We start from the raw sequence: 64,722 nt of genomic DNA, 5'->3' as shown, positions 1-64,722 counted from the left end.
TACTAAATTGTTTATATATTAACAAATTAAATATTTTTAAATTATCTTATATATCATTCATCCAATTACCATTTTAAACATAAAATATAATAAAAATAAAAAAAATATAAGATAATTAAGAAAATATTATATATAAATCAATTACATGTCTGAATCAATTAGAAACAGGCAAGAACCAGAACCAACCCAATTTTTAATCTGGACAAAATCATGGAACCAAAATCATTATAATCAGTTCAGTTTGTTTGGATCCACCCGGTATACCTCACCCATTGATAGCCCTATGCACATCTCACCATGAGATTAGGACCCAACATGAAAGGAGTTGGGAACAGGTCCCAACATTGGGGTCCCAACAACCGGTCACAAACAGCCTTTTGCAATCATGCATTAGAAAACATATACCTTGTCTTCCATGGCAAGATGTTCTCAATGCACAATTGCAATATCTGTTGGTAGGGGTGAACATTATTCAGTTAAAACTGAAAAACCGAACCGAAAGCTTTGGTTTTGGTTTTTTCATTTAGGGTTAATTCAGTTTTGGTTTTCAAAATTCTAAAGTTGGTTAACCGAATTAACTGACTTTCATTATTAACATATCATATATACTATATTATAATGAAATTTTATGTATATATACATACACACAGACATATATATTATATACATTATAATATACAATTTTTATGTATATTAATGAAATTCAGTTTTAATTGAAATAATTGTAAACCAAACTAGAAAATTTGGTTTTGGCTCAGTTTTCATTTTTTATTTTGATTTTCAAAAATTCATTTTATTCGGTTGGTACAAGACCCAATTTCCCAAGAAAGTAGGACCCATCATGTATGTGATGTGCGATGTAAGATCATATTGGAACGAATTTTATTGGCAGGAGATCTGAACTTGGTCTCTAGAGGTTTCAAAAAGTGAGGCAATGAGAGTAAAGTTTAGGGCTCTATTTGGGAAGAGTGCAAATGCATTTCAATGCATACACACACTATGGTTCAGTTTTGTTGGTATTTGGTAAGAATGCATTTATGATGCAAACAGATCGAATCAAATTCGAATTGGGGTAATATCTCAATCTAATTCAATAATACAAATTGTAGATCCGATTGGATCTCACAAGCATCAATTAAAATCTGAATCAGATTTGATCCAATTTAATATATGAGAAATTGAATCAGATTTGGTCCAATTTAAAGGCACTTACTCTTTTTTTTTCATTTTTTTTTTTTTTTTTCTAATTTTAAGATTGAACAAAAATAACTCAAAATGGCCAATAAACTTTAAGACTTTTATCTATTCTCATTAACTAACCATTTACCATCTCTCTTCTTTCTTAGTAACTCCTTTAATTATCTCTTGTCATTAATTTTGCCATTAACTCTCTCAAATTCATGCCATTAATTCTCTCTCCTCCCCATTACTCCATTAAATTGCCTAAAATTCCTTAATTTTACATTTATCTATATCCCTTTCAATTTAACTATAATTTTATGCACATTATATATTTATATTAAATTATAATTATTAATAAAAATAATTATATTGAAATGTCCAGATAATCAATGATGTATTATTAGGCTAAATAATCTACATCTATTTAAAATATAATTATATTTTTTTAAGCTAATAAACTAAGTAATTTTCATTTTAGAATAAATATTACTTCACTCAACAAATAAAACTAGTGTTTTATAAATCGAAGTAGAGGTTGAATTGTTTTTTACTTTAAGTCGATCATGGGTCAACGATTCAATTGTTCAGGTTGAATAAGTCAAACCATGACACACCATCCATTTGTATATGTATAATATGATATAATATAATTACATTGTGTGTGTATTATTTTATATCTAATTGTACTTTTTTATTTAGTTTTAAATAGTGGTATGGAATCAGAGATTCCAATTGTTTGATCAGACGAAATTGGAATTAGGAATGACAATGGGGCGGGGCGGGGACAGGGAGCCTCTCCCCATCCCCATCCCCGCTAACGGGGACAAGGTTATCCCCATCCCATCCCCACAGGGATCCCCATTCCCATGATTTTTTATAATGTTAACCATTTTGTCTTTTATTTTATTTAAAAAAATAAAAATAAAATAATTAAAATTTAATCCTATTAAAAAATATTCAAACATATTCAACCATATTTCTAGAAATATTAATACATAGATGTATGTGTACATATATACATATATAACATATGCATACATATATATTAGTGGAGATCCCATGGGGCGGGGATCGGGGTCCCCGCGAGGCGGGGAGTGTTCTCCCCGTCCCCACTAACAGGGATGAAAATTTCCCCATCCCCATCACCGTGGGGGAAAATCATCCCCACCAAACAACTAAGCATAAGGTTAAGTCCTCTAGAAGTTTTCAATACATTGTATATTGTAACCTGTGATCCAATGACTAGGTCCAAAGGGTCAATGGTTCAACCACTTAGGTCAAACGAGTTTTAACCAATTTAATGATTTTTACAAAACAATAGGTTTTATTTAGAAATCCACAATTAGAAATAGGACTCAATGATGGTTTGAAGGGTTCAACTATTCGAGTTAGCGATGAGTTGAAAACGTTGAATATGTTCCATTTGAAAATGATAAAAATTAATTGACCATATCAAAAGTAATTTATTAAATTACTTAAATAAAATAAAATAATAATTAATTAATACTATTGGTATTTCTAATTAATATAATAAAAACAATAAATTAATAAAAAGTAATAAGATACATTAAAAACTAGTATCCATTTAAAATTAATATAAAACTAATGCAGCATTATCTAAGAATTGTTAGTTTTATAGTTAATTCTTTACCAACTAACTTACTTAGATAGAGATTCAATTTAGCATTAAGATACAAAAAATAATACAATTTTTTGTAAAGCATAAGAAATTTGCCACTCTCACTAAAACACAACTTGAATTGTAATTGAATAGCCAATTGATTTGAGAGGTGGCGGCTTAGTTGGCATGTTAGCTGGTTCACTCTAGCATAGATAGAGATTCAATTCCCACAATCACAGACTTTGTAAAGGGAGGTTATTAGTGGTGCTTATCACCAAATAACCAAAAAACAAGAAATTGAGATGGAAAAAAGTAGACATAATAGAAAAAAATAATAATAATGCTTGAATTGGACTTAAATGAGCAACGTTTAATTGGAAATATAGTTTCCTCAAATTTTCTTAATAAAACCCATACATCACACGTATCCTAACTATTAAATTATTTAAAGTAAGAATGCATGATAGTTTATATAAAGAAAAACCATAAAAAAATACAAATATCTTTTTCAACTATTTTTATTATATATATGTGTGTGTTTTTATAAAAATAAATAATTTTAAAATTTATAACTATTTTCATATGATCTATTCTTTTGAATCAAATAGAGGGTGATTTGAATTCAATCCAAAATTTAATAGGATCCTTTTAACCATTATGATCTGAAAATTCGACATGGGATATCAAAATTCGACAAAATAGAATTGGATTTCGGATCGTGATCCGATCCATTTGCATCCCTAAATGTATTAATGTACGGATGTAATTTGCAATCGGATAAAATACAAAAAAAAAATATTGGGTAAAATACAAAAACCTCCCCTGAAGTTTCTAATAATCATAAAACTTCTCTTATAGTTTTATTCTAACAAAAACCTCCCCTAAACTTTTAAAAAATTGACAAAACCCTCCCTTTCGTCATTGACCCAACGGAAAAATGTTTAGCTTATGCATAAAACTTTTTCAAATACCCGTTTTACCCTTTTTGTAAAATGGGTACTGAAATAACTACTGGTGAAGAACGGATTACACCGATCAATAGGTCAACTCGCCTATTCAGTCCAAGGAGGCCCTTGAGTTGGAGATCTCTTGCTCGGCAGCCCAGAACCAGACATTGATGGCTGAGAAGAAACTTTGAAGATGAGATGATAGCCGTTGAGATCAAGTAGTGCCTTAATCTGGGTTTCGTCTCTTCTCAACTCCACCAACAAGCGGAGCGGCTTAAGAACCAAAAAATTTGGAGAGAGAATGAACGAATGAGCGCTGAGGGTGCTGCCTTCAAAGCTAAGATGGAAGAGAATGTCAGAGGTGAGGAGAGACGGAGAGAAGTTGTGGAGATGAAGTTGACACGACAGCAGATAGAAGATCATAATGGTTCCTACCAGGCTACCACTGTACTACCTTCCTTGGTTTTCCCTTTGATGTCTTGCTGAACTCAGCTCCATACTCTGCTATAGGAATAAAACTAGTGCCCCATCCTCCCACCCTATGCTCATGCTCTGGTATGTAAACAATGTTTGGCTGCTGGCACAACTTTGATAACACCAATAATTGAGACTCTCCTCCCCAGAAATCAGATTTTTCAATGCATTGGCAGTATCGTTTCAGAGATTCATCTATAGTAGTTGCAATCAATGCCTCTTCATACTGACTCCATTCTTTATCATCATAACATATGACCTCTTTCACAGCCACCCGCAATTAATCTACATCATCTCTCTTTTCCCGAGGAGTAAGAGTAATGCCCTTGTTGATAGCCATTCCTTTCACCAGTGCTGGAAAGAAACAACAACTATCCCCAATAACTTTCTGAATAGAGAAATGTTCCACCTTCTTCAATGCTGGTGAAATTCCACCTAGAGACGATCCTATTCTAACGAAGAACCGGTGACCACCACCACCGAGAAGCGACGACAGATATCTAGGACATATCATACTAGAAATTGGAGTAACTGGCGAAGAGGCGAGCTCGAATTTAGCAACTCTCTGTTTCATTTGCTGTAGAGAACCTCATTCGAAGGCTTGCCTGCCATAATGGTTAAAACACTGAAGGAACTGAAGAAAGTGATTGTTGATGTTGTTAGGGAGAGGGAGCAGATTGAACGTGCCAGGATTGATGGAGACCGTGAGATTGTTTCATTGAAGAATTCTGTAGAGGTCCTCCTCGCTATAGAATTTGGAACTCACATAAATCCATCATTAATCCAACCATAGAAGGCAAAAAGACTGGTATCAATATCTTCCGTATTCAACCAAATTAAATAAGTAGAATTGTATGATAAGGATTGGTTCCCCAATTAGATTAGAGCAAGCTTGGTCCCATCAAAGCAAAGAGTTGACGGGAAGGGAACATTTTTGTAAAGTTAAAAGCAACGAGACCATGAACTGAAAGAGACAAGGATTAATGACGGGGAGGGGGATTCGATTACCTGCAGTTTGGGGGTGAAAGCATCGGGAACGCCGAACAAGATGAACTTTTTACCAGCAGCGAGGGAGTGAATGGAGGAGATCTTTTGGAGGTCGCCGTTCTTGTCGAAATAACCAAGAGTGCCATTTGGAATCACGTCACCGACTGAGATGGGAGCCATTGCCGATTGCTCTACTTTTTATTCCTAACCTTCCTGATGCGGCACGATCTGGGCATTCCTATCTGACTGTGGACTGGCTCCTTGCTGGCAACGGACGGCACCTAAGAAGATGGAAAACAAGGATTCCCGTAGGTTTACCCGGTGGGAATACTCCGATGCTTAAGTTAGAACGCAGGGGAAAGAGAAAAGAAGAGTGCGAAAGCTAAGAGTGTAGGTCGCACTTTATCACTGTGCTCGAGAGATTAGCTCGTGAGCAAAGATGTATTCAGTTAGAGTATGAGAGTGCGAAAGTATTCAAAAGTCTGAAGATCCTTTTCCCTTCTGCCTCAAGGGCTTTTATAGGGGCATTCTTGTCAGATCGGGCATAACCGCCACTGGGCCCCTGCCACAGCCGTTACCTGCCAGGGCTGCTCAGGTGGCCGTTGCGATGTACCCCTTGCTCGGATGGGTGACACGTATCCAAAGGGCAGGCACGCCTCCGTCTGCTAAGAGACGTGGGCGCAGACTGTTGAAAGGACAGGGACTGCGCCGTCAGTCAAGGGACGTGGCGCAGTTTAATCGGTATGGTTTGTCAGATAGAAGCTTCCCGAGAAACGCTCGCGCTGCTCACTTGCGAGCTATTTTGTAGCGAGCTTAGGAATACTTGAGGGTTGCCCTTCTAATGATTTATCTGCTTAGGGGCTTGAGCGAGCTGATTTCCCTAGCTTGCGAGCTAAGGTAGCCTCGGAATATCCCCTTCGGGGTAGCTCGGGGAACCCGGAGCTCGTGTTGTAGCGAGCTCCTTCTTCAGCGAGCTATGATACAACGAGCTGCTTTATAGGCTCGTTACTTAGCCATTATCAGGCTATGATGCTGAGATGTTGCTCGTGCTGAGTTAGGTCCACGTATCATCATTTTGTAGGTTGAGCCAAATCATCCTCCATCAATTGCCCCCACTCCTTGGGCTGAGAGCGTTGCCTTAGCGCAAGGAGTTCACGAAGTATGATGGACTGATTTGACCAAAATTCAAACTTGATAGATTACTCACATTAAATGCGTTTGCGGGAATCAAGAGATTTTCTAACTTTTCGAATTCCAAAAACGTGTTGTAGTGGATCTTAACTTCGGATGTCGTGCAGCTGTCATTACCTCAATCATGGGAGACGTACAGCCAATCACTTTTCGGTTTTAAGAAGGCGTGCGGTTAGTACACCTGCGAACCGTCGGATCTGCCTTAATCTGTGCCGTTGAATCAGTGGCGTGGAGGTTATAAATAGAAGGGCCCTCTAGGTCTCATTTTCCCTCACGCCATCTTGCTGTCTTCGGATTCTGAGGTCGCGCATCTGTCAAGTCTACTCGAGTTCTTCAGTTCACTTCGTCCCGTCCATTTCGGTGAGTCTCGATTATTATCATTCATGTTTGGGTACCCGTACTACACTCGTCATCGGGGCGGTGACTGGGATAATGATGCTCCCTCGAGCTCAGGGGGAGCTTGGGAACAGGCCCCGGGGGCCCGGGAGACCTACGGTGACGGAGCCTCCACTTCCTGGGGAAGGGAGCCGGAGACTTTCGGCCCTTCCTCCATGATAAAGGGGAGACTTAGGTCTCTAATTAGCTATTTCCACCTTCCCTGGGATCTCATCTACTGTCTTCCCACTAGTAACTTTCCATGGGAGCATGGTCCCAATGAGATTGTCACCTACTAGGAGTAGCTCAAGGCTGGCCTGCGTCTCCCCCTACACCCCTTGATAGTGGAGGTGCTAAACCACTTTAACGTCATCATCGATCAATTTCATCCCAACGCAATTCGGAACATGGTTGGGACTATATCCTTGTGTTGTGAATACTGTCTTCCCTTGAACCTCGACATTTTTTCTGCTATCCTTTGTATAAAGAATGCCACTCCCGGGGCTCCATCGGAGAGGCGTCTCTACTACCTCTTCCCGCCGTGGCTATAAGCTCTTATACGAGCTTCCGAATAAAATTCCCGCCTGGAAGCGGGATTATTTTTTGGTTCGTAACCCTGAGGGGTGGCCCTTCCCTACTTCTTGGAGGGGCGCCGTTCATGACTCTGGGGTCGAGCTGGACCCGGACACTCAAAAAACGATGTTGTCCTGGGCATCAGTTGCTTCCTTTGTTCGGATTACTTGACCGAGGAGAAGCTCGTTCAGGCCGGCCTGAGCCCGGGTAGGTTGCCTCTTTAGGTCGCGTAGTACCTTGTCACAATGTTGTGTATATACATGTACTTCGTTCTCACCAAACTGACACTTTACGGTTTCTTCTTGGTAGCCATCATGTCAGGTGTTGATTCGCGCTGCCTTCTGTCAAGCAACCGGAGGCGCAAAGTAAAGAGGTCGCGCCCCGACCAGACTCCCCCTCCGGGGGTACTGAGTTTGGGTCTGCCAAGCCGGATTTCACCTCTCCGCCGCCCGAAGTCCTGCCGCCTCCATCCGAAGGGGGTGCCGGCGGGGCCAGCCTCGAGGAGGGCGAGCTCCCACAGCAAGAGGTAGCCCCTCTGGGTTCTTCTCAATCGTTTCCCTATCTACAGCTCCCAGTGGGGAACTGGGAGGGTGTAAACGACTTTGGTGTGGCTCGCAGGAGGAGCCGGAGAGCGATATGCAACGAGGAGGTCGCTAAGTGGGGGGTGATGGAGCCTGGGGATCTTGTCGTGCTCGCTGCTTCTCACTGTATGGTGGTAAGTGGTCTTTCTATCTTCCTTTGCCCTCCTTTCCTTTTTTTAATGTCTTTTGACTCCTGTCTCTTGTTGGCAGGTAAACACTGCCATACACGCCATGGCCCTCCAAACGCACGTCCACTCCTGCGACGCTCATAACCAGAAGGTCAACCTTTAGAAGCTTCAAGGCGAGCTCGACCGGACTCGGGGCGAGCTCCTTCACACTCGCAAGGGGAGCGAGTCCCAAGAGCTGCTCGTCTGAGACCAGGAGGCGCAAATTGCCAGGCTTTCTGAAGAGAATGCACGTTACAGGGAGGAGTCGTCAAGGATGGCAGCGGAGAGGGAGCTCCTTCGCCAATAGGTTCGGGATTTGGAGTCCACTCTGTTGGATCAAACTTAGAACTTTGACAACATGGTGGAGGCCGAGCGAGAGAAGGCAATCTGGGACTTCAAAGATTCCCAGGAATATCATGACCTCCAGGTAGAATATGGCTCGAGTTCGTACTGCTCTAGGTTTAAGCTCTGCCGGTGGTTGGTCCGAAAGAAATTCTCCGGGCTCAACCTCAACGGCATCACCATGAAAGGTCTGCCTCCCGAGACGGCGGACCAGGCGGAGGAGGAGGAGTCTGACTCTCCGGAGGACGAGGATGAGGAGGCGGATCCCTGAGGCTTCGATGGCATTTGTCTGGACTTCCGGTGGCTCCTGGGTGCCATAAACCCGGTCTTGAAAAGATCTTTTGTTGAGCGGTTGTGCCCTTTCACTCTATCAGACTTTCCCGAGCTGTTTAGCTCAGTTATTGCTTTGTCATTTGCTATTTTTCTTTCTTTTCTTTTTTTTCTTTTTTTTTTAAATGCTAATGAAATTTCTTCTTTTTTCTTCCAAGTATGATGTGCTCTTTATTTTTGCCAAGGCGATCTCAACACCTGAGCTATTAGAACTATATACCCGAAATAGGACCTCTTGATAGTCGTTATCCCGAACTGTCCCTTAATCATTTAAGGCATCTCTATGGTGCACGGCGAAGTGATTACCATGTGTCTTGAACCATACACTTGTCGGTTATTCCTTAGTTCGACCAACACATTGAGACAAGCTATGTTTCATGGGGTTTAAACCCGAGCTGTTTACGCCTCTGATATTTCATACTTTGCCTTCATCACTGAAGTGGCTAAGTCTTTTTTGATGCTGAGGTCTCAGTTAGCTCGGTGTTTTAGCCCGTAAGCTGGGGGAGTGACATAGTCTGCCCTTGAAGTTTGCCCATGCTATGGAGGCAACTGGGTCTTATTGCGCCAAGGTCACGTTAGCTCGGCATTTTGGCCCTTAGGCTCTGGGAGTGACTCGTGGTCTACTCAGTTGTTACATGTAATATTGTCTTAAGTTGACAATATTCCATGCCCGAGGTACTTGTTTCCCTTCGAGGGTCTCGAGCTCGTATGTTCCCAATTAGACCCGAGCTTGCCAACACCGGGCTTAGGTACCATAACTTTACGGAGGACCAGGTCACCGACGCGGAGGTTTCGCTTCTTAACCCTGGCATTAGAGTACCGAGCTACTCTTTGCTGGTAAGCTGCGGTCCTGATATACGCGAGGTCCCTTACTTCGTCGAGTAGATCGAGGTTGGTACGTAGCTCATCTTCATTTCTCTTGTCATTGTATGCTTCTAGTCGCAGCGTAGGTACTTCAATCTCTATCGGGATAACTGCTTCGGTACCGTAGGTGAGGTTGAAGGGAGTTTCTCCTGTGGCAGTTTTCTCCGTGGTTCGGCAAACCCATAGAACACTGGGTAGCTCGTCTGCCCACAATCCTTTAGCTCGGTCCAAACGCGCCTTCAGTCCGCAGAGGATGGCTTTGTTCGTGACCTCTGCTTGACCGTTTGCTTGAGGGTGTGCAACCAAAGTGAAATTCTGCCGTATCCCCATATCTTGGCACCAGCTCTAGAATTTGATGTCCTCGAACTGCTTGCCATTGTCATAAATTAGTACCCGTGGTAACCCGAAGCGGCACACAATGTTCTTCCAAAAGAAGTTTTGGACGTTCCGGGCTGTGATTGTTACAAGAGGTTCAGCTTCTACCCACTTGGTGAAGTAATCCACTGCTACTACTAAGAATTTCCTCTGGCCTGCCGCTGGCGGGAACGGTCCAAGTATGTTGATACTCCATTATGCAAAAGGCCACGGGCTGGTGAGATACTTGAGGTCGGCAACGGGCTGATGGTGGATATTGGCATGCTTCTGGCATTTGTCACATTTTTTGACGAGCTCGATGGCGTCTGCTTCCATTGTTGGCCAATAGTCCCCTGTTGTAGTGCTTTTTGGGCGAGGGCCCTGCCTCCCAAGTGTCCACTGCACAGACCCTCATGAGTGTCGCGGAGTACGAGCTCGGTTTCGGTAGGTCTAAAGCAGCGCAGGTAGGGTAGCGTATAGGATCTTCGGTACAGTCGTCTGTCTATTATGACGTATTTGGCCGCCTGACGCTCTACCCTTCTGGCGACATTGCGGTCCACGGGGAGGGTCCCGTGTAGCAAGAAGTTTGCAAGCGGGTCAATCCAGCTTGGTTCTGCTTGAACGATGGGAGCGACCTCCTCTACCCCCCTGAGAATGCTAGAACAAGGCAGGTCCTCTATGTGCACGGTCCTCATGGTGATGTCGCTAGTGCTGGATAACCGGGACAGAGCGTCGGCCTCAGCGTTCTCCAAGCTCGGGATTTGCCTGATGAAGTGTGACTGGAAGTTGAGCAGATCCTCTCTTACTTTGGCTAAGTAGGCAATCATGGTCGGTTTGCGAGCTTCGTAATCTCCTGTGACTTCGTTGACTATGAGCTGGGAATTGCTACAGATGACGATATGCTTGGCTTTTACTTCTCTGGCTAACGCCAGCCCAACTATCAACACTTCGTACTCCGCTTCCTTGTTGGATGCTACAAACTCGAAGCATAGTGCGTACTCCAGTTTTGTGCCACTTGGGCCGTGCAGAACTATTCCGACTCCGTTGCCCTACTGGTTCGAGGAGCCGTCTACGTGAAGGATCCAGGGCTCCTCATCCCAGTTCACACTTGGCCTAAGTAGGAGAGATGCCACACTGGCTACTACCTCACGGGGCTTGGGCTCAACTAGCCTGGGAGATCCGGGCTTGCTCGAACTGGGGGCCGCGGGCTCAACCGGCCTGGGGACTTCGGAGCTGAAAGTGCACTCCGCAATGAAATCTGTTAAGGCTTGGGCCTTAATAGCAGTTCGCGGCTTGTATTGGAGGTCGTACTCGCTGAGCTCAACGGCCCACTTCGTCAGTCGACCAGAGACCTCGGGCTTAAGTAAGACTTGCCTCAAAGGTTTGTCGGTGAGGACGATAACAGTATGAGTTTGGAAGTATGGGCGAAGCTTTCGAGCTACGATGACCAGTGCGTAGGCTAGCTTCTCTATCTCTGGGTATATCGTCTCTGCTCCCTGCAATACTTTACTAACGTAGTAGATGGGTCGTTGGACCCGGTCTACTTCCTTTATCAATACCGAGCTGACCATTTCGTCACTTGCCGAGAGGTACTACTCTAAAACATCGCCCTCTTCGGGCCAGGTTAAGATTGGCACACTAGCGAGGTATTTTTTGAGCTCGTCAAACGCGAGCTGCCAGTCTTGGGTCCACTCAAACCCTTTGCTTTTAATTGCCTTAAAGAAAGGCAGGCAGCGGTCTGCCGATTTGGACATAAAGCGGCTCAGGGCGGCTATGCGGCCATTCAACCTCTGAACCTCCTTCAATTTCCAGGGTGGTCTCACATCTAGGATGGCCTTAACTTTATCCGAGTTGGCTTCAATGTCGCGTTGGTTGACGATGTACCCTAGAAATTTACCCGAGGTAAAACCGAAGACACACTTGTTTGGATTTAACTTCATGTTGAATTGTCGCAGAATTTGAAAGACAGAACGTAAGTCTTGTATTAATTCATGTGAGAAATTGGGTTTTGACGACCATGTCGTCTACATAACACTCTATTTTTCTGCCAATTAATGGCTCAAATAGTTTATTTACAAGCCTTTGAAAGGTTGCCCCAGCATTTTTCAATCCGAAGGGCATAACCTTGTAACAATACAGACCAAACTCTGTTATGAAGGCAGTTTTTTCTTCGTCCGCCGGGTTCATCCTGATCTGGTTAGAGCCCGAATAGGCATCTAAGAAACTCAGCAACTCGTGCCCCAAGGTCGCGTCCACTAGGCGGTCAATTCTGGGGAGGGAGAAGCAGTCTTTTGGGCAGGCTTGGTTCAGGTCAGTGTAGTCGACGCACATGCGCCACCTACCGTTAGCCTTCTTTACCAGAACGGGGTTGGCTACCCAGCTCGGGTAATGAACTTCCCTTATGAAGTCGGTTGCGAGGAGCTTCGCGACCTCCTCGTCGACTGCTTTCCATCGCTCTAGGGCTAGGTTGCGTTTCTTCTGTCTAACGGGCCTAACTACAAGATCAGTATTGAGTTTGTAAGTTATGAGATTAGGGTCTATGCCGGGCACCTCTGCCGCGAACCATGCAAAAACATCTAAATTTTGAAGTAAGAAACTTACTAGTTCGGATCGCAAGGGCTCCTGGACTGAAACTCCGATATGATGTGTCCGAGATGGGTCTCCCGCTGAAGTTGGAATAGCAACTGTTTCTTCCGTAGTTGCAGCTCGTTCTTCACCTTGCTCCGTAGGTCGCTCCAGTTCGAGATTGTCAGCCACCTTCGTCTTTCCCTTGAGGGTGGCAACATAGCACTTGCGAGACTCAAACTGGTCGCCCCGTCCTACCCCCACTTCGAAGTCCATAGGGAACTTCATTGCCAAGTAATAAGTGGAAACCACCGCCCGTAGGGCATGGGTGATCGGTCAGCCTATTATGGCATTGTACGGGGAGGGGGTCGCGACCACTAAGAAGTCATGGTTGAGCCTTACTACGTTGGGCCATGCGCCGACTTCCACAAGTACTGTTATTTTCCCCAGGGGCCTGACTTCTTCTTCACTGATGCCTACTAAGGGAGTATTCGCGGGCTTCAAGTCACTTCCCTACAGCTGAAGCTGGTCGAACGCGGCTTTGAAGAGGATATCCGCCGAGCTGTCTGAGTCAACGAGGATGCACCTGACCTCGAAATCATTGATCCTTACTTTTATGACGAGTGCGTCATCGTGGGGGTAGTGAACCCCGTGCGCATCGTCCTCCGTGAAGAAGATCGGTTCCTCTGTCTTAGGCCGCTTAGGAGGATTCTGCTCTTCTCTGGAAGCTTCACGAACTGATGTCCGAGTTGTCGCCGAGGTACAACCCGCAACGATCGAGCCTCCAACTATCATGTGGATGGTGCCCCGAACTGGCCTCTCTTCCGGGGGTTGCCTCTACGACTGCTCTACCGGCCTGTTGCTGGACTCGGGAACATCCTTACCGTGCTCTCCTTGCTGACCTGCTTTATTATTATTATTATTATTTTGTACAAAATTCCTTAGATATCCGCGACGAATGAGTTCCTCTATCTCATCGCGGAGATTCTTACAGTTCTTGGTACTATGACCGTGGTCTCTGTGAAAGCTGCAATATAAATTTTTATTCCTTTCATTATGATTCCCCCTCAGGCGGGGTGGCCACTTCACGTACGGGGCATCCTTGATTGCCATCAGGATTTTGGCCCGCTTAGCATTCAGTGGGGTGTAGTCAGTTCGGCCTGCTACAGGGGCTTGGAATGGCTGACTCAGCTTTGCCCCCTGAGCTAAGTACTTCTTCCGGCTATCTCCTTGGCTGGAAGGTTCCCCTTCTCTTTTTCTCTTTTCGGGCGCGCTTTCGCCCTTCTGGTTGATCTCCTCTTCTGTGGCTATGAACCTGTTTGCGAGCTTGAGGAATTCAGTTATGGTCGCCGGATGATTGACAACCATGTGCTACTTGAATTCATTGTGCGTCACGCCCTTCTTGGCTGCTGCAAGGCGCACTGCGAGGTCTAGGCGCGGTATCTGCATGCATGCATCGTTGAACCGGTTGATATAGCCCCGGATGGACTCTCCCTCTCTCTGGACTATACTGAGAAGGCTTTCCTCAGTTCGCGGACACCGCTTGCTGGTGACGAAGTGGGACGTGAAGGCTTGTGCGAACTATGCCCAGCTTCTTATCGATCCGGGTGCATGGTTCCGATACCACGTGCGGGCCGCTCCTCTGAAAGTGGTGGAGAAAGCCACGCACATGCAAGACTCACTGGCCCTTTCCAGGTGCATTTGTGACTAGAAAGCATCTACATGATCATTCGGGTCGAACGACCTGTCATACTTATCAAGAGGGGGAAGTTTGAAGTCCTTGGGCATTGGAGCGGCCAGGAGCTCGGGAGACAGGGGGGATGGAACGGAAAGTAGAGGAGCTTTTACTTCACCCGAGCTTACCTCTTTCTTGCTTCTGAGTTCGGGCAGGTCGCAGGTGGCAGTTTGGCGCACTCGGCGGGGGCGTCTTTGCTTCTTGGCGGGCTCCGTGTTGGTGCTGCTCGCCTCCGTATTGTCAGGGATAGTTTGCACAGGAAACAACATGGCTGCAGACAGAGGGGTTCTGCTTAGGGTCTGCAGTCAGGATCTCGAACCGGTTCTCCAGAAATGGGGCTTCGAACTTCGATTGCTGGGGTGATGTAGACCTGGCGAGTCGGGGTCCTCCCAACCTGACTGCCCGTGGCGAGACTGGAGTGACTGGTCTTTCCTTTCTGCCGCGGGAGGAGGCTTGGCTTTTAGGGGGGTTTTGGGAAGCCTCTTCTTGGCGAGGAGAGCGTTAATCCTGGCGGCGAGACCTAGCTTGTCGCGAGGCCGAGTGCCGATGAGGGAACTGAGGCTGAGGTTGAGGCAGCTGAGGAAACTGTTGCTGATAGTGACACTGAGAGACGTGATGCAGCACCTGCTGCTGGTAGAGTTAGTGTTGCTGAAGCTGCTACATTTGGGCTTGCATGGCCTGCATGCACTGCATCAAATCGTCAAGTTGGTTCTGGCTGGTCGCCAGAGGGACAACAGTTGGTTCAACGAAGGTTGTGTCAACAGAGGGGGGAAGGGGAACACTCACAGGCGCCACTGCTTGTGGCACGTTCAGGCTAGGGACTCCGTCCACCGAGCGGGGAGTGGTGAATTGCCCAATGCAGACCACGGGAACCTGGAATTGTTCCCTAGCGATGTCCATCTCCATGCTACGCCCGACATTGCTTGAAGAAGCCATGGGTGCTAAATCTTAAAAAGGGAGTTGTAGAAGCTAAGGGGAGGCTTTTTGAAGCTTTCCCACAGACGGCGCCAAATGATGCGACACGATCCAGGCACTCCTAGCTGGCTGTGGATTGGCTCCTTGCTGGCAACGGACGACACCTGAGAAGATGGAAAAGAAGGAATCCCGGGGGTTTACCTGGTGGAAATACTCCGATGCTTAAGTCAGAACGCAGGGGAAAGTGAAAAGAAGAGTGCGAAAGCTAAGAGTGTAGGTCGCGCTTTATCACTGTGCTTGAGAGATTAGCTCGCAAGCAAAGATGTATTCAGTTAGAGTATGAGATGCAGAAGTATTCAAAAGTCTGAAGATCCTTTTCCCTTCTACCTCAAGGGCTTTTATAGGGGCGTTGTTGTCAGATCGGGCATAAGCGCCACTGGGCCCCTGCCACAGCCGTTACCTGCCAGGACTACGCAAGTGGTCGTTGCAACGTACCCCTTGCTCGGATGGGTGACACGTATCCAAAGGGCAGGCACTTCTCCGCCTGCTGAGAGACGTAGGCATAGGCTATTAAAAGAACACGGACTGAGCTGTCAATGCACAGTTTAATCGATACGGTCTATGAGAAGCTTCCTCAGAAAAGCTCGCGCTTTTCACTTGCGAACTATTTTGTAGCGAGCCTAGGAATAGTCGAGGGTTGCCCTTCCAATGACTTGTATGTAGTATAATTTTGACCTTTTGAATCTTTATATGTAATATAATTTTGAAATTTGCATTAATCTTGTCCGTACTTTTGGTAAATTATTAACGGAGGAATTCATGTTTCATACGTTACAATCATTGGGTACTATTAAGAGAGAAACATTGACGTGTACACTGTTGATAGTTGTTACGACTTTCGAGGGACTCCGAGTCGCTGTGAAGAAGTAAGATTCTTCTATCCTTGTGAAGTAGGACTCTGAACCGTCAGATTCTACTGTTATATAAATAAGATATCCGGACTGATTGATTGGGGTGTGTGTGCGCTGGTTATGTACTCAACTTCGCTTTTGATATGGCTGTTGAGGTGCAATCAAGAGGAGGCGGAGACGGAGACGGAGACGGAGGAGGAGGAGGAAAAGGAGGGATTGGGGTTGGAGAAGGAGAACTCACCACCATGGGAAATTCTCCTCTGAAAGCTTCATATGAGCCACTCCAGACAGACCAACTCCCCATCACCACTGCTACCACAGCCAGTCCGGAAGCAAAGAAACTGAAGCTCATCCCACTTATCTTTCTCATCTACTTCGAAGTCTCTGGGGGTCCGTTCGGAGAAGAGCCGGCCGTGCAGGCCGCCGGGCCACTTTTCGCTATTCTGGGGTTCATGATATTCCCTCTTATCTGGTCCATCCCGGAAGCTCTCATCACCGCCGAGCTCGCCACCACATTCCCTGGAAACGGCGGGTACGTCATATGGGCGAACCGTGCTTTCGGTCCCTTCTGGGGATCCCTCATGGGTTCGTGGAAGTTCCTCAGCGGCGTCATCAACAACGCTGCCTACCCTGTCCTTTGCGCCGATTACTTGAAGTTGGTCTTGCCAATCTTCTCTTCTGGTTTACCTCGCTACCTTGCTATTATCTTATCGACGGTGCTCTTATCTTTCCTTAATTATACTGGACTGACCATAGTCGGATACACCGCCGTTGTTCTTGGTTTAATCTCTCTCGCGCCCTTCCTCCTAATGGTCGTGATCTCGTTGCCCAGAATTCGTCCTCGCCGGTGGCTCAGTCTGGGCTCTGGAGGGTTAAAAAGTAAAGACTGGAATTTGTTCTTCAACACGCTGTTCTGGAACTTGAATTTCTGGGATAACGCAAGCACCTTAGCCGGAGAAGTCGATCGACCCCAGCAGACGTTCCCGAAAGCGCTCTTCTCGGCTGGCTTCCTCACTGTTTTGTGCTACTTGCTCCCTCTCTTATCCGCAACGGGTGCTCTCCCTTTAGAAAAATCCAGTTGGGCTGATGGGTTTTTGGCCGACGCCGCCGGAATGATCGCCGGAAAGTGGTTGAAGTTCTGGGTCGAAATTGGCGTTGTCCTATCTGCGATAGGACTCTTCGAAGCCCAATTGAGCAGCTCCTCTTTCCAGTTTCTGGGAATGGGCGACCTCGGTTTCTTGCCCCGATTCTGCGCAGCCCGATCAACCTGGTTCAATACGCCCTGGGTCGGTATCTTGGTCTCGAGCGCGATCACGCTTGGAGTATCGTTCATGGACTTCACCAATATAATAGCGTCGGCGAATTTCCTGTACAGTTTGGGGATGCTACTGGAGATAGCATCCTTTATCTGGCTGAGACGGAAGTATCCAACACTGAAGAGGCCGTATAAGGTTCCGGGAGGGATGCCGGTAGTGATTCTTATGTGTTTGGTACCAACTGGGTTTCTCCTCTTTGTAATGGCGATCTCGAAGAAGATTGTTTTTGTGCTGAGTGCTTCGCTGACTGCATTTGGCATTGCGTTATACTTCGTTATGAAGTTCATTAAAGCTAAGAGGTGGTTTGAGTTCAACAAGGCGTAAGATGAAGATGAGATTACAGTAGGTTGAATGGGTGTTGAGTCTTTTGATAATTATCTCGCTCTGGGTAATGTTGTAGATCAGTAGAAGTCTTTATTATTATTAGGATTAGTATTTGCATTATAATGGGCATTTGGTGAGGATTGAGAAGCATGAGAGGGTGATAAGGTTGCAACTGTACAGAATTTCAGATAAAGGAAACTGAAATTGGGTGATTGAGTGACTGGCTTGGGGGGATATGGGTAGGAAGAAATCTTCTGGTTTACTGGGAGTTGTAGGTGTTTCTTTTCTTGCAGTGTATATATATTATTTTCAGTTTTGAGCAATGACTTTTTTTTTTTTTTTTTCGTTCTTTAATTAAGAGATTCAAAGCTTGTGTGCACACACTCCATGGAGGGATTAGCAGAGTAGTAAGAATACATTATGCCTTGTCTGAACTGTTTGGTAAATTTGGTCTATTCCCTTCTTGATTTGTTTGCTTTCTCCTGAATCTGCAGAGCGACCCTGAAGTGTCTGGTACATTTCCAATCTATCAACCAAGAAAAAAGAAAGTGTTCTAACTATTAGTATTAGGGTAAAATACTTAAAACCTCCCCTCTCTTTTCAAATTGGACTAGGACTTCCTCTGTTAAAGTTATGTCTAACAGAGTAATAAAATGCCTCTTTTACCCTCATTGATTCTTCAAATTTTCAAAATATTGGAAACTCTGTCACCAGAGAGTTTTGGGTATCAACGGATATGTATTATCAAGCACAAGATAAGAAATAAAAAGATGAACATTCGTACTAAAAAGAAGATGAAAATTCCAAAAAAAAAAAGGGGATGGACCATTTTCAGATCTCCATTGAGAAGAAATACCTCTTTATTTCAATTGTCCAATGCGTATGCCTGAGAAAAATCAGAGTTTGCATCACTGCTGCCAATCATCCCAGACCATATGCCTTGTACAAGGCCATAATGATCAAGTGAAACAAAATCGTTCCTTTCAATTTCAAATCTTTTATTTGTATACAGTATACTTGAGAGAGAGCTCATTATTTCTTTTTTTGTATGTTGTTAGTTTCTTATTCAGCCCGTGTTTTGTTTTTCTTTTTCAAGAATTTTGATATCTATTTTTTTAGAAAAAAAGGTTGTCTGAAATGTAAATTTAAATTTCTTTTGATCACAACTAATGTTTAGTTTTGAAATTAATGAAAATCCAATTGGGTTCTTGATTCATAAAAAAACTCAGTTGCAGATACTCTGGAGATGAATATTCAATCAAGTTGATGGATTTGAAGGGTCCTATATTTTAATAAAAAAGAAGAAAGTAAACAGTTTAGTAAGCCTTATGTCATGGCTAGATTTGATTGATGCCCATTAATAAATGCAAGTCGTGAGTTCCAATGTTGATCTGGCCACAAACTCTTTTAGAGAAGAATTCTGTGAAGTTCTCTTGTTTCTCTCTCCAAGTGAGAATGATGGCTTGGGAGAGAAAAGAGAGAGAACTCATTAGTTCAGTGGACTCACTAGGAGTTTTCGGAGAAATAAATGCAGGTGATCCTGAGCTACAAGAAAATGGTTCTTGAACATTGAACCTATACCTGTTTCAAATAAGAATTGTTATAGCTTACAACAGACCTTCCAGGATTTCAGGTTTTTTTTTTTTTTTAATTTTTTTATCTTTTTTTGAGTCAAGGTAAAAGCCTAAAAGGACTATAAGAGGGAAAAATTGGGATTTTAGAAAAACTTCGATTTTAAAAAAGTTCAACTATAAGCAATTTCATGGACAGGGAGGTTTAAGTCCATCTTGAAAAGAGAGGGGAGGTCTTATTATTTAGGATTAACGTTAGGGAGGTTTAAGTCTTCCTTAGTGTTATTGATCTCTTTGTTTTGTTATATTTCATTTTTCTTCCTTATTGCTACATTCTTGTGGTTTTCTTGATCTAATGAACTCTTAAGCTTTACTTGTTAGATCCTCCTTCTCCATAGTGTTATTTTATAAGCTATGATTTTATTCTTCATTGCCTTTTTGTTTCTTAGCTTCTTTGATTACTTTTTTCTTTCTGTTGGAAAAGACTGTGTTACAGTTCTGTTCCTTTAACCCTTTTCTTTATTGTTTGATGGCAAACGTGGATTAAGTTTTTGGTCTGATAATCTTTGTTAATGATCCTGAAAATGACAGTTCAATTGTGTGCAATTTTTTGGAAGTAGTAAAAGATTAAATTTGAAGAGGTAGATTTCCTGATAATCATTTGGAGGATAGATAGGGATAATTCTATACTATTGCCTTCTTGTCCTCGTCAAGCATCAGCTGCTAGTTAGAGGCATAGTCTTTTGTGCTTTTGCTGCTTCATTTTCTGAACCTTCAACTTTAGATTGTTCTTTCCTTCGTATAAATTGTTGGTTACAGAATTTTAAAAGAATGATAACTTATAGACAGTTCACAATTAGTTGGTATCAAGTCCAATGGTCCATGTAATCAGAAAATATCATCACTCAATGTATAGTCTTTTGTACTTTTGCTGCTTCATTTTTTGAACCTTAACTTTCGATTTTTCTTTCCTTCATATAAATTGTTGGTTACAGAATTTTAAAAGCATGATAACTTATAGACAGTTCACAATTAGTTGGTATCAAGTTCAATGGTCCATGTAATCAGAAAATATCATCACTCAATGTTAGGACAGTAACTCTCTATAACATTTAGTACAGTTTATCTAGAAAAGTTTTATTCAACCTCTATATTCTGGAAGTTGTTTTGGTCAGTTTGTCAAAATTTGTTCTCATAATTGATTCACATTATACTCTTGCCTAGTTAATTAAAATTATTATGTTCTTTGAGAGTTTCCAATGTATAATCATGGCAAACATGAAGGCAATGTTATGCTTAGTTTTCCAGGCCCAGTGGAACAGGGGAAGTCTTTGATAGCAGAATTGATCGCTCTAATACAAGGTTTAAATTGCTGCATCAATAGGGATTAAGGGATGTCATAGTGGAGCTGTGGAGGGAGACTGTCAAGTGGTTATTTTCTGGATGAAAGGTCAAGAACAAATACCTTGGGAATTTAAAGCTTTGGTAAGGATGGCCATCTCACTAGGGTCCTCCCTTAATGCCTTGTTCAATTGGATCCCTAGAAGTGCAAATATGTTAGTGGATTCTTTAACAAGAGATGGAGTGGGGAGGAATTCTCTGCTGTGGGGTTGCCCTGGACCAGGCTGTAATTTGTAGAAAAGATTTCTTGGTAGGGGCCTAGGGGCAGGGGGGTGGGGAATTTGTTTCTGTCATATACAGTGTATTTGTTTTTCTGATGGTTGTAAACAGTATGACTTGATGAAACCTATTTTCTGTTATTTATCAAAAAAAGGTATAATCATGGAAAACTGATTATACATTATAGTAATACAATTTTCAAACCATTTATAAAAAAGCAAAAAATCATGGCAAACTGATGCCTTTCCATGCTAATGAAAAGGGCTATATCATAACCTAAAGTGTATTAGTTGGGAAGCTGGATTAACCAATACAGTTGCCTCAATATACCAGTGACAAGAAATTAGTTTATACTTCTTGTTTTTCCTTGTGGTTTTTTAGGTATAATGGTGTCCTTGTGGATAAGTTTAGGTTCTAAGAGGACTTATCTTATGGTGATCAAAAAATTTCCTGGACTCATCCTATTTCCAACTTTTGAGGTCATCATTTTGCTCCTTTTTTTCTCATTTTATTCATTTGGTCTCTGTTGGAACCTCTTGTTCTACAAGGGTCTAAATGATCCCTAGAATAGTTAGCTTAGAATATCTTAGAGATGCTTTGATAGAGGGGTCTGGCAGTGGTGTTTGTATTTTTAAGTCTTATGATGTTTCCCTCATGCTGACATCTTATGCCATCTAGATGGGGAGTTGATGAACTGCTTCTTTATCCATTACTCCAATATAAATGTGCCTTTTGATTTGGGATCACTTTTTTGGTATCCTTTGATTCATTTACTCCTTTCCTTAGGATATCCAGAACTTCCTTTGGGAATTTAAACCAGTTACCCTTTTAGTACTCAACTAGGATCATGTGGAGAACCCTCCTGCTGCAAGAAGTAATCTGGTGTATGTATATATATATATATATATATATATAATCTGAAACCAAGCTCACCAATTACCCTTGGTAGTCAAGTAGGATCATGTGGAGAACCCTCCTGCTGCAAGCAGTAACCTGGTACATGTGGGAGAAGAGAGATGCTTGGACACACACACACACACACACACAAAACCAATCTCACCAAGATGATGGGGTGATTGAGTGGTTTCCATTGGAGTTCTTATTGGATTTTGATATCATATGCTTTCAAAGACACAATTGTTCTCTTTTCTTATTGAGTAACAGTCTATTTGCTCACTTAAGTCAACCATAAAATTTATTGTCCTTAGGTGATCCAACCAAGTGAGTGTTATTTAATTTTGATGATTGCTCCCTGGGAGGCACTTTTGGAGATAGCCAATGCATGGTGATATTCATTTTCTGGGCCTGAGAGGATTGTGATTAGGTGAGGGTTAAGTTGTCCTTCTCTATGGTCCTTGACTTGTCCATCTAGAACCTTGTACTGTTTGAACAGAGTTTTTTTTTTTTTTTTTTTTTTTTTTGTGTGTGTGTGTGCATTTCTGCATTGGTCATGCTTCATGAATTGTGCTTATTTTATAGTTAATTTGTCTATTTCTTTAAGAGAGAAATGCTAGTAAAGAATGAGTTTGTGAAACTCATGGATTCCTTTGTGATGTCTTTTTTGGGTCCAATGCCAAAGAAATCCAAGAGTAACATAAACTCATTTTTTGCCAGAATTATAACCAAAATCATGCCCTCATTATTGATGCAATCGTAATATGTCTATCCTTATGTAAAACATTGGTTGAAGCCAATGTTTGACTGAGTTAGGTGTATGAGGTGATGGTTCTTATTAATGACCTCATGAATTTTCTCTCCACAAACATATTATGTAGGATTTTGATTTTTTTTTTCACTTCCCTTTCGATCTTGTCTTGGTTCTTATTGTTTGAAATATGTGCTTATTATTACTTTTTAGAGTTATCTGATGAACTTCAGTGTTGTTGTTTAACTTTTGAAAAGCCAACCAAGTTGCATTTATATCTTTCTTGGCAGTTGACAGGCTTATTATTAGAGCTCAAAATTTCAGTGAAGTTTAAGAAGGTTGTGGCTATTGTTCCTTCCCCTTTGTTATTTGTCTTTTCTATTACTGTCAGGTTTCTTGAAATTAAAACTTAGTACATCAGTACCTTTCTGCAGTCCCTCTTTGCTGAATATCTGACTGTTGTGATGTTGCAGTGGATAGAAAAACACTGTTTGAAGCTTTAGGTCGAAAACTTACTAGGCCAGATGTTGCCTGAGCAATGGCTAGGAGACGGTATGGTTTTTCTCCTACTCTTCATGTTTTACAATGTGTCAGGTATTTCAGTGTATCTAATTTGGGTACATGCCTTCCTTTCTATCTTGGTAAAATCTTATTTATTTTTGATGATTAATAACAAAATTATTAATGTATAGTTTACATGTGCAGAGATAAGCAGATGGCCCAAAGCCAAGAGGAACTTTACAGTATACTATCTTTATTTTTTGATCAACAACAGAAACTTTTATTAAAATTAGGAAAGAACAAATACAAGAAAGGGCAGCCCAGTGCACGAGGCTCCCGCCAATGCAGGGTCTGGGGAGGGACAGATGTACAGCCTTTCCCCTGCACATACATAAAGGCTGTTTCCAAAGAGAATAGATACAAGAAATTTTATTAAAATTACAGTATACTTTCTTCTATACCCAAAACATGTCCTAACTATTGAGACAATCCTTTGACAAAGAATCAGCAATGCTATTTGCTGACGTGTTAATCAATGCACTTAGTTATCTTATCATTGCTTTATTCTCCCTAAGTATATTCTTGCAATGCCAAATTCCCCTACTGTTGTTTACCATCCACCTCACTACCATCTTTGAGTCCCCTTTCACAATTTGTGATGTTTGGCATTCTATGCAACCTTATCCCTTGTAATATTGCTGGTAGTTCTACTCTTGTTGAATTTCCATTGCATGTTGGCCTTGAGAAGATGACTTTGATATGGTCGTTGACACTCCACTAATTCCTGAAGGTCCTAGGTTCCCCAAACTGCAGCAATCAAAGTTTAGCTTATGATTGTTGATACAAGGGGATCCATTGAGTGGATTTTTTGACTTTAATATCGACTAGTTGAGAGGCACATGCATTTGCACGTGTAAAAGGAGAGAGAAAAATACCTAGGCTAAAGTAGATGCAAGGCTATAACATGCTTTGAATTAACTTTTCAGGTCTGCATGGAAACCAAGGCAAGTATTGGCATTATATAATGTAGATGAATCAGCCACCAATTGCCATCTTCTTAGGATGTCTTCCAAAGGAAAGGGCTCAAAAAGATTTGATGTTTTATCCCAATGACCCACATTCAGCAAGAGGGTTCCCTTGATCTGTTCAGAAATATTCTGTTATTCCTTTCCTCTCAGATGGACCAAAGTGTAGCCACCCTAGTACATCTTCATCTCCCTCTCCTTGGATCTCCAATGGGGTGTCAAAGTCCTTGATCAATCTTGATAGTCATTTTTATGGTAGAATCTTGACAGTCAATTGGGTGTCTTCTTTTCTTAAGGTGTATGAGGATACAAGTTAAAAAGGAACTTCTATTATTTTCTTCATGATAGACTTGTTCCAGGTGAGCCTTTTCTAAACATGCTACACTAGGTACAACTTTGATCAAAATTGAGTTTGATCTCATAAGTTGTGTATTGCAAAGCTTAAAAGTATCCTTTGGTATAGCTTTTTCCTATGAAGTTCTTGAGAATTCTACCTTGGTTCTTTGTCTTTGTCACATCTAACAAGAGTATGTTATTAAATCATGGGTTCTCCAAAGCTCCTACTAAACTTCTTGGGCTATTTAGATGAATGGTTGCTTGTGTTTTCCTTTCTGCACTTGCAGACTCTTATTCTTTTCATGCCATATGTACCATGTAATTGGAGCTAGCAGAACTTCAATTATTCCAAACCATTCACAATTTTGCTAAGGGAACAAGATGGAGAGGTTAACAGTGTCGGAATTGGACGATCTTGGTATCGTTGGACTCGTAATTTCAAGGTCTATGCATCTACAAGGCCCGATAGGATGATCAGAATTAGTTTCAGCTTCGGGTTTTGAGATGAAGGGGTAAATTGTCGGATTTGGGTGATCTTGGTGTCGTTGGATTTGGATTTTTGGGATCTACGTACCTATGGTTTTGGATGAAATGAGGTTCAGGATCAAAATGACTCCGGTCGGACAACTGGAATTGGTTTCGGCTTCGGGTCTTAAGATGAAAGGGTAAATGGTACCGAATTTGGGTGATTTTGGTGTCGTTGAATTTGGATTTTTTTTTGGCTCTACGTACGGTTTTGGATTTATGATTTGACATGAAATGAGATTCAGGATGAAAATGACTCCAATCGGATGATCGAAATCGGTTCTGGCTTCGGGTCTTAAGATGAAGGGATAAGTGGTGTGGAATTTGGGTGATCTTGGTGTCGTTGGATTTGCAATTTCAGGATCTACGTACCTATGGTCTCGGGTTTCCGATTCATTGTGAGATGAGATTTAGGATCAAAATGACCCCGATCAGACGATCGGAATCGGTTTCGGCTTCGGGTCTTGAGATGAAAGGGTAAATGATGTGGGATTTGGGTGATCTTGGTGTTGTTGGATTTGGAATTTTGGGCTCTACGTATCTATGGTCTCGGATTTCTGATTTGATGTGGGATGAGGTTCAGGATCAAAATGACCCTGATTAGACAACCGAAATTAGTTTTGGTTTCGGGTCTTAAGGTGAAGGGGTAAACAATGTTGGATTTTTGTGATCTTAGTGTCGTCGGATTTGTATTTTTGTGATGGGTTGGCTAAGAGGTTAGTTGAAGCATGCTTGAAACTTGAAGTGCTGTAGAAAGATTGAAGGGCGCAAAAATGGGGTGTCTACAAGTATGAAATTAAATTATGGGTTATTTGAAGCTGTTGCTAAATTTCTTGGGCTATTTTGATGAATGATTGCCTGTGTTTTCCTTTTTGCACCCGCATGACTCTTATTCTTTTCATGCCATATGTACCATGTAATTGGAGCTAGCAGAACTTCAATTATTCCAAACCATCCACAATTTTTCTAAGGGGACATCTCTGACAAAAATAAATAACTGATATAATATCTGCCCAAGTGATCAAGAAGAAAACCAAAATTGGTTTTTTCCCCTTATAGGGAGTTGCTGAATTGTGTTCTATGAACTTTTTAGGTGCATTTGTGGGGATAAACATTGGCACAGTTGTCACAGACTTGCCATCAGCTGCAGATGTGGTGGCAATCCTTAAAGCTAATCGGATCACTCACATTCACCTCTATGATGTGGATCGTCACATGCTAAATGCCCTTGCAGGCACTGGTATTGAAGTCATGGTGGGTGTAACCAATGAGGAGGTGCTGGGGATTGGAGAATCACCATCACCTTGGATCAATAAGAATGTTGCATCTTACTTACCAGAAACCAATATCATGACAATTGCTGTTGGTAGTGAGATCCTGACTTCAGTACCCAATGCTGCTCCAATTCTAGTCCGAGCCACTACCTTCACCATGCTCTTTTGGCTTCTAACCTCAATTTTCAGGTCGAAGTTTCAAGTCCCCAGTCAATGGACATGATCCTTAGGCCTTTTCCCCCTTCCACTGCCACCTTTAATTCCACATGGAACTCTACCATCTACCAGTTTCTCCAATTTTTGAAGAACACAGGATCATTTTACATGTTAAATGCCTACCCCTATTATGATTACACCAGAGGTATCTTTCCAATTGATTATGCACTTTTTCGGACACTTTCTTTGACCAAACAAATTGTTGACCCTAACACATTTTCCAGTACCCGAGCATGTTTGAATCTATGGTTGATGCAACTTATTACTCCATGAAAGCTCTCAATTTTTCTGGGATTCCAATCATTGTGACAGAATCAAGTTGGCCATGGTTTGGTGGAGCCATTGAACCTGATGCAACGGCAGATAATGCACGGACCTACAACAACAACTTGGTTTGTCGAGTGCTTAATGATTGGGGCCCTCCTTGCCAGCCAACTATACCTATTAGGACATACATCTATGAGCTATTCAATGAGTACAAAAGGCCAGGGTATATATATCTGAGAAAAACTGGGGCTTGTTTTCACAAATGGAACATCTGTGTATCCTTTAAGCTGTGGTTAGGGTTTTCTGTGTGGCAAAACCGAATGCTGATTCAAGTTTGTTGCAGTCCAGTCTAAACTGGGCTTGTGGGGAGGACAAGCTAATTGCAGTGCCATTCAAGGGGGGCAGCCATGTTTTGAACCTAACAGTCTCCAAAGTCATGCTTCTTATGCATTATTTTCACAAAATGCAGAGTGCTGGTGGGACCTGTGATTTTGGTGGTACAGCCATAACTACAACTGTTGATCCCAATAAGTTGCTGTGCCCTTATCTGATGAATTTCTTGAGGGGTTTATGTGGTAGTGAGTGGTTGATTTTTGTTACCATAATTTCTTCTCTATTGTTGAAGTAGGCGATTTCACAGTAAAACAGACGTAGTTGGTATATTTACATACAAATATTATAATATATTTTTAGAGGAAAGCTGTCCTTGATGTGATTCTTAACGTGATTTTTTTTATTAGCTTCAGAACCTTGTGTCCAGACGTGTCCAACTACCACGCCTGTTCTGTGCTTGGATTCAGGAATAGGAGTGCTTTGGATCGTGACCCAACATCGTTGAGATCTTGAATCATGATCTAAGAATTTGGAACCGTTGTCCTCTCTTTCTCTCTCTGAGATACATCATTAAGAGGGGTTCAAGTACAACTTTAGAATTATTTAATAAACCCTTTTTTAGCTTAAAATTAACAAAGTTTTCAATGTTATGCAAGTATGGTTTTTTGTTGTTCTTTAGTATTGATCTTAAAAGATTTTCCTTCTTTTCCATTCAATTAAATTGAACAGTCCATTTTGAAGTGCTGTATCAAATGCAGTATGGGTTTCTGAATCTTTGTAGGTCACAGTTCATGTGTTTTCATGGGAAGGTGAGTACTTACTTTTATCTGTAGATTATTTTAGTCGTTTCTTGTGCACACCTTCAAACATTAGTCTGTTGTAACAGTTCTGGTTCAAATACAAGTGGGTTATTCGCGCCTCCATCAACATTTGGACCCACAGTGGGGTGGAGTTCAATGCTTCAAGTTTCCAGGATGGTCTTTCTGATTCTGGCAATACTTGCTATAATTGGATTTTGCATCAGTTTGTGCAGTTTAAGTCAGTGCTATTGAGGCTGCAGTCCTGTAAAGAGTTGAAGGAGATCCATATCCATTACCATTAGTTTGACAATGCCCAACCCTTGTTGAATGTTCATTTATCTGTTGATTCTTTGTTTATTATGTTCTCTTTTTCTTTTCACCTACTTGGTTCAATTGTATACATCATGAACCAGTTGGTACTGGTAGGCTTTGTGATTTTTTTCTTCTGATGTTGAAAATTAATATTAGAAAGCAATCTCTTGATGACTGTGGATGTAGAAACCATGAACTCGTATAGTCGGTCATCAAAATTTATTGACAGTTGTTGCTCATCAGCCATCAGAAAAAATAAAGTAGTTGGTCTCCCCAAATTCACTAAAAAAAATGCAGCCTGATTAATATCTAGTTGGAAACTGGTAACCTCCGCAATGGCCACGGATTAAAATTAGAAGAAGCTTGGTGATAACAATGGCGTTTCACTTTCACACAACTCTTTGAGAACATTGCCCCACAGAGTAGAGACAAAATGGGCTATTACCTATTAGTTTGTGTTTGTCAATTTCATATAAATCTCAAAAATACATTGATAAGATCAAACCACTATAAATAAAGTATAAAAAAATAAGGAAACACATTTCGATAGTTTATGCAAAGTATAAACTATCCACAGGCACTAGAGAAATGGTGGAATTTGGGTCATCAAATACGAGGCTTAGATGCTTAAATGGTGGAATGTTTTGTTTTAAGATGGCTTCTCAAAACTCATATGATGTGCTTGTTTGGGAGAGTTTTCATGCAGCGGCTTTTTGACTTCTGGCCTTACATGAGCTGAGGAACCTCGAAAGCTGCGAAGCCATATTTCGTAAAAGTAGGCTTATAAAAATCACAAAATTGATTATCTCAGCTAGCTTCTCTCCAAAGCGGCTCAATTGACGCCGCTCAATCAACTCTTAAGCCCTCCCAAACGGGCTCAATTTAGAGCAGCATGGTCATTGAGTAGAATTTAGCTCAAATTGATTATATTCCCATCGATAAGGTCCTTTCCCTCCATCTCTCGAGTCTGACCACAATACCATATTCATTCATCTAGTCATTCATACATTATTGATCACATTCGTTCAGGTGTACATTGAGAATATCGGTAATATAAAACAAGGTTCAAACAGTTGACACAGGTATATTTTTATGTTTTATTTATTTATTTTAAATCAGTTTATAGGGGTCCGCTTAAGTTGTCGTTATCTTCTGAATCATGATTTGATTTGATACAACCCTTGTAGGGGCGTTTTGAGAAGCCATGGACATGATATATATTGGTCATGGTTAAACGTATTGGATCGATACTTTAAACCTTGATATAAAGGACATAAGATGTTTCCATTATACGACTGGTTAAACGTTGATCAACAATATATGTTCAATATTAAAGAGTATCAATCTATTTAAGGACTTATCTAACAACTTAAACTTTTAAATTAAATGATTCTATCATAGACATTTTGACTTGGTCTGATGGTCAATACTCATTAACTCCATTATAATTAAAATAACTTTTAGCACAAAATATGAATGGGGTGTATTTATTTACGTTTCAAGTTTAATAAACTTTCATAGGAGAGAGCGTATTAAAGAATATCAACGTACACCCAGCAGCATAATCATTTAGGTTGAATGGTTATTTGAGACTCAGCACATCGGGACTCGCATCTCCATCCACTTATTTTCGACCATGAAGTTTTTTTTTTTTTTTTTTTTCTTATAAGCCGGATATTATCATGGTTTCACAGCCCGCTGAACAGCCACCGCTTCAGCACTAATCCTTCCTCGCGTTGAATCCTTTCTCTAGTCTCTAATACGAATACGATAATAATCCTCCTGTTTGGTTTCTGTGTACTACTAAAATATCCATAGACTCGACTCGGGGAAGACGAGAAAGAAGTGTGATAACAACACCGAAACACTAATTGGAGATGTCAAGGGGGATGAGCTACCCGAGCTCCTCGGCAGGCATTGGAGCAGCAGGGTTGGGAGGAGGAGGGGGAGGAGGAGGAGGAGGAGGAGGACGGTCATGGCCGTCGACCACTTCTGTGTCGGCCTCTGGGAAGAGAATACAGAAGGAGATGCAAGAATTCAACGTGGACCCACCTACCGACTGTTCTGCTGGACCCAAAGGTGACAATCTCTATCAGTGGATCTCCACCATCATTGGTCCTCCAGGCGAGTATCCCTTCCTTTCTCTTGATGTTCAAAGAAATGGACGATTTTGAATTATGGGATTTTTTTTTTTTTTGCTGCATTACATCTCCAAACAAAGTTCAGTGGCGAAGTTTGATTTTCTTGATAAATCTTCCATGTGGCTTCTCTGTTTCATTCACTGATATAGGGCTTTCTGAAGGCATGCGATTCTTTGCCTAGTTCACTGTTTCTTCTTGATGCCATTGAACCTGTCTTTGCTGAGTAGTCACTTATTCTAACGCCCTCCAGCTGCAATCTTCACTTGTTGCTTGAAGTCTGTAGTCTGCTGGTTGCTGCTTCTTTCCTGCAAACTCGCTATACGAAAATAATTTAGTCGTTCCTGAAGCTAAAGAATGTTCTGATTTCTGCTTGTTTAATTTGACTAGAAGCTAAGGGAAGAGAGCGGTGGAAGTGGATAGTGTAGTAACAAGGTCATTAATTTCTCGGAAATGCTCTATGATTTCCTTAAATCATCTTGTCCAGTTAAATACCCATAAATGTTAATTCACAAATTGTATTTACGTGGAAATTCTAATAATATAGCAAGGAGAAAGTTGAAAGGATGCTTCTAAATATTTTGGTTATGTATTTCTATTTGAATTCTAGTTTTTTCTTGACCTGTTATTATTTTGATGGAAAATTTCCCCCTTATTGTTTGTTTATTTTTCTTGAGAGGGGATAGACTTCAGAGCAGTTTCCTCTTATCCTTTTTTCTCTGAAACTTGATTTCTTTGAGACTGAAAATCTTATATGTTTTAATCCGAATGGGCCTCAGATGCAGATATCCCTGGTGAAGAATATCTTCTTTGGTCATTACAGAGACTTAGTTAACCTTAATACCAGGTTTTATTGTACATGTTTAATCAAATCGCAAAGCAAAGATTGCAGGTTTTTAGCTACCTGAAATCGATGATGTGCAAATTTATACAATATCCATCCATATTATGAAAGCAGTTAGTTTTAGGCTTTTTCTTACCCTTGTGCATGTGGAAAAGAAGCAGGAAGGTGAGCTTATGGTACTGTTTGATGCTGGTGGATTTAGAGTTTTAATTGGTAATATAAAAGGAAGGCTATTCTATTATGTTTTTTCATCACTAACAATTTTAGAATTTTGTTAAGAATTTAAATAATACAATAAATATCATCATTCTATCAATATGAAGCAACCCTTTTTTGCATACAATGGAGCCTTCTGCTCTCCCATCCCATATCCATTTCCAAATTAGGCCTTGTCTACTGCAGGACTGCAGTACGTTTCTTCCCTGTCTACCTCTTCTCTATTGAGGGGAGTGATTAATCAAAGGAGTTGTCTGTTCTTCTGAGTTTTGACCCAATTGAATGAGGTATAGAGTGGCCAAGAGACTTGCTTCTATGTGTTGTCAGTATATTATCCCCCACCCTAATTCATCCACCCAACAATTTGGGAATCACCTTGAATCTCCAGCCTCGAAGGATGAATAGAGGAGGCAAATCAGAATGTGTGTAGTAGTGATCCAAATAATGCTCTGATTGAATTTCCTTCTTGGACCTGAATAAACCATTACCATAACTCCATATTGCAAACTGTTCCACCTATGCTTGCTGTATAGAAACAAGTTCAGGAAGGATATACTCTAAACAAAATCATTGAATTAAAATGTATCTTATGCTTACCTTTATTCTGTATTTTGATGGAATAGAGTGGGCACTTAGTTATGTTTTTTACTTTGTATTTCAACTTGCAAGTCTGAAATTTAACGTGAAGTTTCAATCATGTGTTTTTTTCAGGGGAAGGGATAAAAAATGTTGGTACCATAGTGGATATACTTATGATATCTTCTCTAGGAGCATGAAATGCAAACATATTTCTTTGGTGAATTTACATAGAAAGCCATTAGCATGATGCAAGAGGCATCGGTTCACTTAAACCACCCTTGGTTTTGTTGTTTCCTGGTAGTGCTGCTTATTTTGTAACTGTACAAATTTTATTGCAACAAAGATCTAGGTTAAGAAGGAGATGCAAACCCTATATAAAAGTGTATGGTCTATCAATAAGCTACAAATTTATGGAATGGCTTAATGAACTTTGTTACGAAGAATATTGATCGAGCATAGTTTATAGTTTCTTTTTTTGGGCTACATCAGTTTATAGTTTAAATTATGTTTTGATAGATTACTTGAATGTGGTCCAGTAACTAAAATGGATTGACCAAGTTTAACTGGTTTTATATGTTGTAGTATACTTAATTCATGATCTGTATGAAGCATTTCCCAGTGTCTTTTTTATGCACCAGTTTTTCCACTGTCATGGAAACATCCTCTATGTATGTGCAGGGGTAAGGCTGCGTACATCTATCCCTCCCCAGACCCTGCATTGGCGGGAGCCTCGTGCGCTGGGCTGCCCTCTATTTTCCAGTTTTTGCATTAGTTCTAGATACATGCAATAATATAATTTTCTCTTATTATCAGTAATTTAATAATAATGTAGACATGATACAGTTCTTGGACTTGCTACCATTTCTTACAATCTCTGCATTTTGCAAAGCTTGCTTTCATTTCTAAATGAAAGTTTTCTGCTTTTTATTTTTCTTTTTGATGGCTCTGACACGATCTGCTTATTCATATGCATTGTAAAATGTAATTGGATGTATATAATAGTTCCCGATTTATATGTGAGAAGTATTAGCTTGAAATTCTGATTTTAGCTTGCATGCAAGGTTTAAGAGAGGACTTGGTGAGCATATTTTTCTTTTCAGTTCTTTTGCTATTTTTTTGTAAGAATAACTAGAAACTTTGTAATGAAATACATAATTCTAATCTGATATGACTTCATTTTCGTATTTGTAGGCACACCATATCAGGGTGGAATATTTTTTCTGGACATTACATTTCCACATGATTATCCATTCAAACCACCCAAGGTATGCTTGGTTACATTCCAAAATACTGAACATCAGAGTAATATTCATGAATTATTTCTCACAGTATCTTGTATTCATGAAAAAAATTTCTCCCTGTCCTATGGTGATGCTGTAAATCATCGTCTTCATATTAGAATGTATGATATATCTCCTCAAGAACAGTAAGGGTGCAAGTAGGTTACACTGCATTGGGTCCAGGGCCTATTTTGGTTTTAATGAATGCTCAACTTGAGCCAACCCAAGTTGCACTCCTAATGAATAATAATCTATAATCTTTCAGTGCAAGATGATGGCAGTTGAAATTTTGTCTTATAGTTTCCATGTGAAGGGGTATTTTGTGGTTTGTAAGAGATCATCATCATTTCAATATATTCTACATGGGATAAGGTTAGCTGACCCCAAATGGTTGGGATTAAAGCTAAGTTGAGTTGAATTGTATGTATGTGGGATAAGGCACACAATCAACTAAGCAGCCAATGCAATTGGATGGTTGCATGTAACCTATGCACTCTTTCTTGCTTTGTATTGGTCATCTTCACTCCATGCTGTGGCATGGTAAATTCTAGAGAAAGCTCAGGGAGAAGTTCCAATGTGGGCTAGCTGTTAAAATCTGGTCAGTGGTAGGGCTGGACCTATAACCCTGTCTGTTTGGACTTAGTGGAGTGTCTTATTGATAACCCCATTAGACCCTCCCCCCTCCCCCCCCCCCCTCCCCAAGGAAAGAAAAAACAAAATATTGGAAGGAATTAGATAGTAGATTCTATACAATTAGGTGTATTTTGTATATGATACTTAAATTGCAGACCTTATACTGTTGCATGTAGATCAAATTACGTAGAGATCATTTTGCTTCTCTAACTTAAATGTTTCCCAGAAGATATCCATGTTGTGGTCCATGGTTGCGCCAAATTTGTAAGCCTTCAAGCTGAGCCGGTTGACAGCCCTAGTGAAGCTCATTAATGTTGGGCATATATCATGCATGTTTTTCATTTAATTTCCATCTTATAGTGCTTGGACTTTGTATTTACCTTATATATATGGAAGGCTCGACTATGATTCCGGAAAGACATGATACTAGAAAAACTTACAACCAATCAACTGGCATCAAGTAGGAACCAATCAGGTGGGTTTTCACCACAATCTATGGGGGGTTGTGATTGGTCAAAACCTTTTTGGTATCATGTCTTTCCGGCATCATAGATTTTCCCTTATATGGATTCCGATACCTGAACCCCTGTTTCTTAATAATCTAAATAATCACTAGAAAGTTTCCATGAGTTTGCTGATCAACCACTAAGTAGGATATTTACCCTACATCCAGATACTTGACTGAATGGCAAAGGATTGGTGAAATGTGGTAAGTAATCTTGATCAACTCTTGAATGGATAAATTATCAATTGAGTTGGTTTTTCATGAACTTACCCGCATGGGACTTTGTGCAACTGTGCACCCTGCAACCCTCATGTTTTTAGGAAGGAATACTGCATAATATATTGTCGATTTTTCATCTACTGATTCTTGTGTATGGTGTTGTTTTTACTATTTTCTTTTTCTGTTTTCTACCTGCAGGTAGTATTCAAAACTAGGATCTACCACTGCAATGTTGATGCCGAAGGAAACTTAAGTTTGGGGATCTTGAAAGATGGCTGGAGTCCTGCTCTAACCATCTCAAAGGTACTACTTGCAATCAGATCAATATTCAGCAATCCGGACCCAAGTAAGTTTTTCCATGCTCTTTGCTGCCAAGTTTTCATTTGACATGGTCCAGGAGGTAATCCTCTTTACTTGACCTCTTAAATCTCATCCTTGTAGATACACCTCTTGTGTCTGGCATTGCTCGCTTGTACTTGACTGACAGAGCTAAACACGATGAAATAGCTGCAGAGTGGACAATGCGTTTTGCTAGATAAAGTTTCATCAATTTGAATACAGAGCATCTGGAATTGGAATATTGTGAACTTACAAATTTCCAATATGCTAATGTCCATGTTATAAGCAAAAGATATAAATTAGATGTTTTTTTTTTTCTTTTTTGTAAATCCTAATTTTTCCCATCTGTTGATGATTCATTGGAGATTTGTTGGATGACCTCCTTGTATTTGGTGCCTTTATGGCCAGAAGTATTCATTGGAGATTTGTATTCTTTTTCTACGGTTAGTCTATATGGTAAAAGAAAACCCATGGAATTGAGATGGTTTATTTTCCCAGCCTTCTGGTTTTTCCTCTTTCTCTCCTTTGTGTGTGTATTAGAGAGAAAGAGGGGCGAGGGGCAAGATTTCTAATGTAGGCCAGAGTGCTGGAAGAATAAAATCACCCACTACACACCTCTAGGTCTAGGGATCAATATGTTAACATGTTCCTCTGATCCTTAACATCAATTCCCTTATCTAACATTTAGCTCTACTTGAAGGTAAAGATCCTTTTGTTACTCCGACATTTGGTCTAAACCCCAATACCCATAAAAAATACCTTTCTCAGTAAAAAGATAAGATCAACAAGTTGGTGGTACAACCCTGTGGTTGGGTTAATTGCAGACATAGACCTCTGTTTCTCAAACTATAAAATAATCCATTTTTGCCGACCAGCTATCTGGGTAAGTATGAGCCGACGCGAAATCAATATTCTCAATTGTTGAGTTTTGTATAAAATATGATCCAAGTGAGGATGCCCATTCCCCAGTATTTTCTCCAGATCTTTCAGTTGTTCTGGTTCATAGAAACCTTCTAATCCAACGGTCACAAGATTTTTCTGGTCCAAGCTTTCAATAAGTGCAGCCATCTCTATAATCCAACTCTGTTCCCCAAAGGAATTGCATGAGAAACAAAAACAGAAAAAAATAAATAAATAAAGTAGATCTATTATCTTACAATGCCTGATATGCATTACAGACCAGAACCAAGTGCTGAAATATCGGATATCTATTTAGGGTATAAACAGGCACCGAAGAACATGCTAGTGCACGTGGACTGTAATGCATGGGCAAAATCAACCATTTCCACAACATAGGATTATCATCCATGTCAGCCGGTTTACCTTCTTCATTTTCTCAAGAATGATCATTGGCTGCAAAAAAGAAACACTAGCTGCTCATGATCATTGGCTGCATCAATTTTTAGTTAAGAATGTTTAGAAAGGCTGCTCATGATCATTGGCTGAATTGTGTGGAGAATCTGTTACTGTTCAAATACATGCTAATAAATAAATAAAACACTAATTGTGCGGTTGTGCCTTGAGGTCAAACCTAAAATGGCCTGTTGAACTCATATTTCTAAAATATGTAAAGCCATGATATATTTCATTGAGTTGCTTTTTTTTTTTTTTGTCTGCTTAATTATTCTAAGGTGATTATGAAGAAAATCAAGTGGGAAGGTGATTCTGAAGATTTCTAATATGTTAGTTTCAACTTGAAATGTGTCATACACAAGTTTTGTACCTAGCCCATATACACGTGTTGTTGTTTACAGATTTTGGGGTTTACCTAGGTGAACACCATGTATCCATGTCAAAGGCCATGTTTGGGAGTAGTTAAAAATAAGTGCTTATTTGAATAAGTACTTATTTCGGATAGGGACCATACCATTAAGCATTTATTTATTTTTTTTTGAAGGCAATGGCTAATTTCATTAATAATGCTCAGAATCTCAAATACAATCCATGAGAGTACAATCAGCAAAGAAAAAAAAAGGATAAACCCAAACAGATTGCAACAAATCCTGAACACCAAGAGAAATTCTTGTAAACGCTTTGCAAACTGCGCAAAAAGAAATGCCAATAAAGGAGGACCGACCTCCAACAGAGTCAAAACTCCACAAGAAACTCCCGAAAACGGGGATACACAAAAATCTGAAACTTTTTCAAAGTTCAATGAGTTCAAGAAAGTAGTGGAAGCAAAAGTTGGCAAAGGAGTTTGTTGTCTATGCACCAACAATGAAGGAGAGTATACCTCAGGCGAGTTTTGCGATTTTCTTCGGGAGCACCGAATACGCCATCAGTTCACATGTCCTAGCACTCCACAACAAAACGGAGTAGCAGAAAGGAAGAACAGGCACCTGGTAGAAATATGTCGAAGTATGCTTCATGCAAAGAATGTTCCAAGACGATTTTGGGCAGAAGCAATGAAGACTACAACTTTCGTAATCAATAGGCTTCCTCAACAAATGTTATATTTTCTTTCACCTTTTAAAAATTTGTGGAACATGAAGCCTACAGTTAGCTATTTTCGAGTTTTCGGCTATGTATGCTATATTTTTGTACCTGACCATTTACGTAGCAAGATGGACAAGAAGGCTGTTAAGTGTATTTTTGTAGGATATGACAATCAAAGAAAAGGGTGGGGGTGCTGTGGTCCTACAATTGGAAAGTGCTACATGTCTCGGAATGTGGTGTTTGGTGAAGCATCTTCATGGTGGTCCTTAGAAAAGAAGATACTACCAGGCTCAGATATTATTAAAGATGAGCTGCAATTTGCTCAAATCCAATTGACTTTAGGTAAATCTGAAGATGCAGATGATGGTGGCAATGTCCAGGAAGACGTAGCTCAAAGTCCTTGGCAAACTGGAGTTTATGATCGACCAAGCAAAGAAGGTGAACCTAGTGAAGCAGAAGCACTAACTCCTCTCAGAAGATCTACAAGAGCTAGAAAGCCAAATCCCAAATATGCCAACGCCGCTATAATAGAAGAAGCAGCTGCAAAAAAACCAGAGACATTTGAGGAAGCATTTCAAAATCAGGAGTGGAATAAAGCTATGGATGAGGAGATTGTTGCATTAGAACGGAATCAGACTTGGGAGCTCGTCCAAAGCCTAAAGATGTGAAACCTATTTCCTGCAAATGGGTGTATAAGATAAAGCATCGCACAGATGGATCAATTGAGAGGCACAAGGCTCGTCTAGTAGCTCGGGGGTTCTCTCAACAATATGGACTAGACTATGATTAAACGTTTAGTCCAGTTGCAAAATTTACGAGTGTACAAGTCCTACTTGCACTTGCTGCTAACAAAGATTAGAACTTGTGGTAGTTGGATGTGAAGAATGTATTCCTGCATGGGGAGTTGGATCGGGAGTCACGGGGTCCATATTAGAGTTTGAAGTAGTGATTTTTTCTTGTTTGATTGGCTGATTAGTCTGATTTTGAGAAATCAACCAAAAATCAACTATTGAAATCATCCCTTTTTAGGGATCAGCTTTTTTTTGGTTATTTCCTGATTTTTAAATGAGTCCTTTTTTTGAGAATGACATGACATCCAACATGGTATTGAATAATAACTCTAATACAAAAATAAGCGCCCTTGAAAATCAGTATCAAACATACTCAAAACTGATATCAAACAACAAATTTTGATGATTTTTAAAAGATACTGTGATTTTTAAATAATTAACAAAGAGAAATCATCATCGATGCCAAACATCACCTAATTTCTCTAAAATGATTATGTCCATCTCAATGTCTACACTTCTATCGTTACACACTTTTTTTTGACAAGTTTCTGACTACCCAACACTCTGCTCTGTACAATGGGCTAAATATAATGATCTTAATTAGTAAATCATGTTTCTAATATATTGATGTTAATTAAAGCTAAATATAACGGACCAACCCTTGAAGAAATGAGATTAATATTTTCTGAAAGCATGTACAAGTGAAAGAATCGGATCAACCCAACTCCAATCCCAATCTGAACCAACCTAGTATTCACCTTCAGGTTGGATTGGGTTGGATTAAGGTTCATTACATCGTTTTGAATGTTGGGTTGGGGGTGTTCAAGTTCGAACACCTTCGTTTTAGAGAATTAAAATGCCTCGATTTCCACGATAATTTCAAAATCAAGCGATTGGCGGCGAACCAGATTCCACTGATTTCAAATATTCTGAAATCGAAATTGTTTCTGTTGGCGAACCTCAAGTTCAATTCGTCCTTCCACGACCGGTTGGTTATTGGGAATTGACAGTCAGGACTCAGGAGTCTTTGACTCTTGAGCGAGGCGTAATCCACTCTTCTTCTTCTTCTTCTTCTTCTTCTTCTAATTCTCTCTCTCTCCGATGAAATCCTCAAGGGTAAAGTTGGATTAGAAGTTCTAAGTTCTAAACTTCTAACCCGGCCATGAAATTGTTTGTTGGACTAATTGAGTAAAAAAAAAAAAGAAAAAGAAACTCTGGGAAACTGTAAATAGTTTTAATTAGTAATTAGCAGAAATACATTGAAAATATCATCAATATCTGAATCATTCCATTGATCAACATGAGTGATGTTCTTGCTTCGACGTTCGACCACATCGCCGAGGCTCAATCAACAATCTCTCGAGAGCACCATCTTCAATTCTAAAAGAAAAGAAAGAAAGCTGAAGCTGAAGCTGAAGCTGAAGCGGAGATTGATTGATTGATTGATTGATGGAGGGGTTTCAGACTTTCAGTCTCTACTGGTGCTAAGGTAGCTCCGGAAGGGAAGCCAGCCAGGTTTGAGGAGGTGGGGTTACAGTGCAGTAAAAGCAAAACTAATCACGAATGGCGTGGGCGTGCCAGCAGAGTAAGATGGTGATGCAACGACGTAGGATGTAGAACCGCGTCCTCTGCTGCTTCCCCATCGTCATGCACCGCCTTCCCAATCTCCTCGAAGCCTTCCCTATGCTGCTGCTGCTACTGATGCTGCTGCTGATCGAAGAGGAAGAAGAAAAGCTCGAGCTTTGGAGATCGCCCATCATCTCTTTCATTACTTCCTGACGATCGATGTCTGTCTAATGTCTACAGCTGAGGATGAGGACGAGGATTGAAGAGTAGTGATTGTGGTTCGGTCAGTGGATTGCTCTGTGTTCTCTCTTCTCTGTACAAGCGCAAATATTGTTCTACTGTTCTTATTGGCTCTTTAATATAATAAGCGATCTTGCTGTTTCCGGTTCTGAATCGAGAGTCTGCGACTGGTAGGAGAGTATGACAGGAGGTGGCGGCCGACTTACGTAGACCAGTGGCTCATTTGGTTTTCTAGAAGTCCTTTTTTTTTTGGTAAGTTTACCTTATAGTTTGTATTTTGCTAAAATACCCCTTATAGTTGGTAAGTTGCAATCTATTATATGAAAATAGTAATATAACCAATTAAATTAGATGTAAAATGTTTAAGGGCATGGACTTATGGTTGTTTATTCTAAAATTACCCCTAACATTTTTTTTTTGTATAGAAAATAAAAGTAACAAAATCAAGAAAAATAGAGTTGTTGTTGTTCATGTTTTAGTAGGGACAAAAATTGAATTTGTGTTTTTAGTTAATGTTGATTAAATTTATTTGAATGGATGTTAGTGTTAACACCGTGATTTTCAACTTTCATCTAATGGAAGGTCAATTAAGCAAATTGATTGTAAATTATAGAGGATGTTTTAGTAAAACACAAACTATAGGGTAGATTTTAGTAAATTAATGAAACTATAGGAGTGTTTTAGTAAATGACCCTTAATTCAATCAGATAGGCATAAAAATGACTAAAATACCCATATAATTATTTTTGACCAACATATTTATTTTCTAATTTTTTCTCTTTATATCAATTTAAACTCTTTTTGTAGTTGTTTATATAAAGTTTATATTGTTTTTCATGGAAACTGATGATGCACAATCCGGCCGGTCTTAGCGGTCAACAATCTTGCCTCTGAACTGAGTGGCAGGGGACCTGAAACGGAGGGGGTGAAGAAGCTCCGGGGGGAACCCGACGTAAGGGCTCCGAAGCTCAAGTTAGAATCTTTCAAAGGCAAGATAAGCCAGATAGCGCAAAAGTTAGCATACCTTGATCTTGGGGGGTAGGGAGCCTTTTATAACCACCTCGCGCACTCACTTCCAGGCTTCTGTCAGGTCGGGCATGATTATCTTTGAGTTCCTGCCAGTTCGGATGTCATCCCCTCTGGCAGGACAGAACCGCCACTGCTCCTTTTGCCGGAGCCGTCTCTACGACTGGTAACGACGGTGGCAGGTGGCAGTAGCAGGAGGCCGTTTGAAGTGCGGCTGTCAGGCATCAGATCCCAAATCAGTCAGGTGCGCCGCCCTTGGATACGGACGTCCTCGGTGTCAGGTACGTTTGGTCAGTCTGGTGTTTCGGAAGCGAAGTGCTGAAGTGGCGAGCGAGATGTCTTGAGTTCGGTTTGGGGAGTGTTCCGAGCTGCCATGGGCCAGCTCGGCTCACGGCTGTGGCTTAGAACCCGAGATAGTTCGGGCTCCTTGCAGGGAGCTCGGGTCCTCAGTAGGGAGCTCGGGTTCTTAATAGGGAGCTCGGACTCCCAGTAGGGAGCTCGGGTTCTTGGTAGGGAGCTCAGGCTCCTAGTAGAGAATCGGGTCTGGTGGAGTTCGGGCTCAGTAGTGAGTTTGGACCGTTACTTTCGGTGCTCGTTTTGGGCGCTCTGCTGCCCTGAGTTGCTTGCTTTTGTCGCGTGTCGGGCGATGGTGAGGTCGGGCCAAATTTCCCTTCATCAAAAACCAACATCAATAGTAATTGTATGGGTGTTTTGGACATTTTCATGCCTCTTATCAAAGAATTCTAACAAAGGGGTTTATTTACAAAACTGTATCAGAAAGTTTGAGGGACATAATTACAATTAAGAAACTCTAGAGGAGGTTTCAGAAATTTACCATTTTTTTTGAGAATATTTCTAGAAGCCAGAAGTCCATATTGAATTTTTGTTGTTAAGCATCTGTTGGCACACCCTGAAACCTTCTTCCTTGTTTTGTCATCTCTGGTGGGATCCTTATTAATTTTTAGCTGTCTAGAAAGTGTGTATGATGCTAAAACAAAAAATATTTAATTAATTTATTATAAAAACAAATATTTGGCTGATATATGAAATTTGGATTTGAACTTTTTAAAAATTTTGGTTAGTCTTACGAAAACTGTCTAAAATTATGAGAAAATTGGGTGTATAGGGAAAAAATAAGTGAAGGGCCAATTTAGATTTCTTTTATTAAATAATATAAAAATGACCTCTGTGAAACTTTGAAAATAAAAACTAGAAAAAAATAATAAATGCAAGATTCAAAGTATTGAAACAACCCTTTTAGACATATCGGGGTGTATTAATATTTTTAACCTTGGAGGAAGGAGCCCAATTTAGAATTTATTGTCATTTTTTAGATTTTTTTTTTTGTGTTTTTTTATTACTAATCGAATGCCTTAAAAAGTAAATATATTATTTTTTACATTTTAATTTGTTCTACTAATTACATTTGACCACCAAACGGAACCCACATGTTTTTTTCGAAGTCTAATAGTGACGTTCCCCCACCCCCACACAGGCACACACACTACAAGATAACCATATCATTAGAATCTAGGGAGTGTCAGAATTTATAGGTTTAAAGTACATTTGGGGTAGGTGTGTGTTTGGAATTGATGCCAATTCATGGACAGGTATAGGTGCATAGCTTGTAGTTTTTGGACGTTTTGAATGTTTATAACTGTGCAGTGGGAATCAGAAATCTGCATTGAGTGTATTCATACTTTTCCGTAGAATCTAATGATGCAGAATTACCAAAACATCCCTACATGGGCACAAGCAAGCGGTTGGTCCTACAGGATTAGGGGTGCAAGTTCCGTGGCTTGGGCCGGATAGTCAACCCAGCCCATCCCTAAGATTTGGGCTTAAGGGTCGAATTCAAGGTCAAGCCTGACCTCTTCAATTCAAGCCCAGCCTGTATCGTAATTTGATGCATTCAGTTCTGGCCCAGGTTGGGTATAGGAGTACAGGTTGGTCAATAAATTCATTTTAAAATCACACATGTATGTATATATGTAAATGCATATCTATATATGTACGTATGAATGTATATAGTTGGGTCAAGTTCAGGTTAGGACAAGGTTGGGCTGGGTTAATTAAATGCTAGACACCCATGCCAAACAATAAAAAAGCCCAAAGTAATGGATCAACCCAAAGACTAAAAATCCAAACCCAGTCCATATAAAATTTTGACTTAGATTGCTCCAGACTCGGGTTGAGGCCTCCCATGTTGCACCCCTAGGGGCCGTTTGATAACAGCTTTAGATGCAGAACTGAAATGTTTACTGTTTTGTCTTTTAGTGAAAAATGATACCTTCCTCTTGCATTGAAAACATGATACCTTCAACAACTCAGCTCACATGAGAGGATGATACATTATGAAACTTCAGCACTAAGAGAATGGTCAAATGGTTTTTCCTAAAAGAAATAAATCGTGCAAATACCTTGAGAGTACTATATCCAATCGTTCGTTGTGAACATCTATCTCCTCATTTGACATACAAACATTCTCAATGTTTGCAAGATTTTTGTAAACTGATGAACACTTTGGCGATCTTTCCAAGGCTGTGACCGCCAATAAATTATGATTAGCTTTTCAGATTGTTTTAAATTTGAAATACTAAGGCTCAGTTTGTAAAGAGTGCAAATACAAATATATACAACACAAATACATACAAAATGTACGGTTCTAAGCTCTATACATCTCGAAAAATTGCTTTAAAACGTTTTCTTACAATTCAATGCCACTAGGTGCTACATGCACCAAACAATAAAATATCACCCATAGATCTGAAAAATGACATATTGTCATTTTCTGATAAATGGATCTCACGTACCCTGAGAGAAACACTTATCATTTAAATGGCTCAACCAAAAAAATAAATGAGATGTTTTTTTCTATTAGATGCTTATTTGGTGCTGAACTAGTATATTGTTCTGAAAATTGCCATTAATACCAAAACACTAGGGGTTTTCACGATTTGGGCTTATTTTTGGAACTGAACTAGTACCATCGGTTTTTGGAAAATCGGTGACTGAAATCGAATCAAAGCTTATTGGTTAACCGGTTCGGTTTGTCAATTTTTTCGCTTTTTATATTTACAATATATATAAAGATATAATAAAAAATTAGAAATATATATATATATATAATATTATATTTTAAATAATAAATAATATATTTATATATATGTATATTTATTTAATTTATAATATATAAAAAATATATAATATACATAAATATACCTAAATTATGTAGAATTATATACATACCGGTCGATTCAGTTAACTGCAGATTTTCTATATTGATTAATTTAAACCGAATCGATACCTTCGATTTTATAAAAATACTGAACCAAAACCAAACCGATCGATTCAATTAATCGGATTTTCGATCCAGTTTGATTCGATTTTTTTTGCTCACCCCTAACAAACACCATCTTTTTAGTTGAATTGCTAGCTTCTGTCAATGTTTTATGATGTTCTATAGGCATGGATCTTTGGTATGGTGAGCTACGGTACGTGGACCACCAAAGTTCTTTTGGTCCCCAACACCCCTAAATGGTTGGTGGGGGCTGTTTTGAAACTTCATGTACAATTGTACATGACGCATGAAGATGGTGTGGGGTGGGGTAAAAGATAAATTGCAATCAAATATTCTTTGGTATACACTGCAATAATGTTGCACCACTACATCATTTTATCTGCAATTAAAGATCTTTTGTTGGTTTGTTGCCACAGCCCACAGGCCTTGAACTTACAAAAAAAAAAAAACTGCCCATTGAGTTGCAGAGACCAGACCTATTGGTTCTACTCTTGTAGAGGGGAAATATGAAACAAGGCCCACAAAAGGGTTGAAAATACATTTCTGCATACATGCACTACTTTGGTTCAGTTTTGTTAGTGTTTGATAAGAATGCATTTGTGTATTGACAATGACACCAAATACAAATTTCAAGACATGTTTTCATTCAAATTGAAAATAAAGTTTGCATACAAATGAATGTAAACTTTGCACTCAAAGTCAAAGTTTATTAGTGTTAAAACGATACAATATTGCGTACAGACTTGGAATTCCTATTTGCGCCTATCATAACTAAAAATAGTTTGGCAACAAAGTAAAATGGGATTCTAGTTGATAAGGAAAAATTTTGGGTCCTTATATAAATCTCCCCTAAAATTAATAAATATTGATCATAGATCTCTACTTCTTTATTCACTCTTGTAGTTATTAACTTGCTGCAAGAAAAAATGGAGAAGCCCAATCTTGTGTTTTTGCATTTTCCTCCTATGTATCTCGCTTCTCCACTTAGCATACTCGCAGACTCTTCCAACCCTAATTTCCATGCTTTAATAGCATTCAAAATTGCTTTAGATACCTCTAACATGCTTAGTAGTTGGAACCAAACCACCGATCTGTGTACCTGGTGTGGAGGAGGGAGATGAACAACTCAAATGCAAACAAGAAGAAAAAGTAAGAGGAAGAGGAGGAGAGAGAGAGAGACCAAAGGTGGGGAGATTTGTTTGGTGGTTTGGAGGAGGGAGATGAACAATATTTCTGCCCTTATTTGATAATTTTTTAAAAAAATTAGTCTAATCTAAAAACTATATCAAAAAAATTATTTTTATTGATATTAGGGCCCAAAAGTTGCCCTTATTAGCTAGAATCCCAAGGCTGCGTTTGGTTGCAATGCAAACACAAATATGTATACTGCATATTTACTCCCTTTTCGGTTCATGAATGCCAACACGGTTCAGATTTTAAACTGTTTTTGCAGTCATCTTGTTTGTTTGAAATCGATGCTAAGTGTGGGTCCCATCATTAAATGCTCCAACTACCTTATGCTCGAATGCCTTAACTTTGGTTAAAAGTTGATTATAAAAAAAGTTACAAAATTATATCAAAAAATCAGGTAAAATAATATTCTCTTTTCAGAGTACAAAAACGTCAAAAAATAATAATCATTACTTTTTTACATATCAAATAAATGCGAATCACACTATATAAATACCCCCAAGTAAAATTTATCCATGCAAAACTAAAACCAACTTTGTATTTGCACTCTTCCCAAACAGATCACGCCCACGGTGCGTCCGAGATGCAATCTCGGGTTAGTTGGTCTGGGTTGGAAAATACCCCACTTGAACCACCCGACCTAAACTATTAATTGGGTTGGGTTGCGCGTGTGCCACAAGAAGGAAAATTCATTAAGTTCCAACCATTTCCACTTGAATGTGAACATTTACTCGTATCTGTTAAAGTTCTGGACCTGGTAAGAGAGAGATAGAGAGAGAAAGAGAGAGAGTAGAGGAAGCTAACTAACAATCTACCCTCTCGATTTCAATTATGCCAATATACATCTTTCAGTCACAAGAAGTTATGAGGAGAAAAGGAAACCGGATCGATGGAAGAAAACAAAGGGTGCATCATCACCAGATATCGACTTCTATTTGAAGTTATTAATATGTACAGAATTGAAGCATTGAAAAGGTCCCCTTTTTTTCCAGTTGGTTGCCGTAAGCCAGGCCAAAGTTGGAGTAGTACTGTTGTTAGTCATGGAGAAGATATCGCGATCAATCTGATTGTAGCTTGTAATTTGCTAGCAGTGGCGTAATGGTGAATTCCAGTTGACGTTGTTCTTCTCCGGATAATCCTTCTGAACTTCCTCCGGAGGGATGAAGCAGTCGATTGAGAGCCCCGGCACATTGAACACAACGTCATCAATCGTCCATGCTTCCTCCATCCGCGTAATCACTGGACCCAGCTTCACGGTGTCCCCAAATCTGGCCAGGCTTGCGGTGGAGTGGCCGGAGTGGGCGACCATCACTCCGTCCACCGTTCGATAGTCTTCCATCGATGATCCCATGGTTGTCTCCCAGTACATCGGGCGTGAACCGGGCGACTGAATCCGTGTCAAGAGAGAGTCCTCGAGATACACCAGTAACCCACTTCTCTGGCTGAAGTACCCAAACATAACGTGTTTGATGATCTCTGCCGTGCTGTCGCTCCGATCGGCCAGCTCTGTATGGTCGGCTGACAGCTTCAACACAAAGCAGTCTTCACCGCTGATTTTCTTCTCTCCACTGTATTGTGCAGGAGAGAACACCGCTGCCACTGTTACAGGATCTAGACCCTACATATATCATAAATATAATATTATTACAACCCCCTGAGTTATTTGGGCTTGGCTCCCCCCTAGTTGGATGATGTGTCCCACCAAATGCAATTTTAACATGAGTTTTTAAATTTAGGGTTTAGAGGTTTGGGGTTTAAGTTTTAAAATTTAAGGTTTAGATGTAAAAAAATCAAGAGGTGGTTAGGCACTTTCAACCATGGTAGGAGTAAATAAAGTCCGAATTCTTTGATTGTTCATATGATTAGACTGTTCATGGATCGGGTTCGGGTTTGATTTTTGTCAAAATTCTAATGGGCTTAGCATGTAGCCTGAGCCTGAGACAAGGTAAAGTTGAGCCTGAAGTCGGGCCTACGAACAAGTCTATTCATCATTATTTGGAAAAACAAAAACAAATCATTTTTAATTGTCTTTTTCTTTTCATACAAATTAAAATGCCCAAATTCCAGACATTATGATAGAATGTGATGGCTGGGTGGACCCATATAGTTGCAACAAGTTTGGTAGATGATGATGATGATATTATCAGTGCTTTCAAAACTGGACTGGATTGGACGGTTGGACAGGAAAAACCGGAAATTGGTCATTTGATCAGTTCCGTTATACTCAAAAACCATTTTTGGCAAAAAATCGTTGATTTGGTCAATGAACTGTAGACCCAAGTGGTCAAACCGTCCATCCAAACAATGGTTTTTGACTGTTTTTTATTTTTTGTCGGAATAAGCTATTCAGACCGAACAGTCAGACCATTTGACCCAAAAATCAGAGCCCAAAACGGTTCCCTGTCCAAAGAGAGAGTTTATTAAAGTTGATGCAAATTATTGAAGTTTGTCAGGATTTGAAAGGTATGAGAGGTAAAAGGATATGAGGGTGTTCTCCAATGTGAATTCTCGTTGCCAGTTTCAAAAAAGAAATAAAAGATTGCTGTGAAAATAAGTTGTTTCTTGAAACAAAAAAAAAAAAAGATAGAAAACATGTTCTTAGCTATATTTGTGTCTTTTGTTTCCAAAACTAAAAGCAAAAAATTGTTCTTAGAATTCTAGTTTAAAGAGCATGTTAAAATAAAATCAACTTATTTTTATTTTTCAAAATAAAATTTAGATTTTTTATTGATATGGAAAATTCAAAATCAAATAAAAACAAAAACGTTCATGTTGTAGAATACCCGAGTGTGCCTACCAGTACCAGATCCACTCTCCCTTATAGGTGCCTATGCCCTGTTGGAGACCAATAAAGTGTTTGGAAAAGTACGGATAAACCGAATGCAGATTTCTGAATTTCACTGCAGATCTATAAACATTCAAAATGTCAAAACCCCCCCCACTCTATGCACCAATGCCCACTTGTAAATTAACATCAATTTCAAGCCGGCACCCACCTCAATTGTATTTTGGGCCTAAATATTCTGACCTAGGCTGAACCGTCATTCTCCTAAAGTATTCAATATTCCTACACTTTTTTCCTGCACTTGCTCATTATACTTTCGTTCATTCTATGACAGATGTACTATTACATGCATTTATAGTAAGCATGGGCATCTAAAGGTGTCAAAAGTGTGGGTAAAAGTGCAGGAGAATCGGGCTCGTTATGAAATTAGCGGGGAATTCCATCCCCAAGTTTTTCACCTGCTCTATCCCCCTCTCCACCAAAAAAAGAAAAACCAGTAATTTCGTAAGTTGGGGGTAGTTGGTCAGTAGGAAAGTAGACCAACTTTTCCATGTTCATGTTTTGGTAAATATGGGTTTTACGTTAAAATAATTTTTCTTTGATTCACTTATTTGGGTAAGGGATATCTATTTTAAAATAGATAAATTATTATTTTTTTACCTTAGGTGTGTTAAAACTAATGAGAAATTGTCTATTAAAAATGCTTTAAAATTTAAAAACGAAAAAAATACAAAGACAAAAATGATAATACAGAAAATTACTTTAATATAAAAAACATACATAAATTCAATCTATTCCTAATATGCGACTGCAAATTATTGTAAGGTTGGTACGAGGCCGGCTGACCAAATCCCAATTCATAAAAAGGAGTAAAAAAAAAAAAAAAAAAAACTAGCATAAAACAACATGTGTGACGATTGTTCTAGAAGCAAAACCAGCGCCGTGGGCATTGTCTGCCACCACGGAGATGTCATATTCATTGGAGGGTAAAACATAAGCAGGTCCTTCCTATTATGTCATTTGTCCTTTTGTTACAACCTAGAGAGAGAGAGAGAGAGAGAGAGGGGTTCGTGAGGCTAGCATCCACCCTCATCTTCTTGTCTCTTCTTATTCTTACTTTCTTAGGTGTAGACCTGGCAATTGGGTTGGGTGGATTGGGTTCGGGTTGGGTCAAGGTAATTTGGGTTGATTTTGGGTCAGCAGGTTGACCCATGACGCAACCCAACCCAATCCAGTTTTTCGAGTCGGGTTAAGTTAGGTCATTTTCACATTTGGGTAGTTAAATATGAAACCCTAATCCTATTTTTTCGGGTTGGGTTTAGGTGGTTTTCATTAAGGAGATGATTATATATGCATTTGGTTTCATTTACATTTTTTGGTTCAGCGTTTTTATTTTATTTGCTTGTAAAATTTAGAAAAATAATAATTATAACTATTTATAACAATTAGACAGCACTATACACCATATCAGCGTAACAATGAAAAAACACTACTTCCTCAAATGATAGACATGTACAAAAATCAAAATCCACTTTTACCATTTTCAATACATACGGAAAAACAAAAGAGGGGAACTGATAAAGTGGCACTGAGGCCACGAAACTAAATACGATGTGTGTGTTTAGAATTGTTAATGTTTATTGACAAAATGTTTTGTACTTAATTTATTTATCGATACTTAAGGCTCTGGCACGCACATAAACACACGCTCGTCATCGCTCATTGCTGACTAGCCCCGGGTCCCACCACTTTTTACGTTAACCACGTGCATTATAAGAGGGATCGATTACCAAAAAAAATAAATGGACCATAGCAACGGTGGTCTGATTGTCAATGAAAATCAATAAAGTAATGGTGGCCTGACGTCGAGTTCACATCTGCGGCTCACAAGGGGCGCCCTACAATGTCCCACAGCGCATCTCCGCCGTGTATTGAAAGCATCTTCCGAAGACTCGATGATGGAAGATATTTACAATACACGGCGGGGATGCACTGTGAGACATTGTGGGGGACGTGACGCCATTTGCAGTAGTAAAGTGGAGTTTGATTCTTCTAGTTGTGGGCTCGCTCTCATGCGGGCCCCTGCCCTATGTGTTGGAACCCTTCCAACGGTAGAAAATAAAGCCACGTCGCTCATGGTAGCATGGGTTACGTACGTGGCCGTGTTTTCCACCGGTCGATGGTGTCGTCGGATCACCACCTTATGTTTAAAAGGGATGGATGTTACATGCAGAGCAAACAGAAACAGAAGGTACGTACAGCGGTACAGAAGAAAAAAAAGGACGACTGAATGATAAAATTCTGTGTAGAGTGAGCACTCTAGAGAGAAGAAAAGTAGAAAGTAGAAAGTAGAAAGAATATTCCGGCCTAAAGATGGGAGTTAGTAGTAGTACTTGCCTGAAGTGCACGTCGGAGTGGTCGAACTCCTCCCTTGGCCGTGTGTGCACCGAGCCAGGGCGTGTGGCGCCACGCCACCTCCCCGTCGCTGCCGGCAACGACCTTTTGCCCGCCGACTACCAGCTCCACTAGCCACTTGTCCGGGACCATCTGCCATACCACGAAGCAGCCCTTCTGTGACGTCTTGGCCGGAGTGGTTACAGTTACGGAACCACTACTTGATCCAGGCTCTTCCGCCATCGCCATCTTCACCTTCCCGGTTGCGTAGATGCTCTTCACTGTCCCCTCTATTTTCCGGCACCCCGTCGCCGCTATGAAGTGCTGAATTATGTATTGTGCCGACGATGCTACCTATTGAGACATATAATCAACAGTTGATAAATTATCTTTTCTTTCCAAGTATAACCGAGCGAAAACTGTAAACTGTTTGGTTAATTACAGAGAGAAAGAGGACGAGAGAGAGAGAGAGAAGATCTGGGGAATTAACATTTAATAAGACTACTACTTACATCGTTGATGGATGGAGTTGGGTGGACGGAAAGAGGGGAGAGAGGGCAACCCAGAACACTCAAGATGACCTTGAGATCACATTTCTTGTTGAATAGAAGAGGGAATTGGTTCTTGAGCCAATTACGCCACAACTGACCTTTCCTTGAACAGTTTCTGGTGTCCTCTTCGTTGATGGGTTCTTCAGACAGAGGTGCAAGGCGACCCATTTGATCTGATCTTCAGCTGCTGGTTAATTTGATTGCAGTTGTTAGTGATGATTGTTGTAAGTCTTCTGCATCAGGAGGGAGAGAGGAAGTTTCCGAAGAAGAGAGGGGGAGTTGAATTGTTGAAGCTGAAGGTAAGGGGCCCCTCCTTTTGGGTGGGATTAAGTGAAGGAGCTTTTAAGGCAGGCAATACAGGCGAGGGGTCCATATCTTCATCCGGTGTAATAATGGCGTTTCTGGTAGTTCGGTAAAATTGGCAAGCTGTTTGAGTGCTTTGGGGGGTAAGAATTAAGAAAATCAGTGGAGATCCAGCACTTTGTATTTGAACTTTCTCCAACACTTCACTTTATTACCTACCAAAAAGATAATAAAACAACAAACAGTAGAGAGAGAGAGAGAGAGAAAGAGAAAGAGAAAGAGAGATTGGATTTTAAAATAAATAATGATCAGACTGAACATGTTTCAGGTGGGGATCATTCATTTCTCCTGTGACAAAGAGAAAATTTTGTTTGGAGGGAGTCAATTGCCAGACCCAGTGGACATGATCAGAATAATAAGCTAAGGTTGTGTTGGGTTTGATAGGAAATAAGAGAGAAACAGAAAGTTGTTAAGAATTTTACAAAATTTGTTAAGAACTTTCCCTTACCTTTCTGCTTCATCAATTTACTCTTAATTTTCTATCAAACCAAACATAGCCCAAAGATGCATTAATTGATTCCCCCAAAATGGTAGTTATATAAGGAGTAACCAATTAGAATCTGAGTGTCCGGATTTGATCAAGGCAAACCCACTAATTATTCAACAGCAGAGATCTCCATATAGGTGAATGTTGGTGGATGTTCAGATCAAGGTGGACCATCTTGTTTGTTCCCTGCAGAATCTAGACAAAAAAATTACTCAGAAAAATGCATTTAGATTAGATAGTCCAGATTTTGATGCATTGGACCACCCCATTCAGATCATAAACTATATAATATCAGAAGCTCTATAATCTGACTTTGCAATTATAAGTAAGACTATGCTACCTAAACTGTATTATATATTTGTGATTAGGTGAGGCAGATCTACAACTTGTTTCCCATGTACGTTTTTCCTGGGCATTTAATTTGTTTTGTTTGGTGTCGGTAAGGATGAAGAATCTTCATTCAAATACTTGATGCATCAGACCCACCCCATCCTCTCTCTCTCTCTCTCTGCAAAATGTACGAGCTTCAAGTCTGTATATAATGAACCGAAGTTAATTATTAGTGTGTTTTGAAATTTGAACAGACAAATGTTGCCCAAGTCTTGAGCCAAATGTAGATGGTGTTTGCTTGTAGATATGCAATTCTTGTTTCAAATTTTAAATGTTTCTGAAGAGAGGTTTATTGATTATATATTCATGGCCATGCACGCATGCAGCTTCCCATCTCGCTTTAAAAGCTCTTTTATGACTCTGGGGCTGCATTTTAATGGAGGCACATCTCACAGGACTGGTAATGGCCAGTGGCCCAGTGCCCATATCCAATCCCTCTAGCTAGCTCGAGTTTGTACATCAACTGATCGATATGATGCAGATGATAATTAATATATATCTTGGATTTTAATTAATTGACCTCCATCGATCTCAAAGATAAGGACCGAGTCTGTGCTGCCATGGCCAAGGCCAGCCCATGCGCCCATGCAATGAGCAGTAGATATTGGCAAGGCTGAATAAGGCTCAAAGGATTTGATCCCTCCATTGTTGGCCAGCCTAATTAAGCTCCGCTTGGTATTTGTAAGCTTACTCAATTGGTGCATCCCCGACTCTGATTTTGAAATAAATCTCAGTCCCCGACCTTGATCCTTGATGGGGATAAAAGTTGTTCTCCATCACCAACCCCTGATGGAGAAATCCTCGAAAATTGTTAATTAGTGATAATTTTTGAAAAATAAATTTATTTAAAATAAAAAAAAAAAAGTTTGGGGTTGGGGTGGGGTGGAGGCTTCATTCCCCATCCATAGATTCCAAAGCAATCCCCACCCCCACCCCCAGGGAAGTTGGGTATCCGATGAGGATGGAGAAAATTGCCATCCCTGACACAGTGGATCTTACTTGTTAAACAGATGCCACCTTGTTAATTACAGTCTCTAGGTCTACCTAGCGGAGGTGGCATAGAAATTAAATAATAACCTGTCTCCAATAAGATACTTAGAGTCCATTTGGTTTGTAGTTAGAATCAGAATGATTTATTCCTTCTGTCTATTTAGTTTAAATGGCAATTGGAAACGGAATTAAAGTTAGTGAAATGGATTTTCACTCCCAAGGGAAGGGGACAGATTGAAGGAAACAAGAAAAAATGGTATTCCAATTCCACCCAATTGAACGGTTGGTCAGATTCCGATTCCAAACCCTTATTCCCGCGAACTAAATACATTTATACCATATACATTTGTATTATTATTTTCTATATTTATACCATATAATAACCTGTCTTTCCAAACTGAGTCTTAGAGTTTTCTCAGAACTCAGAAGACTATGGCAGATTTGTTTTGCTCCACCCAGTTGCCAAGTGGGATGTCTTATTATAACACTGGTCCATGAGGGAAATAATGAAAAACTCAACTTGCGCTTGGCTGTCCAAGCCATCTCAGCCTGGGTGTCCGCCATTTTTCCAACCAGGTATTGGGTTGATCAGTAATGCTGAATAAAACCAGCCTAGTCCGGTGGCTGGTCAAATTATCCGACCGTCCAGGCTGATGAGCTTCTTTCTGGTCTGGCAACAATGGCGTTCGACGAACTTGACCTTACTTATTTTAGATGCATGGACGAAAAGAGATGACGAGGTCAGTCTCGACTCTAGACTGACAATCACAGATATCGCCAACAGTGGCTACATATATTTATTCCCAAATCCAGGTACCTCTGTTCGGATTCTGAACCCATTTCTGATTCTGAACCCTGTACGAGACTTCTATGGGATCCACGTGTGTTCTATGGTCTGGTTGAACGTTTGGCAGACAAAAAATTCAAGTTTGTATACAATGCTGAGTGGTGTCGTCTTTTGGTTGGTAGGAAGTACTCTCACCTCCTCTTATGACATGGCTTCATTTTTTGGGTTATTATTAGGGTGTTAAAGGTATTCGAAAATTTTGATAAATATTTGATTTAAATTAATAATATATATTCAATGAAATATGAATTTGTAACATCCATCAAATCTCTAATCAATTTCAGTTTGTATGCTGATATTGCTTGATTTGATTCAAATTCAATTCATTTATATACCTTTAGTTGTTATCTAAAATTCCTAATTTTTCTTAAACATACCTAGAAACCCCTATCAAAGATCAATCATTAGGGGATGAATGATTTTCTTCAAATTAACTATATTACCTTTCTTTACACCATTCATGACACACTGTGGTGGATTAGGGGTGCTCACCGTTCGGATAACCAAATCATGAGCTCTTTTTTTAAACCCAACTGATATCATTGATTTTTTGTAATTTCTTGAACCAAAACCAAATTGGTACCGTCGGTTTTTGCAATTCCTTAAACTGAAACCAAACTGATACCATCAATTAACTAGTTGAGCAGTTTGGTTTTTGGGTTTTGGATTTACTTACATTTATAATATATATTGTAAATAACAAATAATATATAATATTTATAATAAATAATAAATAATATATATGCATAATGCATATATTTTTATAGAATATATATATACTAGTTAGTTCAGTTAACTATTGATCTTTTTCTAGGTTATTAACTGAAAACCAAACCGAACCAAACTGAATATGTTAGTTGGGCTTTTGTTTTTTTCAAAATTTAGTTTTCGTTTTTGGTTCGGTTTGGTTGAGATCTTCAATTGAACTGAACCAAAAACTAGGAATGGCAATTAGGCGGGACAGGGACAGGGAGCCACTCCCCATCTCTATCCCTGTGAAAATCCCCATCGCCATCCCCGCCGATGGGGACAAGGTTATCCCCATCCCCATTCCCACTCCCCATGATTTTTTATAATGTCAACCATTTTTTTTTGTTTTTATTTTATTCAAAAAAATTAAAAATAAAATAGTTAAAATTTATAATCCTAAGATTCAAACATATTCAAACATATTCAACCATATTTTTAAAAATACTAACATATGCATATATAGATATATACTTACATATATGCATATGTATTAGCGGAGATCAAGGTCCTCATGGGAATCAGGGAAATTGAGAAAATTGTCATCCTTACCAAAAATCAAACTAATGGTTTTATGTAATTAAGTAAATTAAATATACAATATTCTATTTAATACTTTATACTTATTAATGAATAGTTATTATGTATCCCAATCGTAAATTATGCAATTCTCCATTGGGCTTTGGGCCCATTCTAACTTTTAGTCATTAATAGTTAACGAAATTGTCTAACAACTCTAAACAGCTATAGTATTAAAACCTTGACTAATTATTAGTTATTCATTAATTGTTTGTAAATACTGGGTGTAGTTGTTTTAATAATTAGTCATTAAATGAGTGTAGTTGTATTAATTATTCATTAAAGTCTGACAAATTATTAAAACCTAGACTAAAGACTAACAATTAATTGTTCATTAATTATTAAAACCTAATAGAAAATCAAACCAAACGGAATTGAATTCAGTTAGGTCAGTTTGGTTTGGTTAGAAAAGATGGTCAAATCAAATAGTTAGTTAGGTCATTGGTTCTAATCAAACCGACTATCACCTGGGGAGAAAGTTGACAACATTTGGATGGAACAAAATTGTCCCTTTTAATAATGAATTTGAATTGGAAGTAAATTAATTAAAACTCCATTAATGAAAACATGATTTCAGGTTTTTTTGTCTATGCATTGTCTTTTTCTCAGAGTATAATATGTCTTTCTAAAAGGCCTCCGGGCTCCACTCTAAAGAAAAGAAGCTTTATCATCTTCACTCTACTTCTCAACAACGAAAATTTGGAAGTGGGCTCAACGAGTTCCTGCCAAGAAAAATACCAGTGGAAAACCTGCCAATGGCAAGGGTTGGATTCCACCCACCCTCAAGGGAGACAATATTTATTGCAATAGATGATGTGTGATGCCTTGAATTTAAGGGAATTTACATTAGTGTGTCAGACCATCCCAGCCGTGTACTGGGAATAAGGGAGATGTTCCCAATGCACGCTGAGATGTGCATGTGAGACACCATCTGAACTCTTATTAAGGGATTTCAAGATTGTACTGTGATTACTGTCGCAGGAAATGCGAGCTCTATCCCAAGAGAAACAAAACTCATGCAGAAGAGATGGGGAAGAAGAATTAGGAGTTTTGCCATCTGGGTCCAGTCTCTTCCAGGTAAAATCTATTTCAAGGTTTGAATCTCAAGAAGAATTAGGAGATTTTGTATAGTTTTCATTTTGCTTTTTAAGGATTTTATGTTATTTATTTCTATAACTTTTCTGGTTCTCTCTTTCCATTGAAATATAATATCTTTTTGGTACAAAAGGAAGGTTAGAAAAGATGGGAGTATCATTGGTTTTTGAAAAACCGTGAACTAAAACCAAATCAAAACCAATTGATTAATCAGTTGATTGGTTTGGTTATTCGTTTTTTGGTTTTTTATATTTATATTTTTAATATATCTTATAAAAGAGACCACCTAGGGGTGGCAATTTTTCACCCAACCTGCTGAATCCATCCAACCCACCCAGTATCTAATCCGCCCAATCCGTCTATTTACTTGACGGGTTGTGTGATCAACCCGTCACCTAACCCGCCCATTTAAATGGGTTGGGTTGTGGATAACCGTTGGATTAACCATTATAGATATTAGTATTAATTCCTTAGTTTTTTTTTATTTTTTTATTTTTTTATTTTCTTCATTTGAATTAAATAATTTATAATTAATGCATTAATTTTCTATTAATTATTGACTAAATTTAGTTTTATCTTCAATCAACACACTTCACCCAACATAAGTCCAAATCAATTTGACCCAAGTTCAGACCAGTTCAACGCGGTCTGACCCGATCCAATATATACCGATTTGGGTTGACTCTAATCTGAAATAGACCTCGGACGGGATGGCTCGATGCTGCTTGCTTTGCCCGGTTTGGGTCGTCCGATCCAACCATTATTCACATAGCCCAGCTTGACTAGGTACAAGCTGATCTGGCTCAACCTGAATCCGAAACGGGTTGGACCAGGTGGGGTCCGAACCCTAAACCGCCCCACTTGCTTTGCCCAATCAGTTTGGCCCCAAATCCATGCACTAACCTGATACGAGCCGACCCAAGTCAATCCATCATTTGGTTGAAACCGGTTTGGTCTGGTCCGATCGAATTGAATCGGCCCGGTCAGGGTCTGGCTTGACCAAACTGAACCGGTTCAGTTCGGTCGGGGTTTGGTCCGAACGGGTTTTGTTTGACCGAACTGAACCGGTTCGGGTGGGGTCTAGTTCGACCGAATTGATTCGGATCTAAATAGTTCAACCACTCTTGAACTTGATGTGATTACCTCAAAGACAATCCAATTAGATAGTTCAAGTTGGTCTGACCATTTGAACCTATGTGGTTTGTCAAATCTGAAACCCAAACATAACTTGTATAAAAATAACATGCATGTAATCTGATTTGAACCTTCACCACTTGTGTAAATAGCAACTATTATTACCATTAAGCTATGACTAACTTATTTGTTAAAAAGGAGTTAGTTTTTTTGTTTTAAGTACATAAATATAAGATTAATGGGTTTGGGTAGTTGGATTGGGTTAAAGCAGGTTTGGGTTGAACCCAACCCATTTAATTTTATATAACTGAGTTATTAACGGGTTGGTGGGTTAAATGGGTTGGGTTGAAACTCAACCCAAACCAAACCCAACCCAACCCGCCCAATTGCCACCACTAACCACACCTACCACACTTACTCTCCACTTTAGTGTCTCGCCTAACCTGTTTCTCGCAATGCACCCAAAAGAAGCTTGAGCATCAATACCTTTGAAAGCATTAAGGTTCACCTTGATATCATGGTGAATAGCACTTCACTTGGAGTTTACATCAGAGGGGCACCCCACAGTACATAGGGGTATAAACAGATCAAATTCGAATCGGATCAGGTAATATTCAAATTCAAATCCGATTAGAAAATTTGATATCCGAATTTGAATTCGATTAAATATTTGAATATTCGATTCAATTTGAATTCGATTAATTAATTATTTTAGATAATTAATAAATATTCTATTGATATAAAGTATATAAATATATAAATTATTTATATAACTTAATTATTATATATAAATTATATAAAATATTTTATATATTATATATAAGAATTAAATAATTGGTCAAATTTAGATATTTATCAAATCTAATCAGGTCATATCCGACTTCAAATCGGATCAACTATTCAGTAAGAGTAGGATATCCGAATTATCCAAATTCAATTCGATTATGTCGAATATCAAATTCAAAATCGGGTTTTCAAATTTCCATTTTCATGCAAGATCAGTGATTTGAGGTGTAGAATTTTTTTCTTGTAAAGAAATTTCCATTTTCATATAGTCAATGATAAAAGGCTAATTTTTGTAAAGTGTTCTTACTAACTCTATCGTCATTATTCCTAAGATTTTTCATCCACCATTTTCTAAGGTTATGTTTGGTTTGAAGGAAAAGATAGGAAAAGGAAGAAAAACATAAAAAAACCTATACAAGAAATTAAACCAAACACAGCCTAAAGGAATTATCACTATCTAAAGGGCCACACAATTTCCGTTGAATAGACTAGATCTGCTTAGTCAAAATACAATCAAAGAATGTATGGTCAGTTTGGTTGGAATTTTTTCCTGAATTAATAACCATAGAAAGAACGTATGGTCCGTTTGGTTCACAGTTGAAATAGGAATCAGAATCAGAATCAGAATTGGTGGGAATGGATTCTCATTCCCATAGAATAAGGGGGAGGGAATGGCCATTCCCTCATATGGGGGACTGCCATTCCATCAGAAATGGGAATAGGATTCCAGTTCATCCAACCAAACAGTTGGAATCTGGAGTGAACCATTTTGATTCAGATTATGGACCCCTATTCCTACGAGCCAAATAGACCCATATGTTGACATCTGATCAACCAAATTTTTCTAAAAATTCTTGAAAGAACCATTGGCCTCCTTACACCAAACAAGTTTATCAGGTATCTCCGAAAAAGGTAATAGAATGGTCACATAGCCAATAGAGTCGACATCCCTAACATAGTCAATGAGAAGGTCGTTAGTAACCCATCTATCCTTCCAAAAGTTCACATTCACACCAGAGACCAATGAGCCATTTTGTGCCTTTCTGAATTAGAATTCTGATTTTTAAAACACCTCTCCAAGTACAAGAGAGACACCTTTTGTGCAATAAACGTCAAAGATACTTTTATTAGAGAGAGATTTTTTTCATAATTTGAACCCAAAGATTGTTGTTTTGTGTTAAATTCTCCAACCTTAGCTATACAAGCTGCATTAAGATAATGCCTAAACCACCACAATTGGATGGTTTACAAATCTTCTTCCAACTAACTAAAGTAAAAAAAAAAAAAGAAAATCTTTTCTTTTCCCTCCCCATAAAAATCCTCATGACAAATTGAGGAGTAGGACTAGTAACTGATTTAATAAGGGTAATGTTACCTGCCTTTAATAAAATTTTAGACATGTAATTGGAAAGTTTTTCCTTTATCAATCTAGTCAATCCAATGTAAGAAATTTGATTTGTTAACTCTCCCATGAGTACTAGGTGCCTCAGATATTTATCTTTTCTATTGTTTAATATGGGATCCCCAAGAACAAATCATATTAGTTTTCTCAAAATATGGCTTTTGACCCAAAGCTTAGCATCACTCTCTAAAATATCTTTAATTGTCATACAAGTTGGGGGAGTATCCTTGGCAGAAATCATGCAGTTGAAGAGTGGGGATGTTAACTACATTTTTTTAAGGTCTTATATTAAGATCATTCTTGCCATTCCCACTGAGGTGCGTAATTAAGATCATTCTTAATTTCATTTGGTTTCATTACTCAATAATTATCATTTCGGTCTCTCAATCTGAGAATTCTATTTTTCCTTCTAATCAAAGTGGAAAGATGAAAAGAATTTATTGTTTTGGTCTCCATATTGGAGCCATAACAATCTAGATTTTTGGGCCCAAAACACCATTTTTTTTCAAAAAATATTGGTGGTGTTTTATATGGTTTCCATTTATTTGATAATGGTGCCATGTCATTTCCAAATCAGCATTTATCCCATCATGCTGATCGTATGCATAGGTATTCACAAAATTAGGTGTTGATTTATGTGTGCACTAACCGTTGGGGAAGCTTCAATCCATTTTAACGCTTCCCCCAATGGTTGAACATTTATTCACTGTTCCACTGATGTGGCACCTAATGGCGTCCAGTTGTCAATAAACAGTTTATCAAGTCGGTTTTAAAGACAAATCAAATACAAACATTTATTTAATAAACACTTATGATAATGCCCAAAGCCAGTAATTAAACACTTATTGCAGATGCTCACTCTCTTACTTAGCATTTATGGCTGGTGTGGGGCATTCAGATTAGCTGAAAGCTTTAGCTGTTGAGCGGGTTGTGGAATTAGGGGTGTCAGTTGGACTGGATTTGGTCTAACCCGATCCAGTCCAATGTGAGTCCATTATAAATGGACCAGATCCAATCCAATCTAATGAATGTTTCCGACCAATTTGGACCGGTCCAATTCAATGTCTGGACCATCCACTCTATTCAAATTCATTTTGGTTTAGATTGGTTTCAACCCAAACGCGGTCCATTGACACATATATTCTTATCTTATATCAATATTGGACCAGATATTGGCTTAACCCAATCCAATCCAATATAAATTTGTTACGGATGGACCAGGTCCAATCCAATCTAATAAATATTTTGGACTGGATTGGTCCATCTAATCCGTCCAAATTGATTTTGGACTGAACGAGGTCCAATCCAGAATTGGTCTATTAACACCCTTATGTGGAATCAATGATGATGTTCCACTCCAGTAATAATTTCATGGGCCCCAATATAAAAATGCGGGCCCCATTGAATTGAACCTTATCATTGGTTCCACAGCCCACTGAACAACTGAAGCGTTCAGCTAAACCTTGCTCTTTTCATTGGCTCTACAGTCGGCTACACAGCCATCTCGTTCAACCAAATTCAAATTGCCATGCATTTGCCTTACCCTTCAACGTGTTTATTCTATCGAGTTTCTGCAATCTGATTGCTGCTGGCTGGAGACAAAGGGATTCCATGCTAATGTGCAGTCTGATCAATAATCTAGTTTGGGCCAGCAATCTCACTGAGAGTCGTTGAAGGGGGTCTGGTGCAGGAGCTTGTAGTACGGGTGTCAATGGACTGGCTTTGGGTTTGGCCCATCCAAATTAAAATCAAATTGGATAGATTGGATGGACCAATAAGATATATTGAATTTGACCAGTTCAGACTTAAAGGTCTAAATTATTTATCGGGTTGGATTTGATTTGACCTTGTCCGGTCCATTGGTAGAAGACAAGAATACAGGTGTTAATGGATCAGGCTTGGGTTGGAATCAATCTAAATTAAATCCAATTTGAATAGATTGGATGGTCCAGACATTGAATTGGACTGATCCAAAATGATCCAGAGTATTATCGATCGGATTGGACCAGGTCCATTTGAAATGGACCCATATTGGGCCGAATCAGATTGGACCTGTATTGCTGAAGCAGTGCAGTGGAAGCTAATGCTCTTATCTTGGCTATAGTGTGTGGTGCTCGTTTTTCTACGACAAGATATCCTTTGTTTCAATGATGAATCGCAGTCTTGCTTCTAATTTCTCTCCGATGCACATTTCCTTTCAACTTCATAAAGCTTGTTCATTTCCATAGATCTTGAAAACGAATTAGCTCATTCTCGTTTTCTCAGGTATATATCTTCATTTGTTCTTGGAGTTGTGTTCTTATACTGGAAGTTGTGTATAGAGTATGTGTTCTTATACTGGAAAATGTTAATCATTCATCAATCTCAAAGCTTAAATTGTCAAGTGAGGATTCTGAATGGGTTTTTAATTTTTAACATGCCCACTCATGCGAAATCTCATCCAACTTGAAGAATGGACAAGTACAGATTCACTCATATCTTGTGTTGAAATTTAATTAACCCTCTTCTTTTCTCATTCCCTCTTTCTTCTCTTCTCCTCTCGCTCCACCGCCCTTACACAGCCCAAATCTCCATGGTCGTTGGAGACTTTCTCGGCAGTTCAGATTGTCAGAAAATGCATAGACGGACTAAGTAAAAGCGGCCATGGAAAACAGAGTTCTTACAATAACCATCCCCAAGACTATAAAAGGCCCAAAGTCAGGACTATTGAAATCTCTAGTGAGAACAAATACTGTAATGCTCCCATCTGCAGATGCATTTGTTGTCAAGTAACATGTACAATATGGGATGATATGGCCTTTCCTTTGGACACCATAAAGGCAGTGGGGTTTCTAGCAGTAGGGTGCTTGGAGGAACGACGACAAAATTGGCCTTGAATGAAAGTTACAGAAGAGATGGAGTATATCATGATTTTTAAAACCGACCCGGAGATCGAACCGGTCAGGAGTCTGGTTACTTAGTCGAATAGTCTGACCGTTCGAACTGAATGCTCGGCCCGTTTAGACAAAAAAAATAAAAAATGGTCAAAATTGTTTGAACGGTTCGAACAATTAACCGCCTGTTCAGCAGTTTACTAAAAAAAATCAACGGTTTTTGAAGAAAATCCAATTTTGGGAGAAAACAGAACCAATCACCTGACCAGTTTCCAGTTTTTCCAATCCAACCATCCGGTCCAATCCGGTTTTAAAAACCATGGAGTATATTATGAGTATTGTCGCAACAGAGGTTTTAGAAGCCAAGAAGGATTCATAGAAGGGGCTGTCATACTCGCCCAGTTCAGGGATTGGCTAGCTAGGCAGACCCATTTGGCATGTCTTGTGTATTTTACTTTGACGGATTAGGTAGAGAATTAGAAGATAAGGATAGCAGTAATAGAAGTGGAACTTACTCCTGTTACCAATTTTCACATTTTAATGCTTGTATAGAGACCAGAGAGCAGAGACTGTGAAGACTGTTGCGTTAATTTGTGTTGATGTAGGGGATGTTTGGAATCGTGGCCGTTTTTCAAAAAACGGTGTTATGTCGGATTCATATAGGCATTTAAACAAAAACCCATATATATGAATGTTTGGTTCAGGCATTTATTGAAAAATTGGGACCCAACCGATGCATGAAACGCTAAATTAGGCATTTTATGCATCGGTGAACCGTTTCCCCCAACGGTTGACTGATGTGTATCCTATGTGGTGCTTACCTGTCAGTACATATATGAAAAACGGTGATGAAAATCACCTTACCAAAAAGCATAGTGTTGCTCACTGCCTATGTGGCAGAAACGTTTTTTTTGTGAAAAATGGGTCTTGGAAGCAAGGGCATTTTTTCCTGAAAATCGGTCCCAAAAAGCGCCCACACTTCCAAACACCATCGTAATGAGCAGAGGTTGTGTTTTGTTGTATATTCGCATGTGCTTTTTACACGCACGAGCCGAGTTGAGTCAGGTCGGGAGTATATGCGCTCTACATCGAATCAGTTTCTCACACCAGTACATTTCGACAGTTTTAAGTTCTACTGACGCTCTTGTTCTCTAACTCGCTACCAGCCCAATAGTATCCCATATGTATTCCAAATCAATCTTGAAAGAATAAAGAAGAGCGAATAGCAAAAAAAGGGTCTTTGATGATGATGATATTGTGTGGGTGGTGGAGATCGGTTTCTATCAAGGCAAACATGTATACACTGTTCTAACAGTCTTTTGCAACCTTACATTGGGAATATCTCCCCATGAAATAAAGTACACAATTACGAAGATATTCTATCAGGGCAAACATGTGCCTATACTGTTCTAACAGCCTTTTGCAACCTTACATTAGGAATATCTCCCCATAAAATAAAGCATACAATTATGGAGATATTCTCAATGCAAAGCAGTAAAGCCACACAATTCGGTTAGGATCGTGGGGAAAGAAGAGAGGAGAGAGGGAATGATAAAAGACCAAGATTAAGTAGGTTAATTGGATTTCATGGTTTTTTTAAAAGGGAAATAAGGAAAATGTGACATGGAATCCACGTTGGATTGCCATCTCATAGGCAAAGCAAAGATGCTTACTTGGCGTGGGAATTTGTTCTAAGTTTTCAAAAAATGAGTTTAATGGTCTTTAATGGATTTTGCATTGGCTGGGCTGAAATTCAGAAATCTGAAATGGGCCTGGCCGTACTTTTCCTTGATTATTATTGACGGAGATAGAAAAA

The 64,722-nt window shown here is 39.7% G+C and overlaps 3 protein-coding genes and 2 pseudogenes across 4 annotated transcripts; 3 read left to right on the top strand and 2 right to left on the bottom strand.

Annotated features, from left to right (window-relative positions):
- Nucleotides 1-4,105: 4,105 nt before the first annotated feature.
- LOC148802638 (OVARIAN TUMOR DOMAIN-containing deubiquitinating enzyme 3 pseudogene) lies at nucleotides 4,106-4,836 on the bottom strand (annotated as a pseudogene).
- An 11,371-nt stretch (nucleotides 4,837-16,207) lies between these two features.
- PUT4 (Amino acid permease family protein) lies at nucleotides 16,208-18,077 on the top strand. The gene has a single exon (XM_010278023.3). It carries the CDS (start codon nucleotides 16,258-16,260, stop codon nucleotides 17,752-17,754), a length of 1,497 nt encoding a protein of 498 aa, XP_010276325.2. The 5' UTR covers nucleotides 16,208-16,257; the 3' UTR covers nucleotides 17,755-18,077.
- A 133-nt stretch (nucleotides 18,078-18,210) lies between these two features.
- On the top strand, nucleotides 18,211-28,350 carry LOC148802637 (glucan endo-1,3-beta-glucosidase 4-like; annotated as a pseudogene). The gene is made up of 5 exons (XR_016082359.1): nucleotides 18,211-22,928; nucleotides 23,064-23,184; nucleotides 26,071-27,268; nucleotides 27,856-27,876; nucleotides 27,954-28,350. The product of XR_016082359.1 is annotated as a glucan endo-1,3-beta-glucosidase 4-like (transcript).
- Nucleotides 28,351-29,800: 1,450 nt separating this feature from the next.
- FUS9 (Ubiquitin-conjugating enzyme family protein) lies at nucleotides 29,801-35,373 on the top strand. Its single transcript, XM_088897576.1, has 4 exons — nucleotides 29,801-30,303; nucleotides 33,148-33,221; nucleotides 34,792-34,939; nucleotides 35,035-35,373. Exons 1-4 carry the CDS (start codon nucleotides 30,057-30,059, stop codon nucleotides 35,130-35,132), a joined length of 567 nt encoding a protein of 188 aa, XP_088753702.1. The 5' UTR covers nucleotides 29,801-30,056; the 3' UTR covers nucleotides 35,133-35,373.
- A 10,887-nt stretch (nucleotides 35,374-46,260) lies between these two features.
- LOC104611107 (lipase (DUF620)) lies at nucleotides 46,261-51,666 on the bottom strand. Its single transcript, XM_010278025.3, has 3 exons — nucleotides 51,175-51,666; nucleotides 50,666-51,016; nucleotides 46,261-47,101 (listed from the first exon to the last, which is right to left on the bottom strand). The coding sequence occupies exons 1-3, from the start codon at nucleotides 51,379-51,381 to the stop codon at nucleotides 46,568-46,570; spliced, it is 1,092 nt and encodes a 363-aa protein (XP_010276327.2). The 5' UTR covers nucleotides 51,382-51,666; the 3' UTR covers nucleotides 46,261-46,567.
- Nucleotides 51,667-64,722: the final 13,056 nt, after the last annotated feature.

This window comes from Nelumbo nucifera, chromosome 2 (genome assembly GCF_055504915.1).
Source record: "Nelumbo nucifera cultivar China Antique chromosome 2, China Antique-T2T, whole genome shotgun sequence".
Taxonomy (NCBI): domain Eukaryota; kingdom Viridiplantae; phylum Streptophyta; class Magnoliopsida; order Proteales; family Nelumbonaceae; genus Nelumbo; species Nelumbo nucifera.
The sequence above is the reverse complement of the archived record's forward strand: the minus strand, read 5'-3'. Positions and strand labels throughout refer to the sequence as shown.

Coding starts and splice junctions, on each gene's coding strand:
- PUT4 (XM_010278023.3), top strand. CDS start 16,258: ATGGCTGTTGAGGTGCAATCAAGAGGAGGCGGAGACGGAGACGGAGAC.
- FUS9 (XM_088897576.1), top strand. CDS start 30,057: ATGTCAAGGGGGATGAGCTACCCGAGCTCCTCGGCAGGCATTGGAGCA. Junction 30,304..33,147: donor CACCATCATTGGTCCTCCAG/GCGAGTATCCCT, acceptor TCGTATTTGTAG/GCACACCATATCAGGGTGGA. Junction 33,222..34,791: donor ATCCATTCAAACCACCCAAG/GTATGCTTGGTT, acceptor TTCTACCTGCAG/GTAGTATTCAAAACTAGGAT.
- LOC104611107 (XM_010278025.3), bottom strand. CDS start 51,381: ATGGGTCGCCTTGCACCTCTGTCTGAAGAACCCATCAACGAAGAGGAC. Junction 51,017..51,174: donor CAACTCCATCCATCAACGAT/GTAAGTAGTAGT, acceptor ATGTCTCAATAG/GTAGCATCGTCGGCACAATA. Junction 47,102..50,665: donor CACTCCGACGTGCACTTCAG/GCAAGTACTACT, acceptor TGATATATGTAG/GGTCTAGATCCTGTAACAGT.